This window comes from Neopelma chrysocephalum, unplaced genomic scaffold (genome assembly GCF_003984885.1).
Source record: "Neopelma chrysocephalum unplaced genomic scaffold, ASM398488v2 Primary Assembly neopelma1_96246, whole genome shotgun sequence".
Lineage (NCBI taxonomy): Eukaryota > Metazoa > Chordata > Aves > Passeriformes > Pipridae > Neopelma > Neopelma chrysocephalum.
In genome coordinates this window covers 280,589-351,761 of record NW_020924895.1, presented here as the reverse complement: position 1 = coordinate 351,761, position 71,173 = coordinate 280,589, and the positions used below count along the sequence as shown (strand labels likewise).

The window sequence follows — 71,173 nt, the reverse complement described above, 5'->3', positions numbered from 1 at the left end:
TATATCAGTCACAAGGCACTTTCCTTCTTCAGTTCTTTATAGCCACTGTGAGCAAAAAAAAAAAGAAAATTATCTATAAAACTAGACCTGAGGGTGGCAGCCTTTTGTTTTCCCCCCCCTCTGCAGAAAGATCCAAGGCATAAAGTCAGGAGAGAGGAGTCTCTTTACCTGTGAGAGACAGGAACTGGGACATAACAAATCTTCAGGGTTTTCTTAGCACTGCCTCCTGCTTTTGGGTCTGCAGTAATCATACTTCAAATTAGAAATATGTGATTTCAAAAAGAGATGGGAAAAGATGTTTCCTCTGTCTTGTAATCAGCAGTCTTCAAAGCCAAGATTCAGATTTTCAGTAGGATTAAGTTAACACATCCTGATCTCTAACAGGCAGGGAGGAGAGACAAAACTGTGAAAAGTAGAAAGATTAGACATGTGCCTCTAGAAAATTCGAGAGGATCCCAAGCAATATATTACTGGATTTGATCCAGTTAAATCTTTCTTCTTTTATTTTTGAACTGTGTTCTTGGAACATCAGTTTATACTGGGATCAAGTCTTTCACTGGTGGGACCAGGGTTTGGAATATCACTGCACTACTGGCAGGAGGACTTGCACAACTTTCTAATAAGTGGCCATAAAAACTAGTAGCATGAAAGTGACAGCCAGAGATCAGGAACAACCTTGAACTTAGTTATCCCAGCTCTCCACTATCTTTTACTTATTTTGTTCTGTTACGAGCAGAATTGACGGATCCTGATCCTGCAAGTATGTAACATTCCAATTATCCTCAGCCCTGCTTTGGATCAGTTTGCACAGTTAGGGTAGGACTGTGTGTGCAGAAAAATGCCCAAAATGGCTTATGTGTGTGGCATAAGAGGATATTTTTCTGAACATACTGCAAGACTTCCCTTAATAAATTTTTAAGTGTTATTAGATCTGTCTTACAGTATCGTGCTGTCAGTATAGCTGCACTTAATCTCTCTGTGGGTCAGGCCTGCTGCTTGGCAGTGTGTCCACGACAAAGGGAATGTATACACTCCCCAGCTATCACAGAGCTGGATACTGTTATTGTTCTGTCCACGTCCACCATCTGGGAACAAGCCCTTTCTAAGCAACACGAGGCTAAGGCCATACATAGCCCAGGATTTAGACATGGGATTTTATCTTTTTCAAGCTAATTGGCATGTTTCATAATGTTAGGTAAAGCAAACTGTGTGGACCTGAGCTTGTGCTTATTTCAGCTTCAACAGAGCACCTTGGAAAATCCAAGCGATCGTTAGCTGGAGTTGTAGGAGGCTCTTACTGATCTGAGCTACGTTTACACATTTTACAGCCAAGGCTGTGCATCCAATAGGATGGAAAACAGTTTTTGTTTCTAGTGTAATGGTGGGGAAAATACAGCAGCAGTTAAATGCTGCTCTGTGTGCACCCAACAGCAGAACCGGGGAAAAAAAGAAAAGCTGCAGGCAGAGAATCTGAAATGAAATCAACAAGAGGCACATTGGATAGTTGGTAAATCACACGGGTACTTTTCTCATATGCAGTAAAGTGAATTATTTCTGTGTTGGCTCTGTGATATGCTTAACGAAGAGAGAAAAGTATCAGGCAGGAATATTTCTGTGCTTCTATTGCCTTGTTGCACAGAACTGGCCCACAGAGAGGTCCAGGTGAATCCAGTCCAGCAGGCTCTGGTTCTTTTGATGATGCAAGAATAATGTACTGTTGGCTTGGTGTGCCTGGGCTTAGATGCTGCTTGGGAGAGTTTTCTACCAGTCTGTGCCCGTCTGCTTCTCATACAGCTGTGCCCACATCAGCCCACACTGGACTCCAACTGGGGAGCCTGCAGACCCCACTCACATCTGAGAGCTGTGCAGGAGCATCCCAAAGGAGGATGGAGCACGGAAAGCCAGATGAAATGTTGGGCATCACTCCCCTGAAGGGAAAGAATACATACTCTGATGGATGGTAAGACAGAGAAATGTCAGAAATTTCATCATCTGTGCTAGCAGGAATTTTATGTGCCTTTCTTAGCACTGAGATTCATTTTGGGGAGGACACTGGAAGTGTCCAGATGGCACTGAGGACAGGAAACACTCACAAGGCAGGTGCTTTCAACAGCCCTGATCCTCGTTATGCTCTCTGAGCAGATAACAGAGCGATTCTATGTATTGCTGTTACTCAGAGCCAGTGCTGGGACAGTAGTGCACCAGCTGCACCTCTTTTCTGGGTATTCTCCACATTTAGGCTTTTCTACCATCATTTACATCTTGTATGAGCCAGATTCAGAAGGAGATTTCACAGTCTTATGATAGCTATGTGCTTACTGAACAGCACTGTGCTGGCAGTCTTAAATGAAAAAAAAAAAAAAGGCATGTTATTTCTGATTGTGAGAAACTGGGAAAGTTTCTTAGAATCATCTCTTTTGGAATGCTGTCAAATCATTTCTGTATCAAAGTTTATCAAATCACCTAGATTGGCAGAACAATGTGCCTCACAGTGCTCCCTCAGTGAGACAGGATGTGACTGCAGCATTTGCAGCAAGCTATGTGTCACTGCCCTCCACACTCTGATTAGCAGAAAATGGAGAATGATCAGTTGTAACTGGCACTACTGATTTTAAAACACTTGCACTGGCAAATCAGGACGAGGCCTGGTAAACATGACATACCTACAGCGGAAACTAAACAAAAGTTCAGGAGCAAACTTCATTCACTGAAATATCTCAGCAATGCCCATTGTGCTGAGGAGATGTGGAAGTCCAAGAAGATATCACTGTTGAATCATGTGTGCAAGCACTAACTCATGGTGAAACCATACAGCTAGAGGGCTAGGGTGGCCTGCTTCCAGAGATAAAGGTATATCAAGATATTACTGCAGAGTTTTTCCATTGGGATAAACTTGTGTAGGCAAATCCTGAGTTATGGGTTGGCGAACTGGTTTCTCTTGATTCTTTCATATGTCTAAAATGTCTTCTTCTTAAATTGAAAGTGAACAAGAAACCCAGAACAAAATAATATCATAAAACGTTCTGCTCTGGTGTACTGTGTTCATTCCAGATTTTCTTGCCTACAATTTCATCAATATAATATCTTAGTATTCTGCAGGTCTGCAGGTAGCAATTAACCTTTATTCAACAATCTCATTTATCACATTAGGTTTCCCAGGAAAGCAGCCCAGGCACAGAGGAGTCCATTCTGATGCTCATTATTTCCTCCCTTAAGCAAGGGACTTTAAAAGGGTTTAAAGAACTTGCTTATACTTTATTAACATCAAGGAGAAAGCTATGTTACACCATAAATATGTATCATCAGGAAATAACACTAACAACAAGAATTTAATTTACTGAATTAATGTTTCTTTCTAGTTGGACATGCACTTGTCAGGTTCATCGCTACATGTCTACATGTTCCCTCCCCTTCTCTGATCCCAGAACCAGGTTTTTTTGGGGCTGGAGTCCCTGTGTCTCACTTGAAACATCTGTAGCCTTATGCCCAGTCCAGCCAAGACTGGGCATGTCTACCTGGTAGGACACCTCCAGCCTGCAAATGATCTGAAAGCAGCTCCCTGCCTTGCTGAGCTTTGTCGTGCAGCACCTGCCTATGCACTGCACTACAGAGATGCTATGAGATCCCTGCTGGCACTGGGGTCCCAATGTGACACACACCCTGCAAATAGACAGACTTGAAGCTTTCCTAGAGAGGCAAGTGAACCAATTGGGCAAGCTGAGTTTGTACAGCTCCCTGGGTTTGTACAGCAGGTAAATGGCAAAGCAGGTGGAGAAGCAAGGCACTTTTACTCTCAAGTGAGTGCCACCCCCACAAAATCGCAAAGTGCTTCACATTAAACTTCTTATGTTTATCGGTCCTTTGGATTAAAAGGGCTCTCTCATGTTGGAATGCCAACCGAGCAAAATAAAGTCAGGTTTGACAAAATGAAGTAGGAGGAAAAACATTATTCTGGTTTCTTGGGTGAAAAGCAGGGTATGGACCACATTCTTACCAAAGCTGTGGCTTATTCAGATAGGTCTGAAGACCAGTCAGTTAGTATGGAATATGTTTTTCTGAACATCCCAACCTTTGACTGAGTTACAAGAAAAGGAGAGAGAAAAAATTATCAAGGGAGTGTGCAAGACGATGGAAAGAGTTTATTTTCCATTTAATTATTTCAGTAGAGGCCTGGCCAAGTGAATGGTTTCTTCTTCAGAGTTGTGAATTGCAGAGAGGATTTCTTTGGACGGGTCATCCTTTTTGTTTGCTCTTGTGCTTAACATTTTCAGATGGACTTACTTTAGATTCCTTTTTTTCCTCCCTGTCTCTCACCTTCAGAAACATGGAGGTGGGGTTTTTTCATGTCCCAGCAGTACTCTAAACTTGCTGTATGGTGTTCCCCAGTCTGATTAGCATTGAAAACAAGCCAAAGAAAAATGGTTGTGCATTAAAATGCCAGCCTTTGTGCCACTGGAAGGAGGCTGGGTAATGCACTGTCAGACAAAGTCTTTATACTACTGATGTCAGCTGTGAAAATTCAGTGCCCACATGCAAAAGCACTTCCTTTCCATGGGGCTATGTGAGTTCAAACCTCAGCATTTTCTGCCCTGGTGTGTGACCATCTCCCTGAAAGAAGAGACGATTGCTAGGCAAAGAGCCAGACCTCCCTACACGGCAAGATATCCATGCATGATCTTCCTACACATTCTGGAGATGGGGACTTGGGATCCTGCACCCACACAACCCATGCCTCCTGCACACTGAGGCGTCTTTGTGCCCTGCCCTCGCCTTGGCACAGCCTAGTCTACTGAAAGCTCCCTGCAGCTGGCAAAATAGCTGACACAAGGGCTGTTATCCCACTTCTCCACTGCTCAGACTGGGAGAGCGGAGAAAGAAAAAGGCTGGATCTCATATTCTGGGTTATGGCTCTACCAGCCATGCTTGCTGTGGCGTTCCCAGTGACACCTGTGCATACAGTGACAGTTAGGTGGGGCCGTTAGCTGCTGGCTTATTTTGACTCACTTTTGGAGCAGAAACCAATCAAGAAAAAAGCTGAAGTCTAGCTGAAGTACTATCCTGAAAGGGAAAGGTATAAAGCAGGTAATGCTTGAGGTAAGAAGACTAAAATTCTGGCAGTGCCTAAGCAGAGCTGATGCCAAGCACTCAAACCTCCCCATCACCTTCCTGCTGTATTCTTCATAGCCACAAGCCACCCATCTGTAGTTAGAGGGCATGGTGCAGTCATTCACTGTAGCAGTGAAAAGCTGCTTCTCTGCGCAGAGCTGTCTGACTGCTGGAGGAGTTTGGCTGTTCTCAGCCTGGTCCTGGCAGCTTGGCTTGCTACAGTGCATGCTGAAGGAAATGCAAGCTAATCTTCTGAACAGAAGCAAACCGCTGCCTCATCACAGACCTTTTGATCTCAACCCTGTATTTTATTCACCTCAAAGCTATTTCCGGATTATATGTGGGCACTGAAGCCTCACTTTTTAAATTAAACATTCTTCTTTCTCTCTTTTTTTAAAAGGAGAGAGACATTTAATTTCTTATACTAATTTCCCCAATAAAGCACACAGTACTTCTCGGATGATTAAAGGCCACGCTGCTCTTTGGCAGATATCACTGTTCTGTAATTCCAGCCTATTCACATCCCTCAGCTCTCCTTCTAAAATGCCAAGATTTCCCTTCCTTGCCAAATGATGAAAAGGTGGTTTTAAAATAATTGCAAGTATAAAAATGGCAAGTAGAAAAAAACTATTGGTCAGAAAAACCACCTGTGACTAGTGCAGCACCACACACCCCAGAAGAGTCCTTGTTGGTTTAGGGCCTGTTTTGAGGGACTCAAACTGGCAATTTCTTCTAATGTTCACCTGTGAAACAATGAAATTAACACGCTGTTTCAGCTCTCAGAGCTTCACAAAACATAGTTTTTTGTAACAGCACTTGGATAAGAGAGGGGTGATGCCATCCTGGATGGTCCATGCTGAATATCTGTTGTGTAAGGCTCCATGTTTGTGCTGGTCCCCTCAAGGGAGCTAACAGGTGGCATAATACAGACAGCAGTCATGTCAAAGTCAAGGACTGACAGAGGTTTCCTGTGGCACACAAAGTTTTGGAGTCCCTGTCTGAAGGAAGAAGAACCGTGTCACTTGTCTTATACTCACCTCCATGAGTTCTGGACTAGCTTTGTCTACATATTATTTAACTTCATTGCTACTTTGCTTCCCAAAGCTCCAAGATTTTATGATGATTTTCCTGACTTCAAGATTTCCTCTGTAAACTCAGAAATACAGCAGGATAACATCAGAAACCAGGTATGAGGGGCTACCTGTTCAAAGGCCCTCTCTGTGGCATGAGATGAACACAAAGGGATATGTCTGTTGTAGACAAAAAAGAAAGAGTTGCTGGGAGATCTCACTCAACCTGACACAGAATACAAGGACTTCCCACTGAAAGGTGAAGATGAGAGATTGGACAGTGGAAGAAGCCCACAGACCAGAACTATGTGCCAGTGGATGGTCTGATCAGCTAGATCATGGCTCCAAGGAACACACCAAGGGTACCTGGACATCCACTCCAGCAACATCCAGACTAACTCCATTCTCCTGCTCCAGCTTTCAACAGGGAAGCAGAAAATGGGGAAACTTCATCTGAGTTCCCGTGTAGTGAGATGGTGAGGTGATGGGCTTTCTCCTCTGAAACAGCAGTGACAGGGTGCTCAGGGGAGAAAAAAAGAGTCTCCCAAAAAGTCTAAAGTAGGGATCACTGCATGCAACATGTCCCTGAAGGACTTGATTCCCTTGATTCTCATGGGAGGAAGTAGAGACAGAAACCTGACCTTACCCATGAGTGGAAACATGTCTTATCTCTCACAGTATCAGTTCTTGGTTTATCAGCATTAGGGTGCATCACCCTCTGGCTGAGGACAGTCTAAATAAAGGCATTGGCAGGGTCCAAAGCAGCCTTTTAATTTCAATAATGTAATATCTATTTTATAATAAGATGATTTATTATAATCTCTACAGTTACACACCCCATTATTCTTTTGTACTTTAATGATATTTAACTTCAAAGGCAGTCTCAGTCATCTGCTCCAAATCTGTTTACATACAAGTAAATTTCAAGCAATAATGCCATTGTCAACCAAAAAACAGGAAATAGCCCTGTAGTCTGACAGTTTTACTTTTCTGTAAGAAAGAGAATGAGAGAAAAAGAGGAAAATATTTGCAAACTCTGGATGATAGTCCAGAATGAATGTCAAGAATCTCCCAGCATCCATAACAAAAAGATACTAAGTATTTTTTCTTTATTTCCTCCCCCATCCACCCTCCAAAAGGCTACATTAAAATAGGCATTTTTTTAATCAAAGCTTTCGGGGTTTTCCAGCACACTGGGATCAATACTTCCTCTCCAAATACTTGGAAAATGAGTCACTGATCAAATGTCAGCCACAATTTATTCATTGTGCAATGTTCTGATCTCAATGCAAGGCCTGCACTGTGAATATTCCTAGACTGACTAAGAGCCTACTCTGATATTTCTCCATCTCTAAATTGCTTTTGTTCTTGAATGTCACCAGAGCATCTTAGTGGACACATGCAGTCAAAGCAGTTTTCTTAAGACAGCTAGTTGTTTACTAAATAATTCATCAGCTGCACAAAAGCCAAAAAGAGGCAGAAAAGCTCCAGAAAGAAACAGCACTTCTATGCCAATCAATGTTGCTCAAACCCTTCAGTTTCTGGAGGCAGCTTTGCACGGAGCTTGCAGAACACAGAGTGTGCTCAGCAGCTCTCTCTGGGCATACATGGGGGGCTGGAGGGATGGATTGCTGTTTGCAGCCAAGTGAGTGGTATAGCTGATAGTGGGCAAGCTGCAGACCTCCTCGCCGTGGGATATTGGTTGCCAAATGCTGATATGCCTTCCACATCCCTGTCAGCTCTCCACAGCATGCCTTCCCCTCAGCATGCCATGCAGAGCTCCCACCCCAACCTGCTGCCACCACAGCACTGCATTTTGAGGCTCTGAGGGCAAGGAATAACCTCCTCCCCTGGGGATAGTCAAATGCAAATTTTCTGCAGGTGCCAAGTGCCTTGGTTCCTTGTCCTTGGTCAACAACCTCTTTTTTGCCAGGTGGAAGAAGCAAGAAATGGAATAAGCTGTGCCAGGAAAAGAGCTGATATCTTCCATGGTGGAGAAGTGGGAGACTGCTTGGAAACTCTCCCTGACAGAACATACTTCTGTGTCCTCCCACAACCTGGACACATCTGGGGACATCTGGTTGTCTGCTCCTGGAAAACCAAACTGTTCCTTGAGCAGTGGAAAGAACGAAGCACATTTTCCAGCATGTCTCCTGTGTGGGTTCAGTTACACCTTACATAAGCCCTCTCCTCAGCAGGAGAGTGAGCAGACTTCTCCATCCCCCTCCATCCCCTAGGACTGGGGAATACAGTTAACACTGAGATCTCTCCTCCTCTGTCAAAATGGGTTGTAACTGGCCAACATATTCAAAACATGTTTGGACTGCTGGGGCACACACACTCTTACTGCATAGCCTTCATTTTCTGAAGAAATTGGTCTGAAAATGCCTCTCTGCTCCTAAGCAAGAAGAATGTGTCCATCTCCCTCTCTTCACCTTCATGGTCATATCTGGCTATGCACTTTTTCATTCAGTTTGTTTAGTTTACTACTCTGAAGTAAATTGAAAAAAATTACACACACGGTGGTATTTGCAGCTGTAATTGCATTAAAAGAAAATGTGCAATTTTCTGTTGCAAGGGATGGGGGGGTGGGAGTGGAGAGAAAGAGCAAAACGACTCCAAAGATTACTAGTAATACAAGTAAACCTGGCTTTGATTTAGCCAGCATCAGCCCGATGTATTTATAGATTTTTTTAATTACATATATCATAGCCTGAAATACATTCCTAATACTGCTCTGGAATTTAAATCACCGCCTTACTTTTTTTTTTCCTTATCTGTTTCAAGTCTGAGCACTTTAAAAAAATTAAAAAAAAAAAACTAGGTAATGGTGTGTCCGGAAGAAGTAGGTATCAGTTTTCTGTGCTATTGAGCTGCAGAGGTAACAAAGGACTGCCATTCAACACATTAAGGAATTAAATTTGGACTGGCAGTTTGGACTGGATTTTTCTGCTGCACTCAGCATTTTCCTATATCAGGATTTGTTCTGGAACAGCTACCCCTGATGGTCCATTCTATGGCAACGCTTGCTCCATAGCAGATTAGATTAAATTGGTTTACTTAGGCCAGCTTGAGAATGGCTCATGCACAAGGAGTGAACCACAAATCACTCTTTCTTTTTATGTTAATCCCATAATATTAAACAAATTAAGGTCCCCTTGCAGACAAACATTTGTTCTTTGTCGGCACAGGAACATTCGAGGAAATTAATTCAAAATAACTTTGAAAAGAGATTTGTTAAATTCCTCTAAAGCCCTATGACCTCAATTTAGTTTAATTGGGCATTAATTCCTTTAACTCAATTCTTGTCCTAAGTCAATTAAACTCAGCAGAATTGTGACCCTTTCAGCTCTGAAAGAGAATGTCCTCACTGCGCTCTTGGCAGTTCAACTACTACAAGGGAAATGTACACCTTTTGTTTAATTTGGATCATTTTTCCTCATTGTCCTGTGCTGACAAGTCTTTTGCGATGCCCCACCGAAGTCCTGCTGACTTGAAAGGTCACAAGGATTTGACTTCAGATCTACAGCTCCCACCCTTGCTAGTTACTATCCAGTGCCCCAGCCTTCCTCCCAGTACTGTGCCTAATACCATGGAGCACCTGGGGGTGCAAGCAGTTGTCTCTTCTGTATAGACCTTAAACCACTCTGGGCTTACGTGAGAATACTCAGAATAACTCAGTAGGGTTATTTTTGCCCTGGATACATGGCACAGTTCGTGTTGCCAGCAGACCCTTTTTGCTCAGACAGTCCTTTTCCACTGTTGAACAGCTAATCGGGTACTTTGCACAGGGAAGGTCTTGGTGACCTCTTGATGCGTCCTTGTTCATTATAGTGGCACGGCTACTTCTACTAGCAAACCAGTCCTAAGAAACACTGCATTGAAAGCCACAATGTTTATGTCATCTGAAAATGAGAGACTCTCTCCACACGCGGCACGCGGCAGGCTGCAGAAGCAAAATCCTGACTTGGAGAGCCTCTGTGAGATCAGGTCACAGCTGTGCAGCAGACAAGAGCACCACGAGGAGCCCAGGAGTCAGCAGCAGTTGTCAAAGTATGAAAATGGGCCACATAGCATCACAAAAGGGAGTTTAACTTGCCATTGCTGTGTAATCTTATAAAAGTGTCTCAAGAGAAGATACCTTTTCTTGCAAGACACGTTTCCACCCCAGGAAGCACCAACTCAACACAGAGGCATTACAGCCTTGCTATTCTTTCCCTTTGAGACCTCTTTGATGTCCAGACAGGCACAGGTTCACCAGATAAATCTGTACCATTGTACTGGGTTTGCATGGCAAGGTTTTGCTAGCAGGGGAGCTACAGAGATGGCTTCTGTGGGAAGAAGACAAAAGTTTCCTCTCCGTCCCACAGAGCCAGTGCCAGCCAGCTCCAAGACGAAACCACCACTAGCCAAGGTTGAGCCCACAAGCAACAGTGGTAGTACCTCTAGGATAACATATTTAAGCAGGAGGAGGGAAAAAATGGGCAACAGCAATTGCAGATGGAGAGAGGATTGAGAGTATGTGAGAGAAATAGCCCTTCAGACACCAAGGCCAGTGCAGAAGGATGGGCAGGGGGTGCTCCAGACACCAGAGCAGAGATTTCCTGCAGCCCATGGGAGTCCACAGTGGAGCAGAGATCCACCTGCAGCCTATGGAGGTCCCCATGCTGGAGCAGATGGATGTAAGGAAGCTGTGACCCCCTGGGAAGCCCATACTGGAGCAAGTTTGCTGTCAGGACTTGTGACCCTGTGGGGGACCCACGCTGGAGCAGTTCACGAAGAACTGCAGTCTGTGGGAAGGGCCCACGTTGGAGAAGTTCATGGGGTAGTGTCTCCTATGGGAGAGACTCCACACTGGAGCAGGAGGAGAGTATGAGGAGTCCTTCCTCTGAGGAGGAAGGAGCAGCAGAAACAACATGTGATGAACTGGTCACAGCCCCCATTCCCTGTTCCCCTGCACCACTGGGGAAGTGTGGAGTGAGGTAGAGAATTCATGAATAAAGTTGAGCCTGAGAAAAAGGGAGGGGCGGGGGGAAGGTGTTTTAAGGTTTGCTTTTATTTCTCATTACCCTACTCTGATTTGATTGGTAATATATTAACATAATTTCCCCAGGTCTGTTCTGCCCATGACAGTAATTGATGAATGTTCTCTTCCTGTCCTTATCTTGACCCATGAGCTTTCATTATATTTTCTCTCCCCTGTCCCATTGACGAGGGAGATAGAGCAGCTTTGGTGGGTACTTGGCATCCAGCCAGGATCAACCCACCACAATCCCACTGCGAAAAGCAGTTCCACAAACATGGAAACACACAAAGCACACAAGCCACACAGAACAGCTGAGCCATACAAGAAGTGAGCAATTAAAATTACTCCTTTTCTATCTGCTCTCAATACTGTTTTTTCTCTAGCACCTTGTGGAAGTTTGGCAGATCTGCTGTAGAACTAGAAGATAAAAGGCAGCAGAGACATTTTGCTAAGAGCTTCCCATAAAATTCTCATTAATCAGCCAGCAATTCTACATTTAAAACTCATCCAGCAAAATGTCTGCTGTTTTTTTGTCTCATGATGAAAGGCAGACAATATTAATACTTTTTCCTCTTTCCAGAAAGGAAATGGGAGGAGGGTTGGCATAGATGTGAGCAAGAGAAGAGTGGCTGGTGGAACATGTTACAGTGTCCTCCACAAGCATAAAGAAAGGTCATTTTCCTGCTGGTTGTCAAAGAGACTAACCAGACCAGCAACTGTATTAGTAAGCATAGATCTAAAGAGGGCAAGGTCTTGCATTAACTGGTGACACTCTGTTTTACTTTCATTGCAGTTTCAAGGCTTGCTCAATTAAAGGGAAAAATATTCTAATGAATATACAACAATTGTAAGAGCATCTAGAATGTACAACACACTACCCAGGCAAGACAGAGTTTGCATAACCAGGTCCCACTCCAGGCTGTCCTGTAGGCATGCCACTGCCCCCCATATTTGCAGCTGTGCACCATCACTTTTCTCCAGCAGCTGCCTTACATGGCCTTTCAACCTGATTGGCACAGTGACTGTCTGGCTTGTAGATTCACAGGACGTGGTGGGGGCAACTGAATTGGTTGGATGGAAATCATAGAGGACAGCACCAGGAGGAGTCTGGGTACGAATCAGCCTGACAGCCATGGATTTTAAGGAGTATAAAGGATTAAAATCTGGGGTTGATCTTGGCTACTCGAGCAGAGGCAACCTGTATATATCTCCAGACACTTGAAAGAGGTGAAATATCCTAACTCAGGTTAGCTGTGACCTGCTTATGTCTTTGGAAAATTTACCTTTGCCTGCTTGTGATACCACATGGTGTGAACTGAGCTGCTTACATCTGAGGCAGCACATTGGGAGAAGCCAGTCATTCATTATAGAGATCATCTATCACATGTAGTTGTCCTGCTAGACTCACATGTGTTTTCAAGGCTACCATTTTCCCACTCCTTCTTTGTCTCCGCTACTTCTCCAGGATCTTGGTTGTTGTTTTCTTTCCTTACAATTTGATGATCCCATGCAAGGGTTTTCCTCCTACTGTAAAAGGTGTTGCCACTTGCAGCACTGTGAATGTCTGTGGAGCAGAAGGAGACAGTAAATAGAGTGCAAAGGTGCCTTTTTCTTGAACTGACAGCTCAGAAATCTGAGCTGAGGGGAGTTTCTGCCAGGTTTACAAGCAGGGGAATCAGCCCAAGGAGAGTAATTGGTTTAGATATGTGTCTCCAAAGAACAACAAACCGAAAGGAGGAATTATCCCTCTCACAGAACATATGAGCCTAATACTCTATTGCATCAAGTCCATTGAGATTCAAGTTGTATTAAGCCTAGTTTCCCTAGTTGCCTTTCTTCCAGCATTTCACTGCAGCAGATAAATTTCTTCTTCTCAATCAGTGATGACTTTCCCAAGAGCAGACTTAAGATCTCATGGAAAGCCACAAGCACGCTTCTGAAAATCTAGACCTGTATCAAGCTTATCCCACTGACGTATGCTCACATGGCTGCCTTTGGTGAAAAGTCGACCTGATGGTGCTAACCCTGAAGATTCAAGGTATATTTTCAGCAATGCCCTTCCTACTCTCTCACTGTTCCAGCTTCTGGCACCAGGTAGTCAAAACCACATGACAGTAGCAGCTAAAGCCCTGGATGCGATCACGTTTCTGAGTTTGGTCCTTGCAACACTCGGGCTTGAAGGAGTACAGTCATACATGTGAGGGCATGTCCAAGGCTGTCTCATCTTGCAGCAGATTTTCTTGACTCTGGATGTGAACAAGCCCATACCAGTGAAGATACTCCTTAGTTAGCCCATCACACAAGGAGCTGTGTTCAAATTCCCTGTTTGGTTGGAGACATCTGAATGTGCAACCTGCCCTGCCCAAGGAGGATATTTTCCCAGCATAAAATCATTAAGGTTCAAAAGGACCTCCATAAACACAAGTCCAACCTTTGACTGAACACTACCTCATCAACTAAACCAAAGCACTAAGTGCCACATCCAGTTGTTTCTTGAACAGTTCCAGGGACAGTGACTCCACTACCTCCCTGGGCAGCCCATTTCAATGCTCATATTATTAAGAAATTCTGTGATGCTTCTGATGTCCAACCTGAATCTCCCCTGGTGCAGCTTGAGGATGTTTCCTCTTGTCCTATCGTTATTTGCCTGGGAGAAGAGGCCGACCCCCACCTGCCTACACCCTCCTTTCAGGTAGTTGTAGAGAGTGAAAATGTCTCCCTTCACTCCAGGTTAAAGACACCAGCTCCCTCAGCCATTCCTCATATGACTTACACCATGAATTAGCATATTTCAGAGCTGTCTCACAACCTTCTGTTTGCCTATCTTCATGTAGTAGGTTTAAATGGTGAGTGATGTAGTAATTAGAAGGGATTGTCCTAACCAGTGAGAAAGCAAACAGAAAATTTTCCTCTCCTTCCTACCACTGTGCAGTACTTGTTACAATGGCCATTCTTCAGCTCTGCATAAATTGCAAATTTTCAGACTTGTGAAGTCATCAGACCCAAGGAATTCTTCTGGTTCGAGGATTTCCCGTTCTCACCACATGTGCTTCAAAAAGGGCTGCCTTGAGTCGATTTTGAATATTCACCCCATGTATTTGTAATGGGAAGATACATCGCAGACAATGTATATAACATATTATACATAATAGCTCTATCTATGGATAAATAAATACATGGATATGTATATTAGCAGTATATAGAATTATATAGATAAATATATATTTTTCAGTACCCTCTTGCCCTTGTACTGAAAGCTGGTGGCTATTTTTTTGCAAATCTCTGATTATATTTTTCTCATCTAAATTTTGTCTTCATAGTTGAAATCTGCATCAATCTCTGAAGATTAATACAACAAAGAGGCACTAGTGGGGGCTGCTAGAGGACATTTTTCTTTTAAATTCTGATAAACTTAAGTGCTGCTCATTAATTTTTGTGTCCCAGAGGAGCGCCTGGAGCCTGCAGAATAATTTCCTTCCAACAACTTGCATAAAATTTTGCACTGCACTTTGGATCCAAGCCAGGCTGTCAGGGTTGTTATTTATTGCAACTAGTAAAAATGATTCTCAGCTGTTGTAATTCAGAGACATTCAAATGACTTTGGTGGAACTGTGCTCATTTGCCTTGGCAGCCCAGCAAATACCCTGTGATAAGAACTAACAACATGGACATATCAGCTACTGTCACAGCAATTACCAGTGGATTTTTAATTACTCGGGGGAGGAAAGGCACACAGGAGAAAGCAACCTTCTTACAAAGACACTGTGAGCCAACCGCCTCTCCCAAGACTCCAACATTTTAAGCCTCTACTTTCATGCACCTTCCTGCTCACACATTCCCCTTTTTTCAGTTTTTCATGCAATCCATTAAGCAATCTGTGGCCACCAGTACTGATTAAACCCATCTTCTCTCACTAAAGGGAGCTAAGGGCCCTCCTAGGGTCTTCACAAACAAGAATTAGAGCAAAGCCAGGAGACAGTTATCCAAGAGAGACGCTGCAGTCAACGAAGGGAGAAAGAACACGCTAAGGCAGTGATGCTAACAAGCCCCATCAGTCACTGCTATTAGGAATGGTCAGTGGTTTGGGGCCAAGAAGAAACCTGCAGGAGCAGGCTATCACGTCCTGCTGTGCGGATGCTGCAGGCTAACTTAGAGGTGACTGTTGTTGGCTGAGTGAATTCATGAAAATTCAATCTTATCAAGCAGAAGGCATCTGTTCTACTATATAACACAGCAAAAGAGAAGTAGAAACCCCTGAAAATGTTGAAATTGTGTCCAGGTTCTTCCCAAGCCAATCAATTCTTCATCTCAGCCATTGTCTGCTTGTAGAAGCAGCACTTAATATTCATGCTGTGCCCAGGGAAACATGAGCTAAGGGTTGACCTAAGCTGTGACCTTCAGCTTCTTGATGTATTTGCTTTTAGGATGTCAGCTGGCTGGCAGATCCTGAGCCCTACCAGTCATCTTACACCTGAGCTGCACAAGCATGGGAGATTGAACTTGTCTTCTTCCTCTGCGTGCTTAACTCCTGATCGAAGTAAAGACAAGCTGACAACTGCCTTCCTAACTGATGTGGGCTAGGTGGCTGAATCCATGATTTTGCTGTAACGATCTCTCTTCACATAAAACCTTTCTAGCTGACATGACTAGACAATGATGTCATTCTTCCCCTCAAATAAACAGAGTTCCCAGCTCTTAAAATCAAAGGCAAGCTCTTCTCATATTCCCCCTGGGCTAGATCCTAATGTCTTCCCAGGCTGCATATTTGTGTCTGTTGCTATTTTTGCTTGATTTTAATGTGTTGCATTTGATTTTATGTTTCCACATTCATCCTGGCCACCTGATCAATGTGCTAAACAGTAGAAAACTTGAGGTGACACACGCCAGCAGAAAGTCAGGCCTGTTAATGTGATGAACACTTTTGTGCTCTGTGGTTTCTGACACCACGACTCTTTGTGGTGGCTGTAAATTGTGGTGGTCAATCAGGCCTTTTATTGCTTTTGAGGTCTCTGCAGCCATTGCTACACCAAAGCTTGACTGGTGTACTTCAGTGTGGCTCCATTGACTTCAGTTAAGGAACACAAGCTTCTGCCTACTGAAAATCTGGTCCTGCGTCTTTTTCTCTCTTTCTTCTGCTTTCTCCTCAGAATCTCTCTAAGAATGAAGGAGGACAAGATTTTCAAGCCTGCTGAAGGCCATTGGAGAATGAGCTTTCAACAGCAATAACAGGAGCAATATAGTAAAATACCTGTTTTGCAGACTTCAGCTTTAATATTTACCAAGTGAAATGGATTAGTTCCTACAGTACAATATTAGGGAATGATCCAAGACAATCTGAAGTCAAGACAGTTTTGCATCGATTGGGCAGGTTTCATAACCATCATGATGAGCTCATCCCAGCCCAATTACTTCTGCAGGTCTTTGTGCAGCACCTACAGAACTGCCTGGCTTCTCACTTACTCTCTCTTTAGCATGAACCTGACATGGTGGGTGCTACAGACCTGACTCAGCAGCTATCAACCAATTTATTCCCTTTCCATTTTTAATGTTGAAAAAATAAACAATTGATTATAGCTCGTGTTTCCACCTTTTGTTTCACTCCTTGAGGTCAATACCACTCTTATTGGAAGAGCACATTGCAGAGCCTGCTTTTCTCTTCTGGTGTTATTTTTATACACCACTTTTGATCTCAGGGAACCTTTTCATCCTTTCTCCACTGGATTTTAGTAGCATTTTAACTAATACCACTATGCCCTTAGGCACATGCTGTCCTTGTGAAATAAGGAAGGTGGGTGAATGAGGGTAGGGAGGCTACAGGTCATGGTAGAAATAAGGATTTTGGGTGGATCTCATATGTGTGAGATCTGAACAGTCTGAAAGCTGGACAGAATCATAGGCACATGAGTAGAAACAAAGAAAACTGGAGCATAAAACCATCAGGTTTACAGCACTCAGATGGGTAGTAAGTAAATTAACTCCTACAGTCCTACTAGCTGAGGATTACCTCTGCTGGGTGAACAGATACTGACAGAGTAGACCCAGAGGTTCCTGTGCTTGTGACTGCACATGATGTTATTGCCAAAGTGCTTTCTCTGTTACTGTATAAATTCAGAATTATGCAGCTTCTTTCAAAACCCTTAGGGTTTAAGCAGTCAAATAGTAAGAAAGGAAATAAAGGAAATACCTACTGTCCCACTGGTATTTTTCTGGTACCTCAACAGACTCAAGAGCACTCAGACCTCTGCTGATGTCTTCTCTCTAGTGGGCACTGGTGAGGTTGACCCTAAAGGGAGAGAAACATTCTTTTAAAGGGCCATGGTCATGTTTACTAAAGCCGTCTCATACCAAGAAAAATAGAGCACATTACTCTTGGATTCTGAAAGCAATCCATCGCTTCCTGCAGTATCTGCAAGCAGCACAACTCCCAGCCAGGTGGGCCTGCCAAACACGGGCATAAAATGTGCCACCTGTGGTTGGAAGTGTGGGTGTGGTGTGGTTGGATGTGCAACATGGAGAGGGATGAGGGACATCTCTATTTCCACTGCAGCAGTCTCAGGGAGGGGACACGATTCCTCGTACCCAGTGCTGGCGGGGAGAGTGAAAAATGCCGTAGTGACATGAGGCAGCCAGCTAGCTTGCTGAGGGATGTTCATCTCCTGAAGCTTGGCTCAGCTTTGGGCAGCAAGAAGAAGCAGTGACACCATTTCCCAGAAGTTTAGCTGACAATAGCGGTGATTGCAAATGCTTAGCAAAGAGCTTTTTGACACATTTTGCTAATAAAGCAGGGGTTAGGCCCCTTCTGCCTGTTGGGATATAAATATCTTAATTAGATCTTTGAGAAAGAAAAAAGAAAAAATCTAAAAGCCTGGAAGATATTTTATTATTTCTTTTTTATTTTTAGTCTTAGAAGTATAACTTGAGTAGTGCTGGCACCAGGATGCATAATCCACTTACCAGGGCAAAGAGGGCTCTGAAGCTGCACCACAAATGCATCATTTGATAACAGTAATGAAAAAGACACCAATCTATATCTGCAAATAGCATTAGAGCTGACTTGGTTTGAGGACCAAAGGAAGCTGATGCTGAATTTATGAGGCTGACATCTCAAACATTTGAGACCAGTGTTTTCTTTCCTCCCTTGTTTTGTGTCACTCTCCCTCGCTTTTTTTATTTTTTAATAACTTGACCCTCTGTGGGGTCAGCTCTCAGTCCTGTACTGAAAGCAATTTAGTCAGGAAATGTTGTACAGTGAGGTGGACCTGCCTTGTCTTATGGGCTGAGTGGGAGCAGCCAGCTCGTGCCCGTCCACCCTGCCCCACAGGCCTTGGTTTGTCGCTGCACCTCTGCATGATGCGTGTGCTTTCAGATGCTCACACCACACACATCCGTGCCTGCAGGGTCCGCTGCTGAGCTGGGGGTGGAAAAGCCACAAGGCCAGATGGGAGAGACCCCATCCAGCTAAGCACCAGGTGTCCCATATAATCTTTCTCCATCCCATCTCCCACTGTCCATCACATGGCTCCTAAAGGGGGGCCTCCTAAAGGAGGGGTGAGCACGTTGGAGAAAATATGGGATCTGGAGCAAACAGACATGGATTAGAAAGCGTAAGAAATACTCTACTGCTGCTGCACAGTAGTCCTCTTAAACAGTATCCTGTCTCCAACTGTGGGAATAGGAAATGCTACTTAGGTACAATATACAAACCCATCCCCTTTCATGAGTTTCTCCAGCTCTTTGTGAGACACTCTGCTGTCACAACCTCCTATGCCATAAAGTTCAAAAAATTCCCTTTCCCTCTGTAGTTCAACAGAAGAAGCAGTTCCTTTCTTTTCTGTTTCTGCTTTAAACTGTCTCTATGGATCCAGTATTGCAGCTTTTGATGAGCTATGGTTCCACTTTAAGCTCAAGTTCCTCTTTACTGCTTTTGCATGTGCCTGTCTCATACCCTTCAGTTCAGTCCCAGACTAAAGCTTCCAAACTTTAACTGTCTTTGAAAGTAACTTCTTCAACTCCACACTCATTTTAATTGCTCTTTTCTTCCATTGTCTGTATCCAGCATGTTTTTCTTGTAGACAGGAGGGACAAGATATGCACTCTCTGCTCAAAACGCAGTGAATTAAATTTTCCCATTCACACCCTTTTCTAGCATTTTGATGGACATGTTGAATAAAATTTGTGCCAGCATTAGTCTCTGGAGTACCTTCCATTAAGCCCCATTGGGCAAATGGGCAGTACACAGCTTTAGAAAATCACACCCGTTATTTCTCAACATACCGAGTTTACCCATGTGCTCTGTGATTTTAGTTTTGACTGTACATGAGATCATGCTCTCAGGAATGTAAGTCATCCACTGTTTGGTAGTTCCAGCAGCCACCTGACACCCTTGCTGTTTGTAATGACAGTTCAGGCACCTCAGGCAGCAGATCTGCAGGTTCACAACTGAGCTCCCACTCCGCCCTCCAGTGAATGCCATCTGGTCATAGGAACTTGTTAATACCTTATTAACCATGGAGCCAGACACTTGTCAGGCTTTCAGGCTCCTGGTATTGATGCAGTCTGGCACTTGTAAATTTTGCCCTTGCTTTGTCTTCTGACACATACCAAGCATCTGGAATTGCAGGTGACCTACTTTTCAGTGTGATTGTGCTCTCTATTTCTCTACCGACACTTTCTTAGGCACACTGAGCGTTAGCCAAATCCACCTTGTAGTCCATGCCAGTCTGAACAAGGTGCTTTGCCCCAGCCCAGAGCTGACATATTCCTCTACAACTTTTCTCCTTTCCTGTGCCAGCAGACGAGTTCCATTATGAAGAGGGATGACCAATCCTTTCTGCATGGGCTCCTTTTCTGCAGGAAGGTTTCTCAGATCCTTACCACCTACTTTTTATACCATCACCTACCACACCCACAATTTGAGGGTCCAAATTCCTCCCCTGGCTCCTCAGCCTTAGGCAAGATGGGATTTCAGACAGTGCTGCCACAGAGATCAGAGCCTCCAGTCTCCAGTTTCAGCACTGAAACAGTAAAGTTCACCTCCCAAGGCAGAAGTAGCTTAGAGAAACAATAACTCATAGGCAAGCCCCACTGCAATGCTGCAGAAGGGTCTGCCTTATGATGAATGGGTGTTAGTCATGGCCGAGATACCCAGGAACCTCTTGATAGTTCTTGATCTGACCCTGACAATGGAGGTCTAGCCTCACAGATACTCCTTCCATTCAGTGTTTTGCATCTGCAAGCAATTTTCCTGGATTTCTTCAAGCATGTTCTAAGCCATGGTCTTGAGATATTTGTGATAGCAGCTCAAAGGGCACTTTGGGCCTTTTTATACCGTGTAAAGGCTCCCAGAAGAATGGTTTCTGGCTGCTTTAGCTCCATAGCTCTTAACATCATGGATCATTTTAACAGGATTGCTAGCAAACCTTAGGAGAACAGCTGTGAGCTGAACAGGCTCAGATAATGGAGCAGGACTCAGTTCAGTTTCTCTGTTTCAAAGAACACATAGTGCAGGCAGGACCACCAGGGCTCTGGAAACATACAGTGATTGAGAGAAGGTAGCTTTTTGAAAAACACACCTAAATGCCAAGCCTGTCACTTGCATTTGCTTTTGTGAATTCTTCCTTACACTCTCACAATAAGCTACAGAAGGAAATTTTGTCTCCAGAAAGTTTGCTGAGCTGTGCATGTTGCACAGTGTAGCTAAGGAACCCCAGGGGTTATGGAGAACAAACTCCTTCAGAAGGGTAGGGACATGGGGACAAAGGACAGTTTGCAGGGACAGAAGAAGGGGCAATCCTGGATAAATAGGGGAAAAAAATCTACCCCCAGGAAAGCAAGGCAGTTGCATCAGTAGTTCTCATCTGCTGATGAAACTGATCTGCTTTATCCTTGCACCTTGCTAAGGTACTGGCACAGGAAAGGAGTAGAGAACTTTGTGCTTAATATAATCTAAAGCTGGGTTGCTTTTACTTTATTTCTGCTCTGCATTTAGTTTTTCTTCATTTTTTGATGGAAAGCTTACTTGGTCCTTTTCTTTTGCTGAATTTAAACCAGGCTTACCTACCAAGCAGCTGCAGAGTCTCTTGCATGCAGGAGGGCTGCCTGTGTTTCTGCATGGTCTTGCAGAAGGCACAAGCTGACCCAGCACTGACTGTGGAATTACAGACCTACAAGCTAGAAGTCATCAGAGTGGTAGAGGAGATCTGGAGCTCCTAACAGGAACAGCTGGACAAGTGCAAATCAGCTACAGCAAGCAGCAGCATTTACCTGCCCAAGGAGACAGTAGGTAAGTCCTAAGGTGTTACTGATGACAAAGAAGGAATCTGGTAGTATCTTGGCCATGCTAAAAATATATATCCATACACACTGGAAAAGGGCTGGGTTGGAACCAGCGGAAATCCTTACCTATGCCCTGCAGCAGAGGGTATTTTGAAAAGGTGAAGTCAGCTTGGGAGAGCAGTCACTTCCAAAGGTTCTGAGAGAATATTTTCCGAATTCAGGATCACTTATTTGGCTGTTTAGTGCTGAGAAGTGGAAGGTAAAAGGAAGGGCAGAAAAGTTTAATTTTCCTCTTCTAATCTATGAATATAAACAAGATGTAAAATGAGATTTATTGCTGTTAAAATCTTGAAGGTCATTATGATCAGGAGCTAAATTCAAATAACTGGCTAAGGATCATATTACTTTTGTTTAATAAATCACTTAGTTTTAAATGTTGGACACATTTTGATAAACCTCCCCTTTTACAGTATGCCTGTAGTACTTCTATGGAAGTATGAAGGAAAAAAGAAGAAATTAGGTACTTTTCTTCACACATACAAAACCCCAGCTGACATGCTGCTTGGGAGCTAATCAAATCCCAGTTCTCTTCCAGAAGATGTTTAATCAAGATCACAAGAACCATTAACTAGGAAAAGCAAATGGGTCTTCATCAGTCTCCAGAATCATAAAGAAAGTAAAAACTATTCATCTGAATAAACACGTTAAACATTGTAAACGAGTGAAGAATAGCTGAGTGCATCCCTAGCTCAGCCAGAAGATATGCTGGATTTTATCTGCAAATGAGAGTCAGACTTTCTTTGACCAAAAAAAAACCTGAAAGCCCACACACAGTAAAATGTAAGCAATAATTTAAATTGAAGGTCCTTGCTTTTTGATTTAAATCATGATTAAACATCATGTTTTAAATCTTCATGAAAAATTAATTTCTCCTCTTATCAAAACTGTCAAATTGATGCATCTAAATTTTCAGTCAGAAAGCCTCAGCTATTAGTCAACACAGGTCACCTGGCAGAAGGGGGGCAGGACGGAAAGTTTAATCCTGTTTCCCCATCCCCTTTTTTATTTCCATTTAATTTCATTTTCTTCTGTTCATTCTGTTATTATCACAGATACTGAGCTTCTTTGTCACAAGGAATGCTACATGCAGTTAAAATCATGGCAAGTAGAACAGAGATCTCCTGGAGCACATGGTAAAGTCGTGTATTAAGAAAATTCAGATGAAGATCATACTTTGCCTAGTTTTCTTCAAGTATCTATGTCCATGTGAAGTCTCCCTCCCACTCAGCTTTGCTTTACAGGTTGTTGTTTCATGCTGCTCAGACCAAACAACACCCAATATATCTGTCCAAGCCAACCATAAGAAGATTCTCTGTGCAGCCTCCTTCCCTCCAGTGTTACCCTGGTGTAGCAGGAGTGTACAACTACCTCTCAGATCATCTCATCACTGCTTTGCACACTCTTTCCTTGTTTCAGCAGATGCTCTGTCAGTTCCTTGTGTGTCAGGGAGAAAGCAGATTTGCTTTCTCCAACAGCCACTTCAGCAGTCAAGCTTATCTTGGCCCTCTCTGCCAGATTTTGGGCACCACAACCCATGGGCACAGAGTCAGCTTACAGTACAACATAATCTGCCCATCTGGGGACCAGGTCCAGCTGAATGGCAGCAACAAAACCTGCCTCTTCATGGAAGTGGGAATGGCTGCAAAGGCACTCCCATGCCCACGTGCTGCCAATGTTTCCAGACATTCTGCCAAACCTATAGGAATTTTTATCTTAGTGCTATATTGCCCTGGTCCTTGAGGGGTCATGCAGGAAGCCCTTCCCCTGGTTTATTCAAATACGTTGGTCTTCTGAGAAGGTGCCCATAAACACTGTAAAGTGTGCTTCAGTCATCTCTGGTAATCCTTTTGAGTGATTTTATATATGTCTGTCAGCAACAGAATGAGGAGGCCAACTCTGTAAATTTTTTACTAAAACTTTTTCCTTTTGTAATCTCTAATTGTCCATTTGTTAGTTGTGTTTGATCATGCAGCTTCCAGTGTTTTCCTTTATTTCATGAGGGTCCAGTGTTCTGGGGTTTTACTGCTTTTAGGTAACAGGTAAGAAAAACCACACGAGGAAACCTTGGTCCATAGCAGGAGTCTTTGTCACGTGCACAGGGTCGGACACACCCCAGTGAGGCAGCAGGGTGATTGCCAGTGAGAACTGCACAGATGACAATGACAGACAAGCAACCCCTGCACTCAGTGACTGAATTGAGTGTGGGAAAGCAAAACCAGGGGGTTCTGTGACCAACCAGGACACCATGCAGAAATAGAACTGTCCCTCCCTGCTGAGATCAAGGAAGATGGGCCAGACCTTACTGATTAACTTCACAATCCTATCTGCTGCTGTAGGAAGTACTTTAACTGCAAATTAAACTTCAGAAATGTTGAACAAGGGTCAGTCACATTCCAGTTTGATCCTAGGTAGAATACCAATCTGAATATGAGAACATTAATAATGAAGTGTGGATTCTTCTCATAAAAAGGCAAGAAAAGTCACACAACATTAAATACTTGCAAAACAGTACTTACCCATTTTCTTCATTTGTGCAAATAAACTGTAGTATTATATACTGATTTATATTATTTTAGTACTACAGTATTACTAATATAAAACTATTGATGTAGTATTATTAAACTGATCAATAAACTGCAGATAACTGCTGCTCAGGAGTAAGCCTAGATGTTTGTAAATACAGCCTTTCACAATGGGGTGTGTTAATAGTGTTTTACGGATTTAACATTTTCGTTTTCCTCCTTTTGTGCTTTCTTGCTGTCACTGACATTGTCGTTTTGCAGTTAGCTTACTGTGCTGGCATCCCAAAGAGCCTGTAGTGGACTGAAAGTGAATATTTCCATTAGCTGCTATCTCTTAGAGCACAATTTTTTTTAGGATAGTGAGGGGAGGGCCACATTCATAGGATTTTGGGTGCCACAAGTGCTGTTGAACTCAGTCCCCTGTTGTGCTGGGCAATGCAGAGTAGGTGTATATCACAGACAGGACAGTAGACTGCCTATGCCACATATCCTTCATGTGCCTCAAAAGGCTTCCAGGCACAGCCTAAAGGACATATGAGCTAGTTATGCAGTCACAGAGCAGTGCCCTGAATCCAAGAGACACAGTAGCATCAGACGATCACAAAAGCAGTCCACACGTCATTGTGCAGAGCAGAGAAGAGAGAGCATCAGTATCTCTCCAGAAATCTGTCCTGAAGTGAAAACTGTCTTCTGAACACAGTCTAAAGACTGGTGTTAAGTCTGGCTGTGTTGTGCCAAAGGCACCCACATCGAAGTAAGGCTCCTGTCATAGAAGTCCTGACATGATCACGGTCAGCTACAGGTTGAGGAATGGTAACATTCTCCACGTCCGTCCTCTATAATAACATTTAAATAACACACAGTTTGGTGTGAATTTGTAAATAAACCATGAAATAGTTAACATGCTAACAATTCATGCTTTCTTGAATCTAATATAATGGCAGCTTTTGCCTTTGCTGTACAAAGAGGATCATGAAGACAGAGCACACTAAAAGTCACTCACTTGTGCTCACATTTGCCTGGGCTTGCGCGTTCTAGAAGTCTGAAGGCTTAATTCTTTTCATCCTCGAAAGCACTTGGGCACATCATTCCCATGACTACATGCCACAAGAAAATAAACAGACCTTTGAGGTACCTCCTTCAAAGCACACTAGAGAACACTTGTGTTTCGTGCAAGGAAGGACGAAGGATTCCCTGGCCTGAGAGGGCAGGAACCACAAGTGACTATGTCAGAAGACGTTTCCTGGGTGAAGAACCATGTATTTTAATTTTCCTGCACAAGTTCTCAGCTCGGATACCGCCCAAGCGAAGGCTGGTTCCTTTGTCTTTACGGGTGAATAAGATGCAGAGCTCATACGCTGCTTTAGGGGAGGTTCCCCCTTTTTCGAGAAGGGTGAGAGCTACCAGAGTGGCTGACAGCACGAAGAGGGCATGTGGCAGCGGCGAGACGGCGTCGCCTGCCCTGCAGAGGGACAGCAGTGTCTGCCCTGCAGTGGCACCTGGTGGCCCCGCGGGTCACCTACACCCGCGGCGCCGGCACTCCCGCGCCAGCAGCATCGCTGGGTGGGCTCACCGGAGGGGTTTTGCAAGAATGTTTGTTGCTGCTCGGGCAGCCGGGGGAGGAGAGGAAGGTGGGCAGAGGGGGAGGAGTGTTGTTAAATATTGATACTGGTTCTCAGGATGCGGTTGGCTGAGGCATCATGGATGTGAATTCAGGCTAATCGACACAGGATGTATTGACCGTGAAATGCATCCGCAGGGCTGAGTCAGTCCCGTCACCTCTCAAGGTTATGTTGCCCCATCCACTAACGGATATCCGGGACAATTTCACAGACAGTCCCGCTGCTCTCTGGGGCACTGGGATGCTGATGCACAGAGCAGCATTTTGGGCACCCGCAGTCGTCCCTGGTACCTGTCGCAGATCAAATGACAGACCCCATATCTCCCCAGTTTAGGGCTATGTCCACCCAATCTATCCAGCCCATGTCAAGTGAGACCTGAAGGCTTCCTTTGAGGACAGCAGGTCTGTCACATGCCAGGGGGCACATCTGCAGGTGAAATCTAATGTTTGATCCCTTAATAGAGAAAGTCAGTTTCTAAAAACTGGACTTTCAAAGTGGCAGAGGATTCAGATGTTTCCATTTCAGGTGTTGAACTAGTTAGCCTCTTTTCAAAAGATGTCCCTAGCAAGGGATACTCCAGCAACTGCCTGAGTCTGCAAAGAGCTGGGAAAGACGTACTGACAGGGATAATCTCCTCTGGCACCTTAACAGTACATTTGGCCACAGGCAGAGAAAAAGCCATGAGGAAGCTGAACCCCTCCATAGAAATAAGAAACATCTTTCTGAGGGCTTTTCCCCTGAGTACAGGTATGAGTACTTTCCCATAGCACCTCATCAAAAGGCACAGAACAGGTGCAGTACAGCCTCTGGCTGCTCTCGACCGATGCTGGGGTGGGTTTCAAAGGCAAAATACAGCCTAGAAAACTGAAGAGACAAGGAGTCATACACCCACTTTAGAATGGCTTCAGAGCAGCTGTGTCTGCATCTCTGTAAGTAGAAACATTTCTATAGCCTTGCAGTTTTCTATATCACCCAAATCACTGCTGCTGTTCCTCTAGAAAAAGTTCTGGGCATCTTCCTCCAGTGCTCAGCAGTACCCCTTGAGCTGGTTTCCAGCCCATCAAACTAATTTTTTGTTCTAGAACAGAGCTCTGATGTCAGGTAGCAGGCATGTCTTTTGGTGGGAAAGGGATGCTGGAACAGCTTCAGCATGGGGGCATAGATACACCCCAGTAACCCTGCCCAAAAAAATTGATCACCACCATCCTCCCATGATGACAACCCAGCATTTGCATTATCTACAGTCTTCTGTGTCCTGGTGATCTCACCAGCTCCCACACTGTGGGTTGGTGTTTCAAGCATTAAGCCCTCACCCTAGATTTACATTTATACTATTCTGATGATGTACAGCAACTTCTAAGTAGGATTACATTATGTTATAGTTACTATGAGCCCCTTTGCAACGCCCTTGCAGTATGAAGAGGATTTAGTGACTTGTTTCATGCTTGGTTCTCTGTTATCGGGTTACTGGACAAATTTGCTGTTGGATGAAGCTTTAATCAGTTTTGACTAGTAATCCTACCAGCAATGGCACAACCTGGATCACAGTAGCAAAAATGAGTTTGGCATTTGTGTGAACAAATTAACATTGTTATAAACAGAGGTGGGACAGTGCATATACAGCCTCCCACTTAGTGCAGGGATGGGGTAGCAATAACTTCCACCATGCCTGGTGAGTTTTGAGAGTTCTTCCTACAGCAGCAGGGAAAGACCAATCCTTTTCTTAAAAAGGGAGTCTGAAAAACCCAGTAATAATAGCAAATTGTGTGGACATCATCTTCCATTGTCTGAGCTTGGCAGGCCCCAAAAAGGTGAGGTTTTTTCCAACAGTTCTCGTATCTGTTTCTTTCATTCACACTCTAAAATTGGGTTTATGTCATGTATATAATGGTGTTTCCTGTTGTGAGACACTGGCTTATTACATTAATTTTTGCCTCAGACCAACTGAAGTGTGTAGGGGGGGTGAGGGGGATGGCCACAGGGGGCCAGAGAACATAAAAGCAGCACTATGCAGCCATCATGTGGTCATGGCCCTGCCATGGACTCCTGGCAGCTGAATCTACGTTGGATCTGGGGTGGTAGCTACAATTCTTTCTTTTTCTCTCTCTTTCTTTACTTCTTCTTCTTCTCCTAACCTCCTTTCTTGATATTTGGGTAACTTAAAGCTTTGCTAAGCTGTATTGGTTAGCATGTTAGCATGCTAAGTCATTGCTTTGTGAAATGCTTTATTTTGGCCCTCTAAACTTTTGCCAAGCTCCCTTACTTTCTAAAGTTTGGAAGTAAAAATATGTTATTTGACCTCCTGAGAAACATGTGCAGCATCTTCTCCCATTTGCTTTCTCAAGGTATTAAAAGAACTGAAGGCCCTTTTAATAGATCTGGCAAGAGGACCTCTGGAGCCTTACATATTTTCAAAGTAAAACCCCTTTGATGAGCTCATAGCTCAAACCTGGAGTCTTACACATATTTACCAGAAGCAGCACCCTGTTGGACAGGTTGGTTTTCTGCAGGGGTCTGAGGAGGGGCCAGGATTAAATTAAAATGTTCCACAGCAAGGGGGCAGAGATTCCCTTTCCTTTGGCCTTGTCCCAGGTAGTATTTCAAGCCTTTGCTTCCCACTTCGAAAGAGTGGAGCCCAGCAAGCAAGAAGCACTGCTGTGCATGGACAGAAACCCTCCCTCAGTGACAATGATCCCAGCAAAGCTGCCTTGCACACCTCAAGTGTTCCCCATGCCTCAACATCCCAAGGGTCTGGGACCAGCTTCTCTGTGGCAGAGATTCACTGGAAGCTGGAGCAAGGCTGTTCGACCAAACTAAGGTTGGAGGACACAGTCTCAAGCTGGACCAGAGGAGGTTTAGGTTAGACATTAGGAGGAATTTCTCCGCAGAAAAGGTAATTAAACATTGGAATGAACTGCCCATTGAAGTGGTGGAGTCACCATCCCTGGAGGTGTTTAAGGAAGGACTGGACAGGGCACTTAGTGCCATGGTCTAATTGACATGATGGTGTTCTGTCATAGGTTGGGCTTGATGAGCTCAGAGATCTTTTCCAACCTAATTGATTCTGTGATTCTGTAAAACTGTAGTCCCTCTGTCACACCACCCTCTGAGTGACCCACAACCAGCAGTGATGTCCCTGTGGCTGCTGTCTACTGCCTGGATTCCTGGTCACATTTTGACTGTGGGCTTTGACTCTAGTCATCAGGCCAGACAGACTAATTCTGGTCTCTCAGACGGGAGAAGGGTTTTTCTTTAATTCTAAGATTAAGTGTTTTTTCAGCAATGAAGGGGCCTTTTTTTAATCAGTTTGAATCAACTTCCATTATTACCAGGTTTTTGTGTGTACTGCTCCCACCTCTGGAATGAATCACCTTGGGTTTCTGTGGTCTTTGTACAAAATACACAGCATGGAGAGAAAGGATATATTTTTGCTGACTCCGGGAAAATGATAAATGACCAAATGCATCCATCAGGAACAGAGAGTAATAGCTTCAAATGCAAACATCTGTTAGCAGCACATTTTAGTGCATTAATAATTTACATTCCATGGAAAGTTTAATTTATGCAAGTGAGAGTTTTGTGGCACAGTTTACAAAAGGCACACATGATTCTGAGGATAACAGATCTATAGCAAGCCTGTGACTGCCAAGACTCCTGGTATCATCACAGTTTTTGCTGTACAGTTTGTACAGTGTCTTTCTCAACACACCTATGGCTGGGACTGGAATACAGTACAAGAGCATTTATTTCCTCATCCATATAAAGAAAAAAAGGTCTTCTGAGGCCTAGCCAAGCTAAAGAAACACCCAAAACTACAAGATGTGCACAGAAAAACATTCAGAAAGGTTGCCAACAAAAGGGGAAAAGCACACATTCACCCTCTAACCCTTATGACCCTGGATCATTACTGATGCACTTTCACTCCAGGTTGCAGCTGCTGGACCTCAATCTGTCTCAGATCCAGCCCTGCTCTGAGGGCTGTCCACTGGAGGCCTGAGGACACCCCACCATCCAGAAGACACATGCTGGTGAGCCAGGAGCTGGCTTCTCTGCTGACAACATACAGCACTGAAAAGGAGACAAAAAAAAGCTGCCAATCAGTCCCAGAGCTTGCAGCAAAGTCCATTGAACAGAGATGGCTTTGCTCAGGCTTCCCCAAAACTGCTGTGTGCAGAAGTTTTGGGTGAGCCTACCGTCCCACTCACTCCTCCCAGGCCAGGGAGCCAGGGGACCACAGATCTGCATACCCAGGGGACCCAGAGCCCAGGAAGGTTGCTCTCTATTGGGAGAGATCTGAAAGCAACATGCAGCCTCTTGCCAATTAATGTGGTTTGTCGTGTATAGACTAACAGACTGGCAAGTCATATGCCCCACAGGTTAGAGATGCCAGATGTTTACCCTGTGCCTGGGCAGAAGGATACAGCTTCTGGCTGTCTTTTTTGGTGGTGCTTTTCGCAGATTCTCTCCTCACTCTGGGTTCAGGAGGTACAGCAAATGAAAGAAGTAGGAGGAGAAGGTAACCAACTTGAGGAGGGTAGTGCATGTGGTTTTGGAATGGGATTGGGAAAGCAAAATTGATTGGGCTTCATGAAGTCGATGATGCCCCAACTTCTCACAATATTTCAGGGGAAAAATCCTGGGTTTAAAAAGATAAGTTTCATGAGTGTTCTTCATTCTGCTTTAATCTGCAACTTTAGCAATCTTCAGGTCAGTTTTTCCCTGCAGAATATACGTACATATATTAAACAAGATTGATTTCAAGACATTTGATTGATCAGATGCAAAATAATGTCTCTACACCCTGTCTTCTTCCAAGGCCAGAGAGTTAAGAGATCAGCAAATGGCTGTAGGTTTTTAATAATTAATTCACTAACCATGAGATTAGAAGACTAACTAAAAACAAGGTCTGCACATGAGGGTTCAATAACAGTGGTTTTAAAACACATAAGGGGAATGCCAGCCAGCAGGACACAGCAGCACATGTCCACACCACCCCACACTACTTCGCCTTCCGTCCTTCCTGCTGCTGCAGAAAGGGCATCTGTGAAGGGTAGTTCAGATGACCTCCCTCTTTCCATTAATCACACTGAGCAAGCCTGGATTTAACCCTAGTCTGGTTTTTTGACAGCCTCCACAGAGCTGCGCAGTACATGGCTCTACAACGCCGGTTACACGAGACCTCCCTACCTCACGCACACGCAGCAGCGACGCCTTTCCACAGAAGCACGAGCCACTCTCATTCTGTTTCATGTCAGGCTAACGCCACACTGCTGACAAAACAGAGGATCACGTGCTCTGCAAACGTGCGTTACCAGCGCTGGTTTTCTTTAATGCCTGCCACACGCAAGAGTTTGGTTTTGTTTCTCAGTAAACGCTGGATGAGAGAGGGAAGCTGGGATTTCACTTCTGAAGCCCACAAAAGCACAGTTGTGCACCCACAGCTTAGGATCAAGGTTTGTCTTGCATTGAAATGAACACAGTCCTCCTTATGTTTCTTTAATCACTTCTTCAGTCACTGGCTTGCTGTTCATTTTATGGGGCAAATACTCCCTTGTTCCTTTAATGTATTCTGAGCACAACAATCTCATATGATTTGCTGTATTAACACCCACACCACCGGACCCTCCTAAAGCAAACAAATATGCAAAAATGAACCAGTCTGGGAAAGGCGGGTCAAGTGGCGTGGCAGGAGAGGGAAAGCAAGGAGGACACAGAGCATGGGAGGCAAAGGACAGCCCAACTGCACAGCTCTCTGCCATGACACAGGGCATTGTTCAGACACTGTTGAGAGCTCGTGGGTAATGGTCAGGGGATGGGCAACCCCAGGGGTGGTGTGAGGGCACCTGCTGCAGACAACCTCACTGGGAGGTGAAGCAACTCTTAGGCACTTAGAGGAAGCCTCTTGACGGCAGGACCAAGCGTTCCCAGGGGACTTCTCCCCACAGCAATAGCCCAGGCTGTGGCACAAAAATTCTCTGGGAGTGGAGCCGATGGGGCAGCATCTCCACCAGGGTGGAGGGAATGCTGCCCCACAGGCAGGATACACAGGGCAAGGGGGTGGTGGAGGGCAGGGTCAGTGACAGACCAGCAATCACCCAGCAGGTCCACAGGGACGAAAAAGATCGAGACAGAACTGCAACCAGGAATGGGCTTGGGACAGCACAGCCTGGACAAGGACTTGTGACCTCAAAGGCAGCTCTTGGTGTGACACGGGAGGCCTCAAGTGAGGCTCCTCCAGTTGCTTCTCATGCTCACCTTAGCTGTTTCCCCGCAGCCTGCTCCCAGGTATCACTGCACCAAGGCAGAGCTTGCATCAAGCACAGGCAGCCATAACCTAAGAAGGACAAGTTGGAGGCTCAGGTCTCTGATGCAGTGAAAATGAAGTGGAGAAATGTGAGCAAATGTTTGCACTGAAAAAAAATCCTCTTTTCTTTTGTTTCCTTACACAACCAGATGTCATGGAGAACAGGAGGTACAGGTACATCAGAGGGAGCTGGTAGAAGGCAGAGGCCGGACATAGAGAGGAGAGGAGAGTGTAGGAAGGATAAAAGCAATCTCTACTCTCATTTGTCTGTGCCCCTGTCCTAATTTTCCTCAGGGAGAGGGAGCAGGACCATGTCTAAGGCTGACCTTTAGGACTACCTCTTTCCTCAGGCTTTCCCAGTCCCACCAGTGAGATGCTGCAGATTCCCAGAGACACCTCCAAGCTGATCCAGGCATCTTCTGATGGGGCAGTCTGGTCTTGTGGTTTTGTACTTCAAATGCAAAAGTCACTGCAGCATCAGAGGCCACTAATATTTATGACTCCTGGGCTACCTGATGGGTATGGGTTCAGTGAAATTAATGTAAGCCTAGGAGGAACTGTCTTTGTGCCTTATATGCCACTACAGGGGATATCAGGACAGGTTGTTACCACTGTGTAAGAGGTTGGGAAGCATGCACACATTCGTCTAGAATCAGCTCTTGTTGTTGGAAGTATGGAGTTTTTCTCAGCTGTTTTGCTATTGGCTTTCTAAGGCAAAAAGCAACTGAAAAAGAAAGGACTGTGTCTAGACCATACATAAGTCTGCCAAAGAAACTGGATCCCTCTGTTGGCTAGAATTAAACACCTGTACATGGCAGGAAGGCTAGCAAATCCGATTTAAAAAAAAAAAAAAAAGACTGGTCACCTGCTTCTGCTAATTCCTTCTCAGAGCAGTAGGGGGAGAAAAGAGATCAACTTAGAATTCACGATGGTCAGTCTTTCTTACACTTAATTAGCCTGCGCAAATTCTTGCCCTAAGTCTCCCAGGGTGATGTTCACAAAGACTTCCCTCCACTCAGCACAGGAAAAAAGATTCCAGAGGGTGATTAAAGCCAAAGAGGCCAAACTGAGGTTGCTCTGAATTAGCTTGTGGGAACCAAGAGTTTATCCTGTAAAAAGAATGCACTGTATGAGATGACTGACAATTATACCACAGCACCCCTTTAGGCAACTGCTCCAGAGACTAATCTTTCTATTTTGTATAGCAGTGGACAAACATGTTACCTCTTTTGAAACACCTGCTGCTGACCATTTAACATTTCAGAATGTGGGTTGCAAACCAGTTACTTCAGTCCTTCTTTCCCTCACACTCCACCAAACTGAAATGAAGGATAATAATGCAATAAAAACTGAGATAAATATGCCTCATATCTTTGGATAACATCTGTGTACCAGACTGCTCAGGAAGCTCATGATCTGACAGATTCCATCATGGAAACAAAGGAAAAAAATCTTCAGTTATGCAGCTCCTGAGGTCTTTAAAAAACATGGCTTGAGATTTTTGGCACAGGAGATGGCAGACCACCACAAAAAAAAACAACCAAACACAAACAAACCAATTAGTCCTTCATGTTTCAAATACGCATCATCCTAGGAGGGGAAACAGAGATTCATGGCAACTGATGGGGATTCAAGAGTTCCTTTTGCAAATGTTTTGGGGCTTACGTCCAGCTCTTGGTCTCGGTTTAGGGAAGCCTCCAAGTCTGATGTTAATGTCACTTTCCTGAAGGGCTTCATTTGTGTATCCTAGATATCATTTGCACTGCAGACCACTTACAAATGAGTTTAAGACACAGATGCTGTGTGTCACATTGGCAACATACTAGTGGTGAGAAATTTCAGTGGGACTATTTTGCGTAATCAAAACTAAGTACTTTTTCGTAGAAACAATGACTGGTACTACTGACCAACACTATATTGTTTGGGGCCACAGAATTGCTCTTTCTGATGCTAGATGTAAAAGTAATAAAAAATTCACCGGCTATTCATTGAGGAAATTTCTGGTGAGGAAACTTTTCCAAGGTAAGTAACTTTTGCACCTGAATTTCTTGGTGTAAATGCTATTCATATCCTTCCCTATTGTCACTATGTGGCTAGCACTCCATAAAACAGCCAGATGTTTGAAAGAAATTTTAAAATAGCCTGCTACAAGGAACAATTGCATGGAAATTATCAGACAGGTGAAAAACTGCCTTTCTGTCAATGTGAAGAACTCTATATTACTAGCTACATTTGCCTGTGTGGCCATGTAGATCCTGTAGAGGCTGCCTGTTGTCAACCTCATCGACTGAGGTTGAAAGTACTTGGAATAAAAACTGCAACAGTCTGCACACCAGGCAAAGGTGTATCCTTTGGCAAGTGATGACCAAGATCACGAAATTTTATTGTTTGTCAAAGTAATTTGAGATTTTCTCTGTTAAAACATGCAGGCTGCCTGCCCACTTCTCCTTGGGCCTACTGCAGACCTTTCAGCACTAATGGACTCTCAGTTTTATCCTTGCCCTTTCAATCATATAATTCCATGTTTATACATGATACAAACACTATCATTGGAATACAAATACATCACCAGAAAGGCAAGAAGGTAAGTCAGATTGAGGCCAACACTATTTCTGGGGAGTAGAGATATTCATGTGTTCTGCTTATTTTTAGCAAAAGATGGTGGGTAAATCTGAGCCAGCACATTCTTCATTCAATCTGTCCCTGGCCACTAACAGATGGTGCTTCCTCATGCCAAGCACTAATGCACTTTACATTGGCACTCTGTGTCAGGACACAAAGCTCGCCAAGTCCCTGCTAATCCTGCTGATGCCAGAAAAATTGATAATAAACAACTAGCCAGGGACACAGTCCCAAGTTTTTACTCTACCTCCAAAGCAGCACAGAAGCTGTACCAGCGCAATGGTGTCAGCTGCTGTCCAGCTCGTGGCTATCAGTGAAGCAAAGGAGGGCCCTGGGTGGTGGAAAAAGGGGTCCAGAGGCCATGCTGGAATGTATCTAAAGATGGAGGGAGATCCACCTGCTTCATGGCAACTAGCTGTCTGCTTAAAGCTGGGCTTTGAGAGCCCTTACAATTGGGGCCTTAGTGTTCAAACATGTGAACTAATGGCAATTAATAATAATATAAATAATTATATATATATATGTACACATATTACCTGGCAGTGTAATTTTATTGTTAAGCATTTCTTAGTGACCCTTGAGCACTGAACATACCAAATTCAGTCTTACAGGTCTACTTGCTATGGCTACTAATCCTAAATGATAAGGTCACTTACAAAAGAAAATTTCACAGACTCCTCTGAGGAGCTCACTCTGTTTTACAGGTCGTTGCGTTTATTCTTTGAATACAAGCATCCAAAATTCTTCAGCTGTAAAATTCCTGTTCCTTTCCACCAAGTGCCTCAGTGCCGAGGCTTCTTTCTTGGATTGCTCGAAGCTTGGTATCCACAGCTTTTGGAGAGAAGTCCAGCCAGGGTTTGAGGATGAGAACCAGAAGGCCTCTGGTTTGGGGCAGCTCAGATGGTTAACCTGAGCCTCCCACCTCCGGGGCAGCCATCCCTGGCAATGGAGACAAATCAGAGGGGTTATTCAGGGACCCATGCAAACAGAGAAGAAAGGTGTTATGCCATTAGCAAACTATCAAAGCATGTCAGTCACACTTTCCTTCCATCTACAGGCTCTGACCATGTCCCTGTGGATGTCACAGGGAAAGCCCTCTCCAAAGTGTCTGGGACAGCGTCAGTCACACTGACAAGAGCCTGAATCTCAGATAAGGTCTGGCTGCAAATGAACAGCATCAGCCCATCCAAACTAAAATTCTAAGGCAAGGAGTTATATTTTCGTCATTATATAGTTTTCACCTCATACAGGCACACGCTTAATGATATATATATTTTTAAGGAGAAAAATCAAGCCATGAATCTGACCAGGAGAGCAAATGGCTCTTCATCATCTTATTGACTAGAAAGCCTCAAAAGCATGGGGAAGGAATACCTGTACCTAAACTATTCCATACTTTTCCATCATTGTATTCCGGACTCAGAGAGAGGACATCTGTCCAAATTTGCACCAGCTTCAAACAGCAAAGTCTGGTTAAATATAATGCTTACCAGTTTGGATTTCCCATCCCTTTAGCTCACCTTAGTAACTTCAAATGTTTCCTTCATCTCCATTCTACTGGCTGACCACATAGTGCATTGCTCAGACTGTGATCAGCTAAAATACAGCCTAATTGGCTGTAGGATACCAAAGGCATTGGCCAGTTCAATTACTGGACACAAAAAGGGGGGCTTTGGATTCATGCTGGTAACTGACCCTTTGTACGTAAACCTGGAAACCTTCATGGAATGTGGCAATTACAATGAGTATCCACAAACTCAGAAAGATATATGGTGAGAATTTTTAGCTTCAGTCTGGTTCTAAGTAATGCTCTGTTTATACCACCCAAATCCTCCACAGCTAGTAGCCTCAGACAACTGAACAGCTCATGGTGTCTTTGAAAAGGCCTTCTGGTGGCATGGCTGTCACCCCTGCAAGACTGGTGGGCTCTCAGTGCTGGGCTGCCTGGTAAGACACCCATTACTAGTTGGTCTCCTATCAGTGTAATTTCAAAAGGATTAGATTAGGAGGAAGAGGTCCAATTCCTCTCACAGTCTGGCTTAAACACAGACGTTTCAATGTTTAGTCACCAACTGTGGCCACAGACAACGGCATGTTGTCACTACAGGTTTGAACGTACCCACATGTGTGCAGAACCTGACAATCACAGAGTACTTAAGACAAGTCTTAAGACAGGGCTCTCTAGTCCAGTCCCCTCTTCCAAACAGGTGTTTAGATATTAGATACAGGTGTATCTAATTGCCTAGGGTAGAACTGAGTTGAGCCTTAAAACACCTCCAAGGACAGAGATATCGCAATCTTTCTGGGCAACCTGTTTCCAAATGTTTCAGGTCATCTTAAAAAAGGTCAGCAAGTTAAGCTACTTTCTGCAGCCTGAAAAAAACCCTCCTTCCTGAACAATTCAAGTCTTTGGCTGAAGTGACCACCAGCTCAATTGTTGATGGGTATGAGCTCAAGCACTGCAGCAGTCTGAGGAAACACGTGCTCTGGTTGCACACTCATACCTTCTGCCAACACCTTTTTACATGAGGATGCACAAAACAATGGCACTGGAATACCAGTGGCTGTCAGCTGGCCAGAAAACCGGCAACCAAACTTCCTGGGACAAATCTGACCCTAGTGCCACTTTGAAGCCCCTCCGAGACACAATGACAAATTCACACATACCTTTTCTTTCCGTCTGATGTTTTCCCACACTCTGTTACACACCATGCACTCAAAGGTGTCAATGTAATTGTCCTGGGTGATATCCTGCACTCCCCACTTGCGTTCCTTCATTGCTGTGAGCAGCCTTGGGTTGGAAATGTCCCCTTTCAGTTTCCATTGTAGGTAGGATTCATACTCTTCATCATTTCTATCCAGTGTTTTGATATAGTGGGCCAGCTCCCGAGGGTGTGAAAAACTGGATACCAGGATTGCACTCCTGTTACTAGGAAGCCAGTCTGCAATGCTGGGAGACCCAAAGTACACTGGTACCACTCCCAGCTTCAGCGGCCGCCAGAGTTTTTCAGTGATATAATCTTCACAAACAGCATTTTCAAAAGCAAGAATGAACTTGTACTGTGCCAGTATTTTTAAAAAGTTGCCATCATCCATGGCAGATGGATTTCTGAGATGCTGAGGAAGGTCTCTGTTATGCAGACATTCCCCATAAGAGTCTACTTCGATGTGGCACATCAGCTCACGCACATAGCTGTCCCGATCAGAAGGGGGGTCGCAGTCAGACTGCACGTATACAAGTGGTGCAAGTCTCTTCCTCAGGATGTTTTTCATCTGCAGTGGGATCATGAACCTCAAGGACTTCAGGACCTCTACACCCTCAAGGTACTGAGTGGTCAGTGGCAGGTGAGAATGGCGGCTAAATGTTGCAGTGTGGTTGAATAAGGTGATGGTTGCTTCATGGAAGAGTTTGTAGTTGTTTTTTGGTGACTCTTCGTGGAAAAGGGCCCAATCATGATATTCTTTACGAGGGAGGGGCAAGCTGTCTATACTGAAGTCGGTACCTAGAAAAAAGCAGTGTTCATTCTGCTCTTATCTGTCGTGTGACACTACAATGACAAAGAAATCTAGTTTTAATTTAGTACCAGCCCTACAACCACCACATTTCTGACATTAAAAGGCAGTTGTTTCAAAAAGTGCAATCATGCAAAGACACAAGAGCGTAATGCCAGATAAAACTGAATTTCTCAGCATAAGAATCTAGAAAAGGTGGATCAGTATGTAATATTAGATGTGTTTTCCTTTCATGTCATATTAGTTTAAAGGCCTCTCACTTCAAAGGATCACTAGGAATATTTTATTTTCATGCACTTAAATGAGACTAGTTGAGACGCTTAATAATCCCCTGGATCTCTAAATAAGAGAACAGACATATTTCCTCTATGATGTGAGGAAATGGTTACTGCGGGCTCAATTTGGTTCTAGTAGCAAAACAACAAAAGGGATGCTAAAATATTGGACAGGGATAAGGAGAAAAAGTACAAGAACGTCTTCAAGTTTTGGAAAGACATTGTACTTTGGAGACTTTGAAAGCCAAGTTATTAACTTATCAAAGAGAAAATTAGGAGGTGCCTTCCAGATACATAAAAAAGTAGCTTCTGGCAGAAGACAGCTCCCCAGACTAATGCCAATATTAGAAGAAGAACCGTGTCTAAACTCTAAAAACAGACAACCACAGAATAACTTAGGAAAACTGTGGCAGAAGCTTTAGGACAAACCTAGAAGATTTTTCTCAAACCTGGTCTGTGCAAAACTGAGTTGAAAATATCAGCTCATGAATCTGATTCTTACTCTCCCTTCAGTATCACTGCACTACACTTGTATACTTAGTCTTATTGCAGATTAAATGCAAAGTTGCTGAATCTCTGTCAAGATACTTCCTCACTGTCTTATAAATGTATCTGTTTTTCATTTAAGTAAAAGTACTGAATATAGAAAACTTTCAACGTGTATTGTTGAGCAAGAGAAGTTCAAAAACTGAAACAAACACTGAACAGCTGTCTTAGAAAAGACCACAGATCCTTATCGTTGGACAAGCTACTCTACCATCTGTGGCAACCTAACCTTTGTTTAGCAAACTCCGTGGTTGACTGCACCTAGGACAATTGGGAACATGATGTCTTAAACAAGCTGTTCTCAAAGCAACTAAGGGGAACGGCCGGGTAAGAAGCAGATTCTCTGGAGGTGGAGTAAGGCTTTCCTGATGCCAACTTCTGCTGCACAGCTGTGCAGACACAAGAAGCAGGGTCAAAGAGCAGTCATATCCTAGAGGGGCCTATAGGCCGCCAAGGACCCCAAAGCACTCCTGACTCTTTTCAGGAACTCTCCATCAGAAGACTGAGCATGCCTCATAGCGTTGTATCAGACACAAAGAATTCCCATCCTGGGGAGGGATCTAGGAGTTCCCATCCTAGACAAATTCTCTGTCTTGAGGGCCCCCACCCTCAGCAGATAGACTGTGACCATCACCCCTATGAAGGACATCAAAATTGCAACAATCAAGTCTCATCACTGGATCCATCAGAGGTTCTATCTTTCCTCTCTACTATCTACTCTTATCTCTTCCTTCTCTTTCTTTCTTTTCCTTACATATTTTCTTAGTGAAATTTTTATACTTATACAGAAAAGAACCAAAACAGCCACATACCTCCTTTCCACTGCAATGAAACTGTTTTAAAATAAACCTGGCTCATAGATACATACCAGTCATTCAGTTTCATTTCTCTCTAATTCACCCCAGGAGATTTATAAACAAAAGCTCACTCACCCTGCCTCAGAGGCAGATCATAACATCATCTCAGTCACACTTGTAACTTTTCACTTTCCATTCTACCCTTGACTTCAAATCACTGATGGCAAAAAAGAGGGTACTAGCAAAACTCTTACACAGAATATTGATCTAAAAACCAAAACATAAAGAAGATAAAAAAACACCCAGCGGCCTTTGCAGCTGCATGAGCCTGCCAAGATGACTCCAAGGATGACCTTATAAAACCAACGTAAGATCTCACTGCTGCAGCGAAGATAAAAGTTAGCTGTTAGTAACAAAAACCTCCTATAGGGCAAGATCCTTCAAGAGCATCAGATGGGGTTTTTCAGGGCCACTAAGTATTTGACCTTCCATTTTCCACTCAAGACTGGTCCCAAGCCCTCAACACTAGTAGGATGAAGGGCTGGGCCATTCAATGCAAAATGCTATTTGCTTATTCTGTTTTTGAGGTGTTATAGTGATACAAGAGGGTGACAAAAACTTAAAGTGAATCAAATTCTCATGGAGAAGTTTATAAGGTCTATCTGGTTTTGAAAACACTTCATTCTAAGCGATGCCAAGAAGAGAAGCAGCAGTGCATACCGACAATAACGAAATGCTGTGGGGTGAAATTATAGCACTTCAGCTCGGACTCTTGCAAGGGTTCTCCCTCTTTAAAGTAGCATTGCAGAGAAGAGAAGAGGAAAATGCAGGCAAGAATGAGAGAAAGACAAAAAGGCAACATGTAAAACTTACTAACTAGGAGACAGTTATGTTAGGCAAAGGAGAAACCTAAAGAAAAAATGCACAATAGAATCACAGAATCATTTAGGTTGGAAAAGACCTCTGAGATCACCGAGTCCAACCTTGGACTGATCACTACCTTGTCAACCAGACCATGGCACTAAGTGCCACGTCCAGTCATTTCGTGAACACCTCCAGGAACAGTGACTCCACCACCTCACTGAGCAGTCCACTCAAACGTTAAACAACCCTTTCCATGAAGAAATTCCTTCTAATGTCCAACCTGAACATTTCCTGGTGCAGCTTGAGGCGATGTCCTCTCATAGTGTTACTTCTCCCTGCCTGGCAGAAGTTGTCATCCCCACCTGGCTACAATCTAGTTGTAGAGAGTGCTGAGGTCTCCCCTGAGACTCCTCCAGGCTAAACAACTCCAACTCCCTCAGCCACTCCTCATGGGACTTACTCTCTAGACCCCTCCCCAGCATTGCTGCCCTTCCCTGGACATGCCCCAGCACCTCAATGTCTTTCTTGAAGTGAGGGCCCAGAACTGGACACAGTATAGATCAGAGCACATCAGAATGACAGACTCTAATACAGCACTTAATCAATCCCAGTCCAGCAAGAAAACAAGCATTATTAAAGGGAAGATACCATCTGCATGTTCCCTATCCCACGAGATGAAGGAAATAAAGGAGAATGCAATGGAATAAAAGAAAAAGCACTATAAAGACTAGAATTATGAGCAATTTCAACTTCCAAACTGTTACTCTGTAAATCTTAGGTACGTGGCAAAGTGCAGAAGCGAGAGATACATGCTGTTAGGAGAAATTCTACATTTTAGGAGACATCTTTCCTTCAGGAGTCATAGTCCAACACACAACGCTCCAGCACAGAACAGCTGGACATCCTCCTCCCTTAGGAACAACACCCCTGAGGCTTTGACAGATCCAGCTCATGCTGACTCAGTCACATTGGCAGCTCATGCTGAACACAGCACTCTGTGAATTATGTGACACTGAAAAGGTGGAACTGGGAATCCCTCCCAAAAGCAGAGACAAAGTCTAGCAAGTGGATGCCACACCTCATTTACAAACAGGAGGAGGTGGCACTTGCCAAAGGCATCGCCTACACCTAGGGGCTTCCCAGGCCAGGATTGTAAGTCAGGACAGATGCAGAAAAGTTGGTGTTCCTAGCAAAGCAGCTGTGCTGGAAAACATCCGAACCTCATATTTTTGCACGGTATTTTTCCTAATCTTTGGATCATTCTTCTCTTTACTAGCCTACTGACCAAAATTAAAGCATTTTCTTTGGAAGGGGAAACTGTGCTCTGATACAGCCACAGCATGGAAATTCAGATATTCAAGTTTTCACTCAGCAGGCTGTTCAGAGGGAAATTCTGTAACAGTAAGATATGCCTTTTTGCAGGGTCACAGCTCAGTGCATCAAGGGGGTGGGGGTGGAGGTGGGAGAGAGAGGGATAGGGAGAGAAAGAGAGACAGAGAGAAAAAGTCTCTCTCTCTCTCTCTCTGGGTTTTAGCATTGTGAGATCATTTACTGCAGTTTAAAAACAAGTTACAATTTTGCATATTTTGACACTTTCCTTTACACAGTCCATAGCCACCATGACTAGAAAAAGAAGAAAAAGAAACACTACAGGAAAAGTCTTTTGTCCAGTGAAAGTATACTGTGTCCACAAGCCTGCTAAAAATGAAGAATAACAGTCTTTTTAATGCTAAAACAGACAGACAAAATTACTATCAGAGACCAAAATCACCAGACTTTACAGCTTCCTGTGATGCAATCCAGCTTTCCTTGTCTTTAATTGGGTCAGCTTCTCATTCCTTTGCTGTTATTCCTTTGCTTTCATTCTTGACCACTACATTATCAATTGACAAAGCTGACCTACTTGGAGGTCTGAAAAGATTAGTCATGAGAAGTTTTTGGTTCACTGCTAACAATCAAGCGAAAGGCCCTTCTTTTCTATATTTCCAGTTCACCTGTATTCTGACTGAGTGAATGAGATTCAGGACCTGTTTTATTTTGTTTTGTTTCCAGACAAAAGATTTGAACCTACCAGTCAAAGGAAAAAAAATGAATTTATTTTTCCGCCTAAAATTCAATTTTTTTCTTTCAAAAGCAACCATGTGGGGAAAAAGAACAAAATGAATGAAGTAAGGTCTACTTTTAAAAGATGCATCTTTTGTGTTCTATAGATTAACTTTACAGTATATGTAGTGGGGAAGTTTCTGACAGAGCCAGAGTAGCTCAGAAGGTTGCACTAGCTGCTGCTCCCTGTGCAGAATCAATAGGTTTCTTTCACTACTTTCCATTTACAGTCTGCTAGCAATCTCTCAGCACATGAGGCAGGGGAGTTGCACTGTTACCAGCAAGGGCATCATTTTTAGACAAAAGACTTGCACAAGCGCAACAAAGGCCTTGCAGAACCTCTGCTAGGGGTGACAGGCCAGAAGACTGGAAAACGCTGGCTTGATCTCAGACTGTCTTTAAACGCCTTGGCAACTACATGAAATTGTCTTTTCTCCCATGAACAGGGAGTACATGTGATTGGAAAGCAGTATGAGACAAGGCATCAGTCATCCCACAGACATGCACAGCCAGTTTTCAGAGTAGTTTTACTGAGAATGTGCATCTCTGGATGGTACTTAGCACCAGGCAAAATTTAGTCCAAGGAGCTGCATAAATTTCCTGTTCTGTCATTGTCACCTAGAATATTTAATCTCCAAAGGAAAATAACTAAGCAGGAGAGAAAGCTACTCCTTTAAAAAGAAATATTCTTACCATAGAACAGAAATGCCCTTGTCATCTGATCGTGCTGGTAGGTCTTGTTGATAGTAAAGAAGCAAAAATCCTCTCCACACTGACTGAGTCTTCCTGTCTCTCCAGTCAGGGGAGACCACCAGAGCAGGACAGGATAGTGATTTACATCAGACTCTGCCTTGAAGCTGCTGTGAAGTTCCTGCATCTTAAGCTGAAAATCGTGTCCCTCCGCAGGCTTTAATGGGCCGCTGTGTAAACTGGAGATAACTGACACCTTGTTCTCTGAATTGCCCAGTTCGGTGATAACCTTCAGGGAAATAAAGACACATATCACAACATGTCACTGTCACCAGCCAGGACATCTGCTTGACAAATCAGAATTTAAGCATCAAGCACTAAGTTCGTATGTGAAGTTTCTGTCAATCAAACTACATGCATTTCACTGACTGCAGCCACCGCCCAGGTGATCTTATGTCAGAACAGCAAAAGCTTTACTCTGAATTTGTAACAAGGAGGCAGGAAATACATTTCTATACTGAGATATGGCCACATCACATATGATTTAACAACACAACTTCTGCTTTCTCCCTGGAAAATGCTCAGAACAAAGGACAGCCATTCAGTAGCCAGGTCTCTTCTGGTAGTTGTTAAAAAGAACCATAAAGTTTTCATGTCTCTATGGGTCCAGCATTGCCTCTGCTGCCTAATGAGTTCAAACACAGAGAAGCAATACTGGATGGAGGCAATGCAACATGGCATAGCATGTTGCAACGCTCCTGAGAAATTCCTCCAAGATCCAAGGAGCTCTACAAGAGACATGTTCTCTCCATAATGTCACTTCTGGAGTCAGCTGGCCACTGGCCACCAGGCCAGTGTTGCTGACAGAGCTTCTGTAAACACTCCTGTTAAAGCATAGACTAGTACATAAAATTGTGTCCTGCTTTGACTGCAATCTCATACCCCACCCCCTTGCCCCTGTACCTGGAGTGTCACCACAAGGAAAAAGGCAGCCGCAAAACAGAAGCAAGATGCCCACAGTATCTTCCTCCTCATCCTAATCATACTGCACTACCAGGTGAGCCAGAGCAGTTACAGCTTGGCTTTGGGAAGGTCAGCTTGTCTGAAGTCTTCAGCCTTTGCTGCTGGGCTTTCCCATTTCATCCTTACTGCTCTTCATGGTGACTGCTGCTGAAAAAGAGCAGAGCATCAACAAAGACTGCTCCTCAAGCCCAGTGGTTAGTCTGATGTCTACCCATAGCTTTCCGTAGGTGACAGAGCCACATTTTGAGCCAGGTACCCAGGAAGCAGTCTGCACAAAACAGTGCTCTTGCTCACATGGTCCTCATCTACTCTCCCCGTGGTCAACCTGGAGATCCCCTCTGAGCAGGGTAACACATCCTCCCACCCTTGCAGTCAGTGTAGAGAAATGCTGATGGCCGTGGGTCAGTCCTGTGTGAGGAGAGCACCTATATTCCTGAGTTTCCAGATGTCAAACTCTGCTGCTTTTCAGCAGACGCATTAACAGGGGAGCAGTGGAAGACTCTCCTTCCCCGGGCAAGACCTGAAAATGCTCCTGGAGAAAGCACACAACTACCTGGCCTTGGGACTTACTACACTGTGGTCTTCCGGGACTTCTCTTCACGAGCATATGGAATGCTTGTGCAAGATGCTCTGTGTCCAATGCCTAGAGAAAGTAATGACACAGTATACACACACAAACTCTCCCCACATCTAAGAACGTTTCAATTTAACAAGTTCCCCTTTCCCAGTAATCTACATCTGTGCTGGTTTGCCTCTCCTCAAATAACTCTTTCCCTTCCCTGATGCTTTTTTTAGCTTTCACAGAGCCCTACTGTTTTGCCGCATGCTGAATATTACTGTGTGAAAATCCCAGCTCCTGGCAACTGAAGTTGCAAATTCCAGCTTCATCTTAAAAAAAAATTAAAAAGAAAAAGAATGGTAGAAAGATAAGACTCTATCACTCAACACAGAGAAGTAAAGTTTGAAAATGTGGGTATTCTGAAAGCTCAAAAAGCAGAAACACACACAAAATGTTTAATAAATTGCTATTTTTAAACTCCTCTCTTTCAGAGATATGCCTCTTGCAATTTATGCTGGTTTTCCTGCCAACTTTCCCCCCATTCTAATCCCAATCACAAAGTTTCACAACCCTGACAAAGACAGATGGATCCCCAACCTACTGCCTGCTGTAGAGCTATCACTGTGGTTCTCGCAGCTAAAGCCAAAAAAGCTATCCTGTTTCTGCTTCCACTGTCACATCAGTTCATCCCTTCCCCTCAAACATCAGAAAGGCCTCTTTAGTAAAAGATCACATGAAACCCTGCTGTGCGAGTTCTGCTCTGCACAGGCCTTACTTCTGAAGGTCTGTGTGGGTGCAACAGTGCAGGCTGCCAGTTAAGAGCTCCTCAAATCAGGCAGGATCTTCTGCAAAGCCTCTGCACCTTCTGTGCCTCCGGCAGTACAGCCAAAAAAAGGGGCACCAGGAGGGGAAGGAGCTGAATTCTGCCCACTGCTGTGTCGGTGAATATCTGCTCAAGGCACACCCTGGAGCTGAACACTATCTTTAAACACCACGTCTTACCCTGTGCATGGCAAAAGGTAAGACACTGAATGCCGCCCTACCCCCTGCCCTGGTAAAAGAGTAGTAATCGTCACATTTTTAGGTATTGTTCTGAGGTTGAACTGATCCACAGCATGGGTGTGCTGTACCTATTGAGCCAGGGTACTGCACTGAGCCATGGCTTCATTCTTGTGCCTGTGGTGCCCGACACGCAGTACTTCTCCCCAGTGGTGCGGTGCGGTGCGTACTTGGAGTGGGCCAGGCAAGGCTCCATCCCGTCCCAACTCCACTGACAAAGATGACCTTGCATGGCCTTCCCACTCCGGTCAGGCCGAGCGGAGGCCCTGAGGACTCCATGAAACACAGATAAATCACCACGCCCTGCTGCCCTGCGGGAGCAGCAGCTCTCTGCAAACCCTTCCAAACTTCCTGCCAGCTCTCTCTGCAGCCTCTCCTTCCAGACCTGTCTTACCGCAATTCCCCGGGCCCAGCATCCCAGCTAGGGTTTTGCCTGCTCCCCAAAACGCTGCCCCTTCCCTTCCCGAGGCTCTGCCCGTCCCGCAGCCCCGGCCCTGCTCCCCGCCCGTGGGTCGGGCATCCTCGGCCGGGGGCCCGCCGCTGTACTCACCCCGAGAAAGTCGCTCCTGCCGTCCCCCTCCGGCGGGATCTGAGGGGGTTTGGGGTGTTTTGTCGGGGTTTTTTTAACTTTCAGTTCGTGCCCCCTCTTGGAGCGCGGAGGGGGGGCGGGCGCCGGGCGGGGGCGGTGCGGCTCCGCGCCTCCCTCTGCCCCGCCGCGGGGGCGGGGAAGGGGGGCAGCTCTTTTCGGGGACCCCAGGGCCCTGTAGAGGGAACGCGCAGGGCTAATCGGCCTGAGAGCGCCATCACTTCCACCCGCCCGGCTGCTGTTCTGCAAACCCCGCACTGCAAGACCTCACACGATCCCCAAAATAAATCCGGCCCCTGTCACTGATTCCTACAGCTGTTCGCATAATCGCGCTCTTTGCGGTTTTATTTTCTTTTACAACAGTGCCGGTGCTACCCTGACGGAGACTTTAGATTGTCTGCCTGAAGCTAGCGGGCTGTCAGAAGAAAAAGAAATGCGTCATGGCAGCTGGGAAGCCCCGAAGAGCCAGGAGAGCCGGCCCGCGCTGGCCGAGGGAACGCATCCCTCGTCCCTCTGGCGCGGAGCTGCGGCACGCATCCCGCAGCTGAGACCATGCCTTGCTTCCAGCCTTGCCAGGGCGTCCCCCGCGGGGCCGTGGGTACCCTCCAGGGAAGGGTCCTGTCTGCCCGCTCGGGGCTCCCTGCGGCTGGGAGCCACTTTATGCACCGTTTGCTGTTTGTAGATGTTTGCTCTGACAGGCTGGTTCTGCCAGCCCAGGGCAGAGCCCGTATTTATCCACATGATACAGACGTACATGCGGATACATGTTTGTTTTTGTAATTCTTCTATCTCATACTTACACATTTGTATTAATGCAGAAATACCTGATACCTATACACTTCTTCATAGGTACTTGTATTTATACACAAACACATGAAATTGAGGCGTCTGCAGTTTTTAAACCAGATGTGGCAGGCAGGGGAGGTGCAAGGGGGTGATTACCTGAGGGAGTGGAAGAAGCAAGAATTCCAGAGGAGGCAGAGGGGACACTTGATGTGCCTCAGTGTGAAATCATGACTGATAAAAACTGTGCAAATGTTATGTACACAGCTATCTCCTTACTCTGGGTGGCTAATGCCTGTAGTCTTCTTGAGAGGCTCAGAAGTGTACCCAGCAGAGAACCTGAATCCAGCCCTCAGTGACCCCTGCCACGCCAACTCTGTCCCCCTTTTCACCATAGCTACTCTTAGCAGCAGCACCTTTGGAGCACCTCTTGCTGCACATACTGCACCACAAAGCTCTGATTTCTCTCTGAACTACCAGGCTCCTCCTAAGATGAAAACCAGCAACTGACACTGCAATGCTGGGACATGCAGATTTACTTTTCTTCCAGTCTTTGTTTAGTGATTCATCATGGCTCTTGTCCTATTTGTTGCTTCCTCACAAAGGTTCTAGCTGCTGGAGTCATATTTTTAAGTAGAAGCTTTCAGGTGGGGTTTTAATACTACCTTCGAAGTGTAGTTACAGATATTTGACCTGTAACATGAAGGATCTCTACTGGCTCTAAGCCATGAGGCATGCAGCAAGAATCTCCAAGAGTTATTTTGTAAAGCAGATCCATGGAAAGGCAGAATCCTGCTTTTGCAGGCCTGACTAAGGCTTTCAGAGTGCCCAGAGGCTGTGAGGACTGATGAAACTTCATGGCACAATGAGTGTGTAGTTCAGTAAATTTACTGGAGTGGTTGGAAATGGATCAGAAGCCTGGTACAGTTTATGGAGGGATTTGCTATGAACCCACTGGGTTTTGATCTGGCCCGTAATTTTAAACTCAGTCATACTCCTGGCTTTCATTTCCTTAGTTGGCAGACTCCTAAGTTGCTCTCATGAGGCTATAACTTGTTTGTAACATATTTCAGCTTCCTTCAACAGGCTTGACTTTGTCAGTTGCTGTCCCTCAAGCCTTTAGGAGCAGTCCACAGACCCAACAACCCACAAGTTCAGACTGAAAATGCAGAAGCTAGTGCTTAGGGCAGTGGGATAGCTATACTATCTGCTGTCTGCCCCATGCCATGAGCAAGGTATTCTTGGACCAGCTCTGGCTGGCATTAGAGCAGCTCTTTTTTTTTTCCTTGTCCTGCTATGCCACTCTGAGGAAATAAGCTCCTATTGCAGTATCTGGCCTGTCTGTAACCCATGTTAAATAGCTGGCAAAGATGATACCAGCATAAACACTGGCAGGGGCACGTCATTACGTATTCGTTCTGGAGGAAGCACAACCAAAAAAAACCCCAACTGTTGCTCAAACAGCTGAGCTAATAAACCAGATTTCTTAAAGATCTGTGTCTCAAGTGCCCTCTGTCCATGGAGAGCTGTTGGTATCTAATAAATTTGCAGTGCAACTTTTCTCTCCATGGGTCAGGAACAGCAGCTTTTCTTTCTGCTCTGTCTCTTACGAAACAGGATTTACTGCCTTTGAGGTTTCTCTCATTCATATGTACACATTTTGTCTGATAGGTTTATAATATACTTTGTGTTTCTTTTTATGCCCATCTTAGTTTTTCCTCTCTTTTCTTTTAGTGTTCTGCATTTTAGAACTTTTTTCTTTCCCTTAGATATTGCTGAGTATCCTCTCTGTCTCTAGAGATGTCCATTTCCTTTCTGTTCTACTCATAGTCCTGTTACCTAGAGTAGCTTTTCCATAGATTGCTTTGGTCTTTACCCTGCATTATGATATTGCTATACTCTATATTACTGTAACACCCGGAAACAGCAACCACGCTATCCACTCCAAAGAGTCACTGTAGAAACCTCCTGGCAGGAACAAATGAAGTCCCCAAGTGCACCATTAAAACAGGGCAGAGAGACAAGGAAAGCACAGAGTTCAAGTGACTTTCCAAGGAGACAAAGCTGTCTGTGACAGAAGAACCACCTGCAGGCCCAATTCTTCCTTGTCCTGGATCTTGTGTTTCAATTTGCAGCCGTGCATTTATACTCCCTCATTGTTGCTGTGGCACCATTCTTCTTTCTGTAAAATGACTGTAATACATGTGACACACGCAACAGTCCTTTCAACTTGAGTGCCCCAGAATTAAAGACTTGAACCATTTCCACCACACATGGAATGACTTCCCACCTCCCTGAATATGCAGTACCGATCCAGCCCTTAATACTGCACATGCTCTGCCCATCTTTAATCCTCTCCATGCTAAAGCATCTCAGCATGCCCCGGATTATAAACCCGTAACACTGGGTCAGCTGCTTTTCCTGGCGACTGTCTTCAGTTCAGTTGCTTTGTCCTGCTGAGCAACATCACATCAGAGGATCACAGAACCAGTTAGGTTGGAGAAGACCTCTGAGATCATCGAGTCCAACCCTTGACCCCTGACACCGTCATGGCAACTAGACCGTGGGACCAAGTGCCACGTCCAGTCTTTTCTTAAACACCTCCAGGGACGGTGACTCCACCACCTCCCCTGGGCAGCCCATTCCAATGCCTAGTCACCCTTTTTATGAAGAAATTCTTCCTAATGTCCAACATAAACCTCCTCTGGTCCAGCTTGAGACTGTCACCTCTTGTCCCGTTGCTGGGTGCCTGGGAGAAGAGACCGACCCCCACCTCACTACAACCTCCTTTCAAGCAGTTGTAGAGAGCGATAAGGTCACCCCTGAGCCCCCTCTTCTCCAGGCTAAACGACCCCAGTTCCCGCTGGATCTGCTGCCCCCTCCAACTTCACCCACTTGTTTAGAACGGCCTGTTTCAAATCCCCCTCTAGTTTCTCCTCTTACAGAGCCCAGATTCCTCTGCCTTGCCCCGCTGGGAAAACCTGGACGCGAAACCGCGGCATTTCTGTTTTCCCTCCCTTGCGGGAGCTCCCGGTGTGGAAACAAAGGGGGGCTTTCCGTAGGGGAGGGTCCGCCTTCCACACACCCCTCTCCCGGCTCTTCAGCAGCGGCCCCACCGTCCGCCCTCCGCGCCGGGCGCGGCGCTGTGGGGCCGAGCGGCCGCCCCGCCCCGGCCCCGAGGCGCAGCCGGGTCCCGGCAGCGGCGGAGCCGCGATGGCGGCGGAGGGCAGGGCGGCGGCCGCCGAGCTGCAGCCGGAGGGGGACGCGGAGGGCGGCGGCGGCGAGCCGGAGGGCGGCTTCGGGCAGCTGCTGGAGGAGGAGGAGGACGGGGAGGACGCCGGCTACGTGCTCTACAGGTGCGGCCGCGGCGGAGCGGCCCCCGGGGCCGGGACGGACCCTCGCGGCGCCTCACGGGCTGGGGGGGCGCGGGGTGGCGGAGCTGCGGGGGGCCGGAGGAGCGAGGAGCCGGAGGGAGGGGCAGGGACACCTCTCACTAGGCCAGGTTGCTCAAGGCCTCATCCAGCCTGGCCTTGAACGCCCCCGGGTTTGGGGCATCCACAACCTCCCTGGGCAACCTGTTCTATTGTCTCACCACCCTTACAGTAAAGAATTTCTTCCTATATCTAACCTAAATATACGTTGTTTCAGTCTGTACCCCTTATTCCTTGTCCCATCACTGTACAGTTCCTGATGGAAGTCCCTCTGTGGCTTCCCTGTAGGCCCCTTTTAGATACTGGAAGGTTACTGTGAGGTTTCGATGCATCTTTCTCTTCAGCCCCAGCCCACTTCTCAACTTCGTGGCCCTCCCCTGGACTTGCTCCAACAGTTCTATGTCCTTGTTATGTTGGGAACACCTTTACTTGTTTGTATACTGGTCTGTGTTATAGTGGCAATAATAGTGGCTGTTGGGAACAAGGATGTATTTCTGGACACGTGTGTGTTTGTGTGTGTGTGTCATCGTTTATGTAGCATTTTGTGCATTAATTAGAAGCATTAAAACGACAAAAACATGTATTTACAGGGACAGGAAGGAATGGGCAGATATTGAACCTGTCCCTCAAAATGATGGGCCAAATCCTGTTGTTCAGATCATCTACAGTGAAAAATGTAAGTCTTAAATATGTTCATCACTGAAAACTTCTGCCCTTAGCATTGTTAAAGCAAGACTTCATGTTTTGGATAATATTTTCTACAGTTGTGTTATGGTTATTGCGTGTAATGTTTTCACCAAGCTTCTCTGAAGTTGAATCTTCACCTGAGATGTTAATAGCCAAGGTACTCCTTTAAAATCCTATGGCTTACGAGGTAACACAGCAGATAGTGTGGTTCATGACATAAGGCATTTCCAGCCCACAAGTGAAAGTGAGACGTGAAACTCCTGCGCCTGGAGAAATAGTGTGACTAGGCAGCATGGAACTTTTATGATTGTTTTGGATGTTACTCAGATGGTGTATTTCTAATATACTTCTGCAGCTTTTCAGTGGGCTAGTGTCATGCAGAGGTTTTAGTCAAAAGTGCTGTCAGAGCAATATTTAGCTATTGTTTTAAAGAAGTATATTTTAAGTACACAAAACAGGAAATAACTTCAAAGGATTATTAACGTTACCCTCTAATCAGGCCATTTGTAGTGGGTTTCTGTGGCTGGGTCTGATAGTGGGGGGGGGGCTACAGATGTGGCTTCTGGTAGAACCTGCCAGAAGCTTCCCCTGTCCCGTGGAGCCAATGCCAGCCAGCTCCAGGACGGGCTTCCTGCCGCTGGCCAAGGCCAAGCCAAGGTGGAGTGACAGTAACACCTCTGTGATGATATACTAAAGAACAGAAGGTTGTTGCGCAGAAAGAATTCCAGCCAGGGAAGAGCAGAGTGAGAACTTGGGAACAACAAGGTAGACACCAAGGGCAGTGCAGAAGGAGGGGCAGGAGGTGCTCCCGGAGCTGGAGCTGTGGCCCTGCAGCCCGTGGTGCAGAGCAGGGTGGGGCAACTGTGCCCCTGAAGCCCGTGGATGAGCCCATGCTGGAGCAGGTGGATATCTGAAGGAGGCAGTGACCCTGTGGGAGGCCCAAGAGGGAGCAGGGTCTTGCTGGGGACCTGCAGCCCATGGAGAGGGAAGTCCAGGCTGGAGCAGGTTTTTCCCAGGTAGGACCTGTGGCCCCTGTAGGGGACCCACCTCGGTACAGCTCGTTGGTGAAGGACTGCACCCCATGGAGGAGTGACCCATGGGACAGCAGTTTGGGAGGAACTGTTGCCTCTGGGATGGCAACAGTTCAAAGACTATCTCCCGTGGGAGGGACCCCACAGGAGCAGGGGAAGGACTCCTCTCCCTGAGCAGCGGCAGAAGCAACAATTGACCGTAACCCCCATTCCCTGTACCCCTGCACTGCTAGGGGCGGAGAAGGGAGAACATGGAAGGAAGGAGTTGTGGGGGGAAGGTGTTTTTAAGATTACTTTACTTCTCACTCTTTTGCTCTGACCCTGTTAGTAATAAATTAAATTAATATCCCCACTTTGAGTCTGTTTTGCCTGTGATGGTGATCAGTCAGTGACCTCTCCCAGCTGTTCTCTCAACTGATGAATCCTTAGCCCTTTTTTTTTCCTCTCCTCTGTCCAGTTGCAGAGGGGAGTGAGAGAGTAGCTTTAGTGGGTACCTGGAATCCAGCCAGGGTCAACCCACTACGCCATTGTTTCACAGCCTTGGATAAGATGCTGTTATCTGTTTAGTTCGAGATGTCTACGATTACTTCCGGGCTGTTCTGCAGCGGGATGAGAGGAGCGAAAGAGCTTTCAAGCTAACAGCAGATGCCATTGAGTTAAACGCTGCAAACTACACAGTGTGGTACGTAATCATCTTGGGGTTGTTTCTGTGGTCATTTGATTGCCTACCTCTTATGTCTTCAATATCTTATCAGTCCAATAAGGGCACGACCAGTTGAGTTTACACAGAGGAGTTTGTAGATTTCTGGTGAGCTTCCAAAGAAAGCCTTTGTTCAGTATTTTCCATGTCTCACTTTGATTCAGTGGGGTTTTTTTGGCTTTGGGGATATTATCAGTCAAGGTCAGGGTTAGCCACAAAAAGGACTTTGCGGTTTAAAATTATATCACTTATCTGAAAATGTGACCTTGGCAAAATGCTGAAGATGCCCTCAGCTGACTTCAAGAAGAGGCATAAAAGCATGATAGCAAATAAGTTTATACTTACTAAATAGTGAATTTTAGAAGATCTGTCAGTTTACTGTTTAGATAGATATTGAATAAACAGTGAATTTCTGATATTCAGAGTAAGTCCTTTTAACTCACGAAAGCTAACAAGTGCCTCTTGTACGTCTTTATTCCACTAACTTCCATAAAATCAGGAAGTTTACATTATTTTAAGCACAGAAGTCATAGTTTCTGTGACAAAAAGACTAGTATGGGTAGACATGTTAACTTGAAACAGGATTGCTAGAATCTTAGGTAGCATACTGTTATAACCAGTCATGTTCCAGTTCTTCACTGTTCAGTAATTGAATGCCCTTCAACAGAACTAGATATGTGGTTTAGGTTTTTGCACTGTTTTTGGTTTTTTCACTATTTTTAACTCGATGTCTATTACAAGAACTGTGAACAAGGGTGGTTCTGTGTTCTCCTCCATGAATTTTAGGAAAGTCCTGTTGCAGTGTTGAAATGCTTGACTTTTATACAGGCATTTCCGGAGAGTCCTCCTGCAGTCTTTGGGAAAAGATCTCCACGAGGAACTTAAGTATATTACAGCTATCATTGAAGATCAGCCAAAGAACTACCAAGTCTGGTAAAATCCTGCAGTCTTTTCAGTTTGTAACATTTTTGCAATTAACTTTTGCTTTGTCAATTGTCCATAAGTTGTGACCGTTGGTCCTAAAAGTTGTGAAGAGTTGCATTCTGCAGCTGCTGCAGTGGCAGTAGCAGAGGAGTTAAATGGAATTGCATCATGTCAAAGTTCTCTTCAGCTATTTGTTCTAAACATAATGCTCATAACATGCTAAACAGATCTTGTTTTCTTGTTAATTTCAATTTTTAAACTGTCAGAATAAGTCTGGCATGAAAAAAATGACTTGTGAAAAATCAAACAAAGAGGCAAATAGAAATTAGTATTTATTTTATTGTGTCTTGGAGTTTGCTTGCCTGTTGTTGGGTTTCTCCAAAGTGAATGGGAATAGGCAAAACAACAATGTTGATATTGCTGGAGAAAATTATGTAGTACTAGAAAATTTTATTCTGCTAAAGATTTTGGCCATGAATGTTAAAAGTGAAAATAGGTTACTTCAGGTTTACATTACTCACCTAACATGAGATGTTTGGCCAACGTGTATGTGTAGGTACAATTTACTGTAATAGAAGTAGGCATCATACATTTTTCAGAGCCAAGTGAAAGCTTTGGTGTGTTTAATTTGAAATATTTAACTAGTGGGTTTTTTCCTGAGCAGAACAGTTGCTATATGCTGCTTTAATGCAGACCACACGTTCACAAAAAAATTTTAGGTTTCGTTCCTCTTGTCATCAGGCATCACAGGCGGGTGTTGGTGGAGTGGCTGCAGGATCCGTCCCAAGAGCTTGAGTTCATAGCTGACATTCTTAACCAAGATGCCAAAAATTATCATGCGTGGCAACACAGACAGTGGGTTATTCAGGTACTGTATATCCACAGAACTCATTGGTTCCTTAAATAACCTGCTCAAGTTGTAGAGTTTCACTTCTTAAATACAACTTGAATTGCATTTGGCACTTTGTTTCTTAAGGCTGAAGGGGGAAAAGCAACGGCATTTTTAGCATGCGGTAGGGGTTAGCTATGAACTTGCCTTTTAGGAAGTGAGGTCAAACAATTGCCCTGTTGTTTGCTTACTGTTATGTGTGTGAATTTAATGATGAGCTAATAACTTTTGAGTGCCACTGAATAGCATAGCATGTTCTTAGTGCACCCTTTTTTTTTTATTTTGAACTTTGTGTTGATTTCTTCAAGTCTCCGTATCTGATGTTCAGACAACTTAGGAGCAAGGATCATGTATTTTAAAAAGATAAAAACTTTTGATCATGATTCTCTCTCTTCCTTCCCTTTCTGTAGGAGTTCAAATTATGGGACAATGAACTGGAATATGTAGACCAGCTTTTGAGAGAAGATGTGAGAAACAACTCTGTTTGGAACCAACGGCACTTTGTCATTTTCAACACCACTGGCTACGATGATCCAGCAGTCCTAGACAGAGAAGTCTGGTTAGTTATGCCATTCAGGCTCACATTAAGCGTTCTCCATTACAGGGAAGCAAAGGAATACTTTGACAGTCTTCATGGGCTTGTGTTTCCTGTTTTTCATGCACTTTTGAGGCTCACTGTCATGGGTAGCTGATCGAGTGTTAGACTGAAGCAAGCTCTGCTTACCCTGGGCAAGCTACTCTCATAAATCTGTTTTCCCGACCTGCTGTTTATTGTACAAACAAAACTTTTGGCTTTTTATGATCAACTAGCTACAGTGGGAAAACCTGCAGAAAATCTGTGACACTGGAACCCCTTAAGTTGTGCCGTTCGTTAGTATCCTACCCCTAGAAAGCTTGGAATGACAGGCACTCTTTGTGTTGTACTAAATTGCTGTTTCAGTAGTACAGTAGCCACAATGATTTAAATGTAATGTGGACATGGATTGTAGAAAGAGCAGTTGTCTTTTGTGAGGAATTTGATGGAGCTGGAAAAAGAAAGGAGCTTTCAGGGGTATGTGGTTGGCACAAAGACAACTACCTCTGTGAGTTGGCTAGTTTTGAGGAAAATGAGCTCACTGTTTCTGAGTTGTATGTTTCTAACTGAAGGCAAACTGGGCTTCTAGACATGTATTTTACTACTCATGGTGATAAGAGAAGGTTCTTTATATAGGTTTCGTATCTCAGCCTGCTGGTCAGGGTTGTTAGTTACAAGAAGATATTTGTCTAATGTGGACAAGCAATCAAAATAAGGAACTGGAGTTTTTTGGAGTTATTCTTCAGAAGAAAGACTGAATTTCTGAATAGGTCCATTAGTACATTTTTTAGAGGATCGCAGGCCTCACCACCTTTCATGGTTGTCTTTGCAACCTGCTGCAAGTTGTACTTCTCTACCAGTTTATAACTTTGAACTATTTCCATGACTTAGACTTCGATATTTTCAACTTCTTCTCTCGAGAGGTTCGACGGGACATCCTCCCTTGATCTGTTCAAGATAATTGGATCCCATCTTAAGAACCAGACTGTCAAAGGTTTAAGACTTCCCAGATGTCATTATAGAACTGTAGCTGGGCTGCTTGATGCTCGGTAAACTTGGTCTTTGTCCTAGTGACTGCAGAATGTTAAAAAAGAGTTAGGATTTGGGGTATTCCTTTTCTGGTACGCCTAATGTAACATTTTGTCAGTAGCTGCTGTCTCTGGAAATCATTGGAATGCTGAGAAAGGGCAGAAGGTAAAGTCTGTTTGGTGGAGATGAAATGTGGCTTTGTGACTGTATGGGAGGTGCCTTTCCTTGCTTCGCTTTTAGAGCAGTTGCCTCACTGCTACTTTCAAAGAAGTGTTGCAGAAGGCTGTGTGAGCTGAAAGCTCAAGCTCTGCCTTTCCATGGGTTTGCTTGAGTGCAGCCTCATGAAAAAGGTTCTGCAAATAGGTACAGAACATACCACTTGCAGTCGTATTAACATAGCTCACCCTGATCTTCAGTTACTCCAGCCTTTTTCAGCCCCTCACCATTTCTGAGCATCAAGACACAAGTTATTCCTTTAGCATACCAAGAGAGTATATTATGTTGTTTCTTAGTCTTACTGCTAATAATTTTGAGAACCAGCTAATTACTTTATAAAGCCCACCGAATTGAACCCTTCAGATTTTAAAACAGCTTTCACAGTGTTTGCCTCTCTGAGACTTCTGATGATTATATTGTGAGCCATTTTTGATCTATGACCCAGCTGAGATGATCTGCAAGAAGGCTGAAGTATAGACTAGAGGGATGTATTCGGAATCTTCTGAGCACTTCCAGGTAGTTTCTAACTGTATTGTTATTGGTTGCATTCATGACCTGTTCTCTTTTTCTTGCAGGTACACTCTTGAGATGATCAAAGCAGTGCCACATAATGAGAGTGCTTGGAACTATTTAAAAGGGTGAGGTCTATTTCTCTGTGAGGCAAAGAGAATATCTGTTTAAAGTGTCTTATGCCTACTTCTTAATTGAAGAGAACTTCTTGCTGTTCATTCTTGTGTAGTGTACTTAAGCAAGCAGGCAAATACTGACACAAGGTGTTACTACATTAACCTCATTTCTCTGTAACTTTCCACTAGGCTTCTAACCCTGTAGTTCTTGTAGGAGGACTGCAGGTACTTCTGCTTTTAAATGTTACTAGGTTCAAGAGCATAGAGTAGGAATTAGGGAATATGCTTTCAGTCTGACTTCTGTTCAGTCGAGCATGAACTATACTAGCTTACTACAACATTAAGCTGTCCTAGTGCTGCATGCTGCTTGCCTTCTGCCTTACTTATATTTGCACCCTGATTTCAAAACCTGATCTCCAAGCAAAGGAGTCATAACAAAAATGCAATTATTCACACCAGATTCATGGTCAAGATCATGTGTCAAGCCTATTAACTTCTGTTCTAGGATTCTACAGGATCGTGGACTTTCTAAGTATCCAAATCTGTTAGAGGAACTGTTGAATTTACAGCCCAGTCATAGTTCACCCTATCTGATTGCCTTCCTTGTGGACATATATGAAGATATGCTTGAAAACCAGTGTGATAACAAGGAAGAGACACTGAACAAGGCATTGGAGGTACGTTTTGAGGGCTTGGTTTTGCTTCTCAGGGATGCCATCTCTTGCTGTCTGGTTTTACAGCCTGACAAAATGAGGTTGATTTTCATAAATAAAACAGGTTACTTGTTAAAAATGAGTGGTCTCTGAAGAGTTGAACACAAAAGCCACACAATCACAAGGGTCTCATGAATTTAAATAACTCACCAGTTACAGAATCACTAAATTTTCTTCACCTGGTAGTAAAGGAAGATTTCTAATACTGCTTGCAGAAGAAAGAAGAGGTTTGAACAATCGTTTTCCAATGTTAACTTTGTAGCATGAACTCTCTTCTCTGTAGGTTAATGATTTTTTTTCTCAGAATATCTGTATCCAAACAATCTCAAGCTCCTTTTGCCCTTCTTAGCTTTTTCTAAGAAAGCTGTCACAATTAGCTTATGGCCAGCAGGCACTGGGGACATCAGTAACAAATGTCAGGCACCATTTCCTACAGAGAATAAATTACTTCTAGCAATGTTGTTTATCTCCCAGTGCTTCGTATTTGGGTACTCCTTGGTGCCATTTGTAGTGTAATTTTTACTACACTTTCCATTCACTGTGGGACAGACTGGAGCTTGATGTAATTAGAGCTGCAGTTTTGCCTGGTGTCTTTATGTTCCAACATTATTCTTTCTCAACATTTCCCCTTTGTTGTGTTCTAGGAGGAGATTGTAACTAAATGCAGTTGTACCTCCTAAATTTATTTCCCCTTTATACTATTTCACTGAATTTGATTTCTTCCTCTGTTTAGGCATCCAAGCTCCTAATTTCTCGACTCCATTTCACTGAATAAGGCAATGTCATCTGCATAATAAAAGAGAATTTACTAAAACCTTTGTAGACAGTGTTCATATACCATGTAAAATATACAAAACCTATCCTGTGAGTAGGAGGTACCTGACTGCTTACCCAAACCAAAATTTAAAAAAACCCAAACAAACATGCAGCAATGTCTGTATAGCACCAACTCTTAACATATCATGAGAGATGGTTACTGACTTGCATGGAGAACCCTTTTGGGACAATCTGCTGAGAAAAAACAGAAACAGAATTTCTCCTGTCTGTCCATTAGGAGTACTGAAGATTCAAGAGCAGGATGATCCCCCAGTTTTTGGAATCAAGTGGTTTACACCTGTTGGATCACTAAAAGACAGTCAAGGTTCTCAGGAAATATATTGTGATATACTACAGGCTGAGTAGGCTGGGGTGGATGACAAGTGATAGGCATGGAAAGGAGTCACAAAGAAACTGTTGAGACTGAAATGGAACTGGAGGGATTTTTGTGCAGTGTCGGACTGGTTGACTACCAGTTGGAGTTGTCATCAGTTCGATATTGTTGAACAGTTGTAAATCCATTGAATAAAACAAATATTGTTGAGAAAGGTGTTTCTAATACTATCTGAAACATATATTGCATGCACTTTATAAAGACAAGGATTCTGTAAGCTTTTGGTATAACACTTCACTCTCTATTTTTCTTTTGTAGTTGTGTGAAATTCTGGCTAAAGAAAAAGACACCATTCGAAAGGAATACTGGAGATACATTGGAAGGTCCCTTAAGAGCAAGCACAGTTCAGGCACTGAACAGACCAGCACACTGACAGATAAGCCACAGTAACTGAATATGGAAGAAAACAGTGTTAAGCTCTCAAGCCATTCTAAAGCAATACTAAGTAGAGTCATAAACTCATTTAAAATTCAGTGTAGTATTCCCCGGGTGAAGAGATGTTGCAATGAAAGAGGAGTGCAGAGTGCTGTATAGTCCTGGATCACTGCTGCCTCTGGTGATAGCTCTAGGTGCAGTCAAGAAATCACAGAATATGCTGAGTTGGAAGGGACCCACAAAGATCATCAAGTCCAACTCTTAGCTCTGCACAGGACCATCCCCAAGAGTCACACCATGGGCCTGAGAGTATCATCTTGAACTCTGTCAGGCTTGGTGCTGTGACCACTGCCCTGGGGAGCCTGTTCCAGTGTCCAACCACCCTCTGAGGGAAGAACCTTTTTCTAATATCCAACCTAAACCTCCCTGGGCAGAGATTCAGGCCATTCCCTTGGGTCCTGTCACTGGTCACCACAGAGCAGAGATCAGTGCCTGCCCCTCCTCTTCCCCTCATGAGCAAGTTGCAGGCTTCTCCCCTCAGTCTTCTCTTCTCCAGACTGAAGAACATTTACCAGCTTTGAGTTGAGTTGTGACTTCCCCATTTTCCCAAGATCACCCAGAAATTATCAAGAAAGGTTTTGCAAAGACATCCACCAGCTCTTTGAGGATTCTGGGATGAAGCCTATCAGGCTCAATAGATTTGTAAGGATCCAGCTGGAGCAGCAGATCCCACACACTTTCAGGTTTGAATGGGAGTTGATCATTCTGGCAGTCATGGTCCTCCCACTCAGAGCACTGAGACCCCCCCTTAGTCTGTTATGTGTGTTGAACACAGGCAAAGAATGTCTTAAACAGCTCTGCCTTGTCTCTGTCCCTGCTTGTGAGGTGACCATCTAAGGTGTATTCATCATCATGGCTAGGCTTCGCAAACGAAGATTTGGGAAGGGCTCTACCCACGTTTGTTGCAAGCACGTTGGTGGCTAAAAAGGCCAATACGAGATAGACATGTCTGGTTGCAAAAGGCACAGCAGAAAGACTCCTTAGGTGGTATATTCCGCAAGACATGGAAGCGTTCTAAGAGACGCAGGTGGTGGCGGTAGATGACCCATGATTCGGAACCATATAAGAGAGTAGACAGCACTATGGCTCTGTAAACACTGATCTTGGTACTTTTCTTCAGGTGTTTATTTCACCAAACTCTTTTATGGAGTTTTGTGAAAGCGCTATATGCCTTCGCTAACCTGTTGTCTGTCTCCCCATCAATCTTACCATCCGAGGAGATGAGGCTGCCTAAGTAATTAAACTGCTGGACTGATTTGAGTTCTGATTGGCCAATGGTGATATGGGGATGGTGGAAGACTTCCTGAGGTGCAGGTTGATAGAGAACTTTAAGCTGACTTCCAGCCCAAAGAGCTCAGCAGCATCTGCAAAGCAGGATGTTAAACGCTGCAGAGCTGCTTCTGTGTGGGCGACAAGGGCAGCGTCATCAGCGTAAAGCAGCTCCCGGACAAGATGGTTTAAGGTCTTGGTGTGGGCCTTCAGTCGCCTTAGGTTGAATAGGCTTCCATCAGTACGATATTGAATGTAGATACCGTCCTGATCATTGAGGTCTGCCGTGGCCCTTTGGAGCATCATGCTGAAAAAGATTGTGAATAGGGTTGGTGCAAGAACCAACAAATAATACAAACCATGTAGACCTGGCTAGTTTGGGGGTTCACAGCCAAATCCTCTTTATTCAAATCAGACAACACCTTATATATGTGGGTTCAAAGTAACACGTGACTCCCTTGACCAATCACCAAGGGCATCTCACTGCCCATGTGTGTGGGAGTACTTGGGAACTACATCTCTCTGGGTGCTGTTCGTCACCCTTTCTGAAACCCAACTCTTACAACCGTGCTCATCCTGTAATGGGCTGACGGTATTTCTATACTGCCTATTGCTGTTAATGTATTGGAAAAAGCTTTTCATTGTCCCCCACATTTCTGGCAGCTTCAACCCCAGAGCTTTGGCTATATGAATTTTCTCCCTACAGCGGCAAGGAGCATCTCTGAATTCTTTCCGTGTCACTTGACCTTGCTTCCACTGGGCATAGACTTTCCTCTTTTGCCTTATTTCCAAGAGAAGATCCCTGTTGCGCTGAGTCAGCCTTCTGCCTCAGCTGCTTGACTTCCAACGTTTGGGAATTGTCTGCTCCTGTACCCTTAGGAGATGATGTTTGAAAAGTGACCAGCACTGATGGACCCCAGCACCTGCAAAAACATTTTCCCAGGGGACCTTACTTACTGATTCCCTGAGCAGCCTGAAGTCTGCTCTCCTCATGTCCAGAGCTGAGGTTTTGCTGGCACTTTTCCTCCTGTCAAGGAGATTTTAAGAGATTTTAAAGAGATTTTGAACTCTATCACTTCATGGTCACTGTGGCCAAGAGGCCACCAGTCTCCACTTTAAGTTATCCAGGTTTTTTTAGGAATCTTTTGGCCTAGGTTGTATTAAGGCTTAATTATTGAGATGTATCAAGTAAAGGTTTTAGTTCCTACCTAAAAAAAAGGTTTTAGTTCCTACCTACATAAAGCTGTACCTACTATTTTGGCAGTACTCAGTCAATGGTTGGACTTGATATTAGAGGTTTTTTCCAAAATAAGCTATTCTGTGATTCTTTGAGGCATAAAACAATTTCTCGTGTCCTGGCTTACCCACTTGTGGTTCCTAACACTGTCTCATCAGATGCAGTAATGACTGCAGTTAATTTAGCTGTAGTGAATATAGAGTAACCTGGTTAGTGCAAGCAGCCTCTGCAGCTGTTGCCTTATGTGGGAGCAGCTGTGCAACACTGTCAGCATAAGCTATTATATGCAACTAACTCCAAGTGTAATTTTGTAATAAAAACATAACTTAAAGCATTTGTCTGATTTTTTTTTTAGTGTGTTTCTTTTGGTCTTTATGTGTGTGTAGTTTGTTCTTCTCAGATGCTAGTAGAGATAAAATATCCCCTTTCATGGATATTGGATTCTATCACAGTGAGGTGTCTTTTGCACTGAGTATTCTTAACCTTTCTTAAACTTTCAGTACACTTGATGTATTCAGTGGAGCCTTGAATTCTTATCTGCACAGTCAGGAAAAATCCTTTGAGGATCCTAGAAGATCTGCTTAGTTTTTTCTTGGAATTCTGTTCAGACAGCTGAAAATCTGATTTTTTTAATGTTTTTATTCACCTTTTTAACCAGATCGAACTAGAGTCACAGGTCAGGAGATTAACTGGTTATGTTTTGTATCTTCTCTGAACTGAAAGGGAAAGAATGGCTTTATTTGGGACCTCTTTGGATGAGATGTCTTAACCTTGTTGTTCCTTTTCCTATCTTTTCCATGCATATATTCAGCCAAGGAGTATTTTTCCTCCCCTTTGTGAAAGATAGAAGGCACCTGCAGTACAGAACTGCAAAGGATGTCTGTACCTGCAGCAGAAAACCACATCTACCCTGTTTTCAGGAAAAGGTTATTGTAAACTGTGTTCTTATAGAGTGCTTGTCTGATATGAAACATTTCATTGGAAATGATCGTAAAGGGAACAAACAAATGCTGGTATTTATTCCATAATATAATCTATCTTTCTGACATTAAGCATTAAAAGCTGCTACTGTAATTCAACAGTAGTGGAGATTATTTTATTTTTAACACTTGAAATATGTTAATTCAATGCATTCTTTGCATGCCTTTTTTTTTTTTGGCATGTCTAGGGGGCTTTTAACACATTTGAAACTCCAACACAGAAACAAAGTGTATGTTTCTACCCCATGAGTTGTCCCTAACTGAAACTGTACTAAATAAGGAGTACTGAATAGACAGGGTGCTCAAGGTCTTCAGGACAAAGTAACATATTTGCCACTACCAGTCAAGAAAGCTCAGAAATACAACAGTCAAATGCAATCCTTAAAATAAACATCATCAATGAGGAGGGAAAAGAATTGTTCCTCTGTGTATGGTGTTCCCGTGTCTTTCACGAACAGGATTCAGAGGGCACTTGGAATAAAGCAGAGTATTCTTTGTAGACACTTGCATGAATTTCAGCAAGAATAAGTCATCTCAAGGTAAGATTGATGAACAGTGTCCACTGGGGCAGTGTATTTTGGAATGTGACCTCTTAGTCACTTGTGGTCTGAGGGAAGAGCTTAGGTTTAGTCCTGTAGTCTTCTGTGTCAAGAACAGTAGGATTCCTCTGACAAAATGCTTTGTTGAGGTGTGGTCATCTTATGGCCTTATTCTTGAAAATGATGTCTAGAAGTAATCATTAAAGACCTATCTACTGACAAAGTTAGTAGGTTTTTATACTGGTTATGCAAGCACAGTGGTACTTGCAAAGATAATGCCACTTCTGAACTAAGTTTACCAATGAGGAAATAACCAGACACATAACAGGGAAAATATATTGTCCCATGTAGAACATACTCTTGACAGAAAAAACATTGTCTCATGTAGAACAAATGTGTAACCAAACAAATCATAAAAATCCTATGCTGAAGACTGACATTCAGCTTAAAAACAAACAACAGCAACAAAAAAAAAAGTCATGTTGTAACAGAAATGCTCCTGTTTCTCTTTCAAATGTTTACTGTCATTTGGATTGCAAGGAAGCTCTCAAATTCTCTTGCAAAGGCACCTCAGTTCTGTGGTAGTCAGCTGTACACAGAAATACTGAGCTGTCAGAGCTAGAAAAATGATGGCTGAGCCAGCCAGGTTGCAACTGCGGCTACCAAGCCTTTAATTTTAATGTGTCTGAGACAGAATCTTTCTTTTCAAGGAGCTTGACTAAACATTTGAGCTGCAGAGAGGAGGATCTGTAGAGCTGTAGAGTAGGAAGTTTTAGATAACTTTAACCTGTAGGCGATGACTTTAACCTGCAACATTTGATCAGGTGAAACACCACAGTGATTTGTCCTATTGTGTTCTTCCGTACAAGAAAATGTAGCTGTTGTTACTGATAGTGTGTAGTGATGTGACTCTTGTGTACAATTTTGTTACCAAAGAGCTGTGTCTAAATGGAGGACTATTGGTCCCTTTTAAATCAGTGTAATTGGAACACTGAGTGGACAACGGAGCATTATTAAAGTGCATGAAATCCTATCCTATGCCTGCTTTCATCAGAGGCTGATGTCCTTGCCTTGGTCTAGCTCTGTCCATCAAAGCCATTATTGACTTTCATCTTATTGTCTTTGCAAATCGTCTGACAAAACAGTGTGCAAGTCCTTCCTAATCCATTCAGTGCAAAATCATCTCAGCTAGTGCAAAGTGCTTCTGTCAGTTGCTGTCTGGTTGTGCTGAGGAAGATTAGGAGTGTGCCATTCAGCTGGACCTTCTGTAGCAGCATCCTCCAGCAGGGAAGCAGGGGAGTTTCTCGTCACTTTCACCACGCAGAACACTTCTTCCCAAGTGCTGTCAGCCAATTCATGCAGTGCTGTGGTAATGAGGGACTTACAGAGAGGTGGGACAAGTCTGCCAAAATTGAGGGTGCACGCACTTAGGTTTCTGCAAGTACTTGCCACGAAGAGCTAATAGAAGCTTCACCAAATTTAGCTAAGGACCCCACCTCAGGATCCCTGGGCGCCTACATCGGCTGTCTTATGAGATTTCCGTGGGGCTAGGACTCTGTGCTCCACGAGGTGCTCCACTGTCCCTGAAGAAGCCCTGAGATACAAGCCTACCTAAGGTTTCAGCCTTGCAGGATTGAAGTCGTTGCTGTATCCTGCTGCTGCTGCCGCCCCGCAGGCACGGTGGACAGCGGCCACTAGATGACAGTGTGACGCGCATCCCCAACCCGCCGGCGCCGCTTGAGCGCAGGCAAGCACCTGTGTCACCTCCTCCTCCGTGCAACATCACTAATTTCACACCTGCTAATTAAACACGGGTGAGCAGCTGCTTGGTAATTCAATACGTAGCGCCACGCAGACATCAAGCACAAGTATCCTGGGAGGGGAGGGGCTAAGTGACCATCCTCGTGTTGGTGTTAATTGGAGAGCAATTTTTCGTTAACTGAAATGATGTCTTCTCTGACACTGGACACCTTGCACCAGATTTGGACTCTGTTTAGTCCTAGTGTTCTAAAAATAACCCCTCTGCTCAGAACTTGGGTTCTGTGGCCCATTTACACCTTTTGGAGACAGGCCTCCAGTCAGAGATCTACACTTATATGCCCTCACAAGCTGGGAAGTTTTCATCCCCTAAAGCCAGCCTTGTTATGATAAATTTCTCCAGTCCCACTGTAATGAAGTGCTGGCCATTGCTGGCTGTTTCTGGGAATACAGGCTGAAGGACAAGAGGACCTAATACTGCTTCTTGGAAGTCAGGGGAGGACTTGGGCTAAACTAAGGAAGTCGAGCATGCTCTTACAGGTCTGAAAGTGTTTTCCTCACTCTCTGGTAAGCAAGACAGAGGACTTTGCTAAAGAAGGTCAAAGACAGGCCTCTCTTCCTCATCCACTGGTTTGTTGAAACTGAGTGTTGGGGGTGGTTACCAGAGATTTTAAGTGAATGAAGAGATGACATTTGTGACTTTAGCCAAGCCAGCCTGAGCACCCAGTGTGACTCAGGTGCAGCTGCTTGCTATGTGTGTATGCACTGGCTGCCAGGACATGCCACTGTTACCCCCTCCCACGGGTATAATGCTATCTCTGGTGCCTCTGTCCATATCTGAAATGGTCAGGTGACAGGTGTAATGCTGCCTTCTCGGTATTGCTTATGAGCAGTGATCTTGCCATGGCAGAAGAGGTCTTGCTGTATGTGGGCTTCTCATTCTTTTGGGTTTGGGTTGCTTTGTGTAGGTGCATTTGGTTAATTACTTCAGTGGTTTTCTGATGTGTCCTGTCTGTTGTCCAAGTCATCTCTCTAAAAGATCCAAAACCAGCTGAACAAATGCTTGTGCTGCTATCAAGAAGCTTCCTCCTGGAAGGAGGAAAAGGGAACTGTGTTTGTAATGTTGATGTACGTTCCCTGTCCAGGGATACCAGGTAGATAACCTTCTTCCCTTTCAAGGTGCTTGCACACATCTGTCCCTGCTCTAGCTTCCAGACACACCATGAACATGAGTTTTATTACCAGTTTTGCTAGAGGACGAGAACACACTTGCCTTCACAACATATGGGGCTCACTGGCTTTGCTGGCTGCCTCTTCCACTAACAGTTTCTCTGCTGCAAAATTAGTCAAAATGACCATTTGCAGGTACCCACAGCCCAAGAGTGTGGCCAGTGTGGAGGGCTTCTGAGCACTGTTCCAGCACTCTGCTGCCATTTGGATGGTACTGACAATCAGTTTGCTAAGTCGCTTGAGGTCTAGCCTGCAAAGATCCTGAATTCAACTGAAGGCTACAATAAAAGTAGAGACTGTTGAGTATTTTGCATGGGCAACTGAAAAACAGAAACATCTGTTTTTAGAAACCCATTTTTAAATTATCATTCTTCAGCTGAAAAATTTAAAACTTGTAAAGTGAGAATAGAAAAGTCCTTGGCTTCTGACATTCAGAGGGAAAATGTGTGAGGAGATTTGGTTTAGGCAAGATCTAGTTTAGCACTAGAAAGGATGTCTGGACAAAACTCCAAAAGCTGGATGAGATCTGCTTGTCATTAGCAGTGTCCCAGGCATAGCTAGATCCCTCTTGGAGCTGCAATTTTCTCCTGTGTCATTGCAGAAGGAAGGGGAAGATGATGGATGACTGGGAAGTGGGAAGCCAAAATCATTACTCATGCATCACTAACAACAGTTAAAACTATTACAGCAAATTTCAGGATAGGTGCCTGCTGCAGAACCAGATAGAGCCACCTAGAACACCCAGCAGTTCTGTGCATTTGCAGTAAGAGCAGTGTCTTCCCTCCAGGTTAGCCTGTATTGACTTCCTCATTTCATTTTAATTGCTACTACATTGGCAGATCTGTGCTTGTCTGAGCTATGCAGGATAAAATTTATAGGGAGAGAAGAGGGAGAGAAAGATGAGATATAACCCATTTTACTGCAGGATTGCTACTCAGCAGCCCAAGATACAACCCGCATGCCCTGGGCTTTGTATCCCATGACGCCAGCTTTCAGCTGTCACTTTATAGTATGAGCTTTTTACAGCAGAAATTACACGTCCTCACAGTCTGAAAATGCCTGGTGTACACAGAGATGCCCCCTTGCTCCAACAAGTGCAGGCAGTCTCTTTGACACCATAGGAATCTCACTTGCCTGCTGTTCCTCAGCACCGTGCCTGCATAGCAGACACAAGCGGCGCAGGGCAACCCTTTGCCATGCTTTGCCACACTGCGTTCAGCCTGGGTAGTGCTGGAGTTGATGAGATTTTGCAGTGACTTCTAAGGGGTCCCTTAGTTCACAAGAGTCCTCATGGAAAAGGACTTAGCCACGAAGGCCTCCTGCAACCCACCCCAAAGTCTTAGGCCAGTGGTGGAGACAGGCATTGTATCACCTCTTCATAGCATCCCATCCACCACATGATCCCGGCAGGTGAGCTCAGATGTCTAGGCATCAGGTGGCAGTTGGCTTGAATTTGGCTGAAATAGAGGTGTGCAGATCTAAAAATTTACCACTGTGTTCTGCAAAGAGTAGCTTGTCTCCTGTATGTCAGAGTCCACTGGAAGAACAGGCACAGAGCACCACTCGAAAAGGTCAAATAGGATCCCTCAATGATTTGAATTCCCTATCAATAAAGGAGTTCCTTGTAAATAAGTGCAGGTGTTGTTTTGAAAGAGGGAGGGGATAGCAGAGAAAAAAAGGGCAGAAAAACCCAGAGAGTAATGAAAACTTAGCTCGTAGCCTGAACCAGTATTGCAGCATGACTGAGAAACGTGCATAAAATATATCTGGACAGCAGAGGAGTGTTTATGGTGTTGAGCAGATAATGTTTTAATTGCTTCCTCCTGTTCACAGAAAACAGGCTTTGGAAGTACACAGGATACGTCCCTGATATCTCCTCCTGGCTGGAACAGTGCTAGGGACGTTGTGTTTCTGATTCATTCACGTGTACTCGAGTCAAAACAGCAACATTTGTGGTTATCAAGTAGAGGATTATAATACAGTTCAGCGCTAATCTCCAAAGGAACAGTAAAAATAATTTCAAGAAAGTATAAAGCCTTTTTCCTTTGTCCTCTTCTAACAGAGAGCAGAACTGGAATTTGGAGAATTTTTAAAAGCTATTTCTATTTCCTAGTGTGCTGTGACTTTAGGTCCTGTAAGAACAGTGTGCCTACTGGAATCATGCCATTACAAGGCTTTGTGGTCAGTTTGGAATATTTTTGTAAGAGGACAGAATGATGAGATGAATTTTCAGTGTTTATTTTAGCTCAAATTCCTCATGAAGGTTTAGCTAGAAAAGCAGAAGAGAAAGAGTTAGCTGGGGCACCTCTAGCTTTATATCAACATCTGGTATTTTAACCAACATCAAAAACTGACTGCTGAGAAGGATGAAATCTGTCAGCAGTGAGGGACCAGTCTGGGGTATGAATGACCTCTGAATGCAGACTCCAAAATGGAGCACTCTGGAAAGGTGAGAAGATGAACAAGACAATTCCTGATTTTGCCAAAGTCCACCTATATTTGCTCATAGATCTTAAAAGCTTTATTTACATATCATGCTAAACACAGCCAAAACACAGCTCTGTATCATGTTGAACCCCTACTGAAGAAGAGTAGGCAGAAAAACAGCAGTTAGAAAAGAAAGTGTAGTGGGAGCCCTGGCATGTGCCAGTGTACAAATTTAATATTTGAGCATGTATGTATCACAGTTCCCTATGTGTCCACTGATGACCGTGTTGATCCAAGCGACTGATATATGTAAGTTTTAACACCACTGTGGTAACAGGGTATCTTACTTCTAAGTGTGAAGCTGAACCACCAAACTAGAAAAGAGATAGTGTTGCATGCAGTGGGGTGCCCCACCTTGGTAACGACAAGTTCAAGCAAAGTGAAGCAGAGACTGTTTCCTCAAATGGATGAAGCTTTGTAGGATATCACTAAAACAAGTTAAAAATACAATTTCAGTGGGCTTTCAGTAGCCTACAAGAGGGTGAAAGATTTCAAGGAGATTAATGGACTGTCTCCTTGTAATGTAACATTTTTAACACCCTGGAGTTCTGTTCTAGGATGTCACTGTTCAGTTCAGTATTCAGTCTTTTCCTGTTCTGTCCCAGACACCGGCCCTTTTTATCGTGGCCACATGAGGTCACACAACCATGTCTTCCCTATTTCATAATTTTATTACTTCCAAGCACAAATTTTATCATATTATTATTTCATGTTGGGAAAATTCACCAATTTCTCTGTTTATCACTGTAGCTTATTCAATGGCCTAATTAGCTGTGAGATCTGGGTCTCTAATCCCTTGCCTGGCTCTGACCTTGAAGGATTTTGGGTAAGCAAATTTTTGCTTTTCAGCTTGCATTTATCCATCAGGAAAATACTAATGTTGAATTTTTTTTTCATTGTGGCTTTATAGGAAGCACCACCTTTAAATTCTTGTGCTGCATGTGAGAGAAAAAATAAGAAACCAAATTATGCTAGGTTCTTCCCTTTGGGACAGAAAGATCCAAGTGCACCAGAACTTTATAAACCTGACTAAAATCTTTCTTTCTCATTCTGCCTGTGAAATAACAGGCCTGAGAAACAGTATCATTCAAAACCAGGACAGTATAAGTTATTAATTATCATGATAATGCTAGGAAAATAATAGTTTTTACTGGTGGTCATGACATTGTAAAGGACCTTCAAATGCTGTTACATACCTCTTTGCACACACAGTCAGAGTTTCTACATCCTCATCACTGGGAATCTGAGCATCTTACATTTGCAGTATTTGCTATATTTGCAGTGGAGATAATCAGCAAAATTCCCACTGCAGGATATAATGCAGGTGTATTTTACATACTGTTGCACGTGCAGGCACATTCTAATGTGATTCCAAAAGTACCAAGGCTTTATCTATACTGTCTCATTGGGTATAGATACTGGCCTTAAGGCAAGAAAACAGCAGATAATAACAGGATTCCAGTTTTAATTTTGCACTCAAGCCTACAAAGACATAGAAGAGGCTATAGAAGAGGCACCAGGGGTATTTTAGAAAAGTTGTGTGCTGAGGGGCTCATCGGCATGTGCTGGACCTTGTGCACTCAAGGGATATCCATGCACCTAACACTTAATAGACAAAAGGTTATTAAACTGTTTTTTCAACCAAAGTGTGGAGAAAGACGGTTATTAGACCAAGGACTTCCATGACTACAAACAGAATCTTCCAGGTCCCAGTGAAATGCCTGGTTTGAAGTCTTTGTTTTATCAGATGCATGGGGAGAAACTCCTGTGGGAGGCCACTCTGTCAGAACAGGATAAAACCTA

At 44.2% G+C, this 71,173-nt stretch overlaps 2 protein-coding genes across 7 annotated transcripts; one reads left to right on the top strand and one right to left on the bottom strand.

Moving 5' to 3' along the window:
• Positions 1 to 35,139: 35,139 nt before the first annotated feature.
• FUT10 (fucosyltransferase 10) lies at positions 35,140 to 51,053 on the bottom strand. Of its 6 annotated transcripts, none has more exons than XM_027708442.1 (6): positions 46,587 to 47,047; positions 44,989 to 45,061; positions 44,359 to 44,565; positions 43,399 to 43,684; positions 37,275 to 38,110; positions 35,140 to 35,546 (listed from the first exon to the last, which is right to left on the bottom strand). In XM_027708442.1, the coding sequence occupies exons 3-6, from the start codon at positions 44,437 to 44,439 to the stop codon at positions 35,322 to 35,324; spliced, it is 1,428 nt and encodes a 475-aa protein (XP_027564243.1). In that variant the 5' UTR covers positions 44,440 to 44,565; positions 44,989 to 45,061; positions 46,587 to 47,047; the 3' UTR covers positions 35,140 to 35,321. The 6 variants fall into 6 exon arrangements, with proteins under 6 accessions (XP_027564243.1, XP_027564242.1, XP_027564247.1 ...); XM_027708441.1 differs by having other exon boundaries at positions 44,359 to 44,562; XM_027708446.1 differs by lacking the exons at positions 44,989 to 45,061; positions 46,587 to 47,047 and adding an exon at positions 51,034 to 51,053 and having other exon boundaries at positions 44,359 to 44,562.
• On the top strand, positions 50,610 to 60,108 carry FNTA (farnesyltransferase, CAAX box, alpha). Its single transcript, XM_027708448.1, has 9 exons — positions 50,610 to 50,761; positions 51,427 to 51,512; positions 53,122 to 53,236; positions 54,083 to 54,187; positions 54,920 to 55,046; positions 55,478 to 55,626; positions 57,462 to 57,524; positions 58,018 to 58,189; positions 59,694 to 60,108. Exons 1-9 carry the CDS (start codon positions 50,619 to 50,621, stop codon positions 59,823 to 59,825), a joined length of 1,092 nt encoding a protein of 363 aa, XP_027564249.1. The 5' UTR covers positions 50,610 to 50,618; the 3' UTR covers positions 59,826 to 60,108.
• Positions 60,109 to 71,173: the final 11,065 nt, after the last annotated feature.

Bases quoted from the DNA above. Each gene is read 5' to 3' on its own strand.
- FUT10 (XM_027708446.1), bottom strand. From the start codon at position 44,439: ATGATTAGGATGAGGAGGAAGATACTGTGGGCATCTTGCTTCTGTTTT. The intron at 38,111-43,398 runs GTAAGAATATTT...GCTTTTTTCTAG, and splicing joins AAGGGCATTTCTGTTCTATG to GTACCGACTTCAGTATAGAC. The intron at 35,547-37,274 runs GTATGTGTGAAT...CTCCATTGCCAG, and splicing joins ACATCAGACGGAAAGAAAAG to GGATGGCTGCCCCGGAGGTG.
- FNTA (XM_027708448.1), top strand. From the start codon at position 50,619: ATGGCGGCGGAGGGCAGGGCGGCGGCCGCCGAGCTGCAGCCGGAGGGG. The intron at 53,237-54,082 runs GTACGTAATCAT...ACTTTTATACAG, and splicing joins GCTGCAAACTACACAGTGTG to GCATTTCCGGAGAGTCCTCC. The intron at 55,047-55,477 runs GTACTGTATATC...CCCTTTCTGTAG, and splicing joins ACAGACAGTGGGTTATTCAG to GAGTTCAAATTATGGGACAA.